Source organism: Trachinotus anak, unplaced genomic scaffold (assembly GCF_046630095.1).
Source record: "Trachinotus anak isolate AG129_WGS33_773 ecotype Australia unplaced genomic scaffold, CSIRO_AGI_Tana_v1 ptg000014l, whole genome shotgun sequence".
In the NCBI taxonomy this organism is placed as follows: domain Eukaryota; kingdom Metazoa; phylum Chordata; class Actinopteri; order Carangiformes; family Carangidae; genus Trachinotus; species Trachinotus anak.
Genome location: NW_027273865.1, coordinates 14,556,483 through 14,621,742, shown reverse-complemented (window position 1 = coordinate 14,621,742; position 65,260 = coordinate 14,556,483). Strand labels below are relative to the sequence as shown.

At 42.8% G+C, this 65,260-nt stretch overlaps 3 protein-coding genes across 5 annotated transcripts in view; 1 reads left to right on the top strand and 2 right to left on the bottom strand.

The window, feature by feature from the left end:
• egln2 (egl-9 family hypoxia-inducible factor 2) overlaps positions 1-3,651 on the bottom strand; it is a 15,444-nt gene extending 11,793 nt beyond the window's left edge. Inside the window, exons 1-2 of one of the 2 annotated variants that reach the window (XM_071496131.1) lie at positions 3,268-3,651; positions 1,092-2,448 (exon numbers count right to left, since the gene is read on the bottom strand). In XM_071496131.1, coding sequence (XP_071352232.1) covers positions 1,092-2,357 — 1,266 coding nt within the window. In that variant the 5' untranslated portion in view covers positions 2,358-2,448; positions 3,268-3,651. Of the gene's footprint in view, positions 1-1,091; positions 2,580-3,267 lie in introns of both variants that reach the window. The other variant, XM_071496130.1, reaches the window with a different exon arrangement.
• An 8,635-nt stretch (positions 3,652-12,286) lies between these two features.
• Positions 12,287-16,021, top strand: tmem160 (transmembrane protein 160). Its single transcript, XM_071496932.1, has 4 exons — positions 12,287-12,603; positions 12,868-12,892; positions 13,577-13,669; positions 14,559-16,021. The coding sequence occupies exons 1-4, from the start codon at positions 12,382-12,384 to the stop codon at positions 14,876-14,878; spliced, it is 660 nt and encodes a 219-aa protein (XP_071353033.1). The 5' UTR covers positions 12,287-12,381; the 3' UTR covers positions 14,879-16,021.
• A 2,938-nt stretch (positions 16,022-18,959) lies between these two features.
• On the bottom strand, positions 18,960-58,322 carry npas1 (neuronal PAS domain protein 1). Of its 2 annotated transcripts, none has more exons than XM_071497090.1 (12): positions 57,752-58,322; positions 48,173-48,340; positions 46,496-46,734; positions 34,474-34,541; positions 32,479-32,568; positions 25,753-25,927; positions 25,479-25,591; positions 24,818-25,014; positions 24,524-24,630; positions 24,156-24,303; positions 22,460-22,572; positions 18,960-22,356 (listed from the first exon to the last, which is right to left on the bottom strand). In XM_071497090.1, the coding sequence occupies exons 2-12, from the start codon at positions 48,265-48,267 to the stop codon at positions 21,263-21,265; spliced, it is 2,439 nt and encodes an 812-aa protein (XP_071353191.1). In that variant the 5' UTR covers positions 48,268-48,340; positions 57,752-58,322; the 3' UTR covers positions 18,960-21,262. The 2 variants fall into 2 exon arrangements, with proteins under 2 accessions (XP_071353191.1, XP_071353190.1); XM_071497089.1 differs by having other exon boundaries at positions 25,479-25,594; positions 57,752-58,321.
• Between the last annotated feature and the right edge of the window lie 6,938 nt (positions 58,323-65,260).

The following is a 65,260-nucleotide window of genomic DNA, read 5'->3' as shown; positions in this document are numbered from 1 at the left end:
GCTGATAGGGAGACAGGCCATGACACTAAAGTAGATCCTAAAAGACACAATACAGAGAACACTAACACAGAGACAGACAGACAGACAGATAAAAAGACTGAGAGATAAAAAGACTGAGAGTTTTACACTCTTTTCACCGTTTTTCTATTTTTCATGGAAAAACACAAGTGCAGATGAGAGGGGGGTACAAATAGATTCAGGAAGGAGAATAAAACAAACTTCAATCAGCTTTGATCACTAACATTACCTGGCTGAGATAACACTGGAATACATCATTACAGGGAGTAAAGGGCAGGGGGAGGTTCTCTGTCCAAAACTGTTTCCAGGACAGTGAAAGCAACTGCCTGTGGAACTACGACAAAAAGGGATTACAATAGTTACTCCCTTTAGTGTTTAGGGAACTATCTTCAGTGGTGTGCAGTGGTCACTGTGCATGGCATTTGAAAATTATCAATGTAAAAGAGTAACTATGGCATGTAGTGTAGTCACGGTAAATAAAAAGAAAATATGCCGCTCACGTGGCATGAGATCTGAGATAAAGGAAACAAACAAAAACACACTCTCCTGCCACACCAGTGCCATGTTTGTAAGGGTGAAAGGGGTGATAGAAAAAGTCTTCAAAGGCAGAGTTATAGTGATGGCAGAGGAGATACAGGCCCAGTGTTTTTTTTCTCCTGGGTACAAGCGGTATGAAGGCAGGGACAGGGGCATACTTAGGCAGGCCTAAACTCAGACACAGGGCCAGGTTAGCAGGAACGCTCAGCCCTCCGCCCCCCCCTTATCAAGCTCACATGTGCCAGATACACAGCAGGGCTCATCCTGACATCCTACCCGACTTTGTGTTTACTCTCCCACTGAGGTGTGAGTGTGAGTGTGTGCGTGAGTGTGTGTTTGCCAGCATTAGGGAAGCAAAGATGGAGCAGAGCAGACATGACACAACCAGCCACATGCTCCAAATGTAACGGTGTCGTCAGGCTGACACACCTACACCACCTTTTCTTGTAGCCTCTGTTTTCTCTGGCATGTAGCTTGAAAACATACCCCTGCCTCACCCCTGACCCCACCTGTCCCCACCCAGCGCCTCCTCTCACCTTAGTGCGTCCATTGATGACACAGCCCCCCAGCTGTCCGTTGGCAGCACTGTACATGACAGCCTCATCGATGTGAGCCATCAGTGCCCCTATGCTCTGGCACCCGGGCTCGCGTCCCTCCACCCAGGCGATCTGGTCTCCCCGGATGCTCCGAGAGGGAATGCTCTTTTGGCTCACCAGCTGCCCGCCCCGAAACTTCCCGCTGTGGTTTAGGACCTCCACCTCCTCCAGGACCCTGTCGCCCAGCTGAGGGCCCAGGAAGTTGTCCTTCACACAGATGCCATAGTATTTCATGCAGGGGACAATGTACTGCTGGGCAATGCGCTCTGCTGACCAGCCAGCGCCTGCGGTAGGCGGTGGGGTCGGGATGCCGTTAGCCTCCACTGGAGAGGTCTGGCTGGGTGCAGCTGGAGGGCCTGAGGAGGCCACCTTATGTCCATTGTGCTGGTTAGTGTGAGTGGCGGGAGGGGTGAAGGGAGACTGGGGAGTGACACAGTGCACATTATTGAAAGTCATTTGGTTGCTATGGGAACTGTTGCTGCAGTTGACAGTGACCATGAGCGGGGCGACTGCACGGGCCGCTCTGGAAGCCTCTGAAGATTTGTGGCCGACACTCCCCTCTGTCAACCTTCTCCGCTTTAAGTCCGAGTCTCCTGAAGGAAAGGCAGGACCCGCAGAACCTCCTAACCCCGGTGACCCCACCATGAGACCATTAAGAGTTTCTGACCCCGTGTCCCGGTTCTCCCCACCCCTGCGTTTCTGCTGTTGCACCTGCCTGCCTTTCAGGTCACCATTGATCCTCCTCACCAATAAAGGGCACTTCTCATGAGGGCCATTCTCTGCTCTGCTGGTGAAGGGGTACGTGGGGCCGCCGGTTCCCCCTGCAGCCCCCTTCATATGTGCCGGGTAACCGTTTGGCGTGTGAGCCAAAACGCCTGCGTGGCTCCCCTCCACGGTGGCAAACGGGGACACCACCCCGCCGGTGTAGAGCGGCACGCCGGTTTTGGACTGCTTCGTCGGGGTTGTGATTCCAGGGGAGTCGGTCTGAGAGGCCAGACCGGCGAGTAACTCCGCGGCCGTGGGACTCCCGACCGGCGCCGCGCAGAAGCCGTTCAGCCCCATGTCCGCTCTGTACGTGTGGCTGATCTCTGCCGGTCCACAGGCGAGCTGCTGGCCGCTCGTCCTTCCCTCCTGCGAGGCTGAAACTGCGACGGATCCGCGGGAAGAGCTTGGGTTTAAATGGTCCGTGTGTCCCAAGCTCTCCATTTCATCTCGTCATCTGCTGGATGCGCACGTAGCTCACGTCCTCGCTTCATTTTCTAGCTCAGCCGCTGCTTTTCTCCGATGGAGAGGAGCTCTGCCACAGAGAGAGAATAAGTTTCATGTCCAAGTCCTCTTCTAGTTGCTCTTATTTCACCCATTACTCCCATTTAAGCTGTGCATTTATTTGTATCCGTCTTATACACATTTTGAGGCTGTGCGGGGTATCTGTGGAGAGTAAAATGATACACTTAAGGCCTATTAATAGCACAGAGGAGACCACTTGTCACACAGAGCTCAAGTAAATAAATCCACACTATCCTATAGTGTAACAAATACTTATGCAGTATTTATACAGGCCCACTGAAAACTGGGGCAGGAAAACAGTGCAATGTAACGGGACTGCAGCCTATATAATCATCATCAAAATCATAAGCTGTTGCACTGTCATTAAATTAAAAATTAAGTGCATCTCTTCTTCAGTCTACGACGTATATCGCAGCTTTATAGCTACATTTTAATAATTAAAAAGAAAGGGGACTGCTAAGAATCCCAAGTCCCAGAAAAACTCTGTCTGACTGACGGGCTATACACATCAAATTAGACTAAAATTAGAAATGACACTGGAAATACAACATCTATACTTTAAACAGATTCTTATAGCGTTAGATTTATATTAGACTGCGGTGAAACAGCCATTAAAGTACTTCTCTTTCGCCTTTGTCAGCTACTGATTGCCAACTTAGCAGCCTAATGCTCAGGTCCCTCCATAACAACTGAGAATAAGATCACACGAATCTATTACTTTGGCTAAAACGCAGATTTCAGAGCGTATAGTAAATTGAATATGCAGCTAATAATGAGAAAACGACGAGGTAAATCCCCCCCCTCGATGAGACCACAGTCCGCTGCTTACCTACGGCAGCCTACAGCAATGCAAATCCTCAGTGAGCGTACGTGACAGGCTGAGAGTACGCATGTTATTTCCGGGATTGTCTTGCCCGTGTGCGCGTCCCATCCAATTTTCTTGTCGGTTATAAATAATATCCAGGGGCCGACGGCGACCCAACGCCGGTCCGACACATTAAACCCAACGGAGGGACGGAGGCAGATGCTCGGAGCCACACGGGGTCCCCTTTAGCAGCAACACACAAAAAAAAAAAAAAAAAAAAAAAAAAAAGTGCTCTCCGTTGTGTTTGCGGGTGCCCCCAGTTTGTGTCTGTCTCCCACCCCCCCACCACCACCACCACCTCGCTCCTCCTCCTCCTCCCACAGCCCGCTCTCTCTCTCTCTCTCTCTCTCTCTCTCTCCTGTCATTTACACGCACACAGGCCATGTGACCACTACTACGACTGATCTGAAACTGCACTGACAGACACCGCCCATTAACATTTTCTATAATGTTATCTATCTATCTATCTATATATATATATATATATATATATATATATATATAGATATATATCAATATGCTGCAGTAAAATAGCTACTATTATACTCGTGTTTCTGCAGTCGGGGAGGTCTTACTTATTCGTTAACGTACTCATTTGTCATTTTAACATTTCTATTAAGAACATTAGCAACATGAACATGAGCCCTTTACGTTACATATACTGAGCACGTCTCTGCAAACTGACGCAATAGCCTGCAGCAACTGTCAGCATTAAAAAAATTTAAAAAAAAAAAAGCACCTAAGGAACCACAGCAATCCATTAGAGTCTCTTAAAATAAATAGCAATCACGTTCTTCATTGTGGTAAATGAAGCAGTCCCACACTGAAACTACACCATTGCAAGTAAAAAACTTCAACTGAAAATGACACTGCAAATCCTCTTAAAGTTTTTAAAGTAAAAGTAATGCAGAAAAATGTCCCTTGTACTTGAGTACAGCCAATATATTTATGTAGCTTACTATATATGCTTGGATAGTTTAATCAACAGCAATACATATGTTTTTATAAGTTTACCACATTTTGTATTCAGATTTTGTAATCTGTAAAATAACAATGTAAACCATCAGATTAATGTAGTGGAGTAAATAGCACAATATTTCCCACTCATATGTAGTGGAGGAGAGGCATACAGCTGCATAAAATGGAAATACTGGTATATTTGTACTTAAGTAAAGTGCTTGAGCAAATGTACTCAGTTTTAATTTTTGAAATTTACAACGTTCATTTTTAGACAATGAATGTTGTATTATATTTTCTTTTGGCATTACGATTAAAAATAGGAATCAAAGGCTCAGTTCCAACTCCACAGTAGCTCAATGTGTGAGTACTGTATATGTTATATATATATATATGTTACTGCAGAAGCAGTCATGGATAATACAGATATACATACATATACACATACATATGCGCAAAGTCTGCTTTATCTGTTCTGTTGTCTTCATGTCTTATCCATGGGTTTGTTTAGTTATTTTTTTTTTACCTGTATTAAAAAGTGAGATTTAATCTGTTGCATTTGAGGAGCCAGCCCTATAATCTGGAATGTCACTGCCTCGCCACTGGGCTGGATTTTCTGATACAGACATGTTCTGTTAGGGGGGTTTTACAGCCTGCAGTGTTGCTAACTTAGCACATTGTAGCTAGATTTAGAGACTTTGTTTCAAACAATCTGGGTATAAACCTAGTACATGATTGGTCTAGTAGATGCCAACCAGGGGCTTTTGGTTACACTACTTGTTACAGGCAGTCTACCGTGGCGCCCTGGTTTCCTGGCTGCACAGGAACTGCAGGGACTAAGAGAAGCGTTTCCAGTACACTGAGCCTCGCCTCCATTGAGGCAAATAAACTACTTTCATAACATGTATCATTACTACTAAAGGAGGCAGATGAATAACTAAAGATAAGACACACTGAGCAGAGAGAGCGGGAGAGAGGGAGGGAGCGAGAGGTCATCAGTAACTGCTAAAGAAACTAGCAGATCTGCAAAGCAAGTAAATAGCATTTTAAAAAATCACTGCACAGTCTATATGTGTTTGGTGAATTGGCAGATGAAATTTGCAGTTATAAAATTAGGATTTGACCATAGGTGGTTCAGCCATATATTATAGGTTTTGACCTAGTCTTATTGAGATCTACTGCATATGTATTGTTCTTATGGTTTGCAGACATTTATATCAGTTCTGGGAGTGAGTACTTTTTGACGTGTCTGTGTTGTGTGTTACTGAACCCATGATGTCAGACACTGAACCCCAGGCTTGCTTAACTTTCCTTACATTCAATACATTATTGTCTACCTATATGTTTGTGTAGCAGGAGGAAGTGAGGTAATGTGCTGTGATAAAGCCAGCCCAGGGGTTAGGGTGCTGGATTAGCACCTCACCCTGAGGGATTAGGGCCAGAGTGTACTGACACAACACAAGTACGCTACATCCATCAGTTGCTTCCGCTCTAGCCCTATCTCAGCCTATATACTATATGTGGACCTGGACAGCAGTCATTGCTGGGGGCTCTCACACGTCAGCAGGTATGCATGTAAGTATGCTGTTAATGTAAGTGCACATACAAACATACAACCATTTATCATGGAATGTTAATAAAACTACACATTGATCTTTAGCATAAGCAGTAACCCACACTAATGAGGTCTTGTCATCCCTGTGAGAGACTCCTTCGGACATAGTGTCCAAAGTTTTCTTTTTTTACACTTCAGCTTTTTACAAATCAATCATGTGAGATATAATTTGTTTACCTATGAGCTGTAGATATGCTTGAAGGTTGGTTTCTGTCACCTTTGGACAGAACCAGGCTAGCTCTTTCACCCTGCTTCCAGTTTTTGTGCTAAGCTAAACTAACCAACTGCTGGCTGTATCTTAATATTTTCCAAACAAACATGAGTGGTATTGATCTTTTCATCTACATTTCTCCAAGTAAATAAATGAAAGGAAATTCCTTTAAGCACACTTTCATGGAGAGGAGGGTAAACAACATGGAGTAGTGAAGCTGAAGCGGACCGGGGTTAACAGACTCATCAGGCTTTAGATCGATTGTGTCTGACCACATGCTTGTCGAGTCATTGTACTCAGTCAAGCACAGATCAATTCACAGAACGATCAAAGTATGATTTGAGATTTTATAGTAACAATGAGGGTTGCATCTGTCTGGGTGAAAAGATCATCTTTTGGTCAAGAGTCTGGTCACAACTCAGCTGTAAACAGCACAGCAGAACTCAATATCAAACCAGGGAAGATTTGTTGACATGTAACAGTTTGAGTGATGGATTCAATTCTTCATGATAAGTTAAGTAAAGAAAAACTCAGATTGGTAAAGAAATCACACAGGAATCTAACAGTGATTCATCAGTCTTGAAAAACCTGTCACACTGTATAAATACTTACTAAATTCATTCTCTGGTTTGCAAGAAATAAGAACAAATAATTTTGGACTAGCAGGAAGAACAATATATTGATTGGCTTCAGCTAATAGGGAACTTGTTTGGGAAATGTTTCATCTGTGGGTAGCAGATCACATTTCTGTTAATCATCTCAGTACGTCTGCCACATGACGACAACAAGGAACCAAAATGAAAGCTGCAATCACCATGCAGTTCTATCTGTGTTTGAGTCAAAGATCATTTTATTACCATTTTATTGTTAATGGAACACATCTGAGAGCAGCACATCGAGGATGTACAGCGCACACTGTATTTTTTTATTGTTGCTGATATGGAGGTGTGACACATTTTTATTGTTGGTTTGGAAAAGCAAGATATGACGAGGAAGTTCAGTCTGACTCTGAGGCAGCTTTTCCAGCAGAATGCAGTTGGCCAAAGGTTGACCCTACGTAGAGGTAGGGTGCTTAAAGGGACAGAGGAAATTCTTACCCCTCAATGTTTGCTTAATGAGTTCAGTTTCAAGTCGTACAGGCTAGATGGTTAGTAAAGCTGAGCTGACGAGAAACAGTGTAATCCCTCCAAGTTTTGCCAGTTCCAAGCAACCAGACCAGTCAGATATTACTGTAAGAATGACACCATTGTTTTCATAGCAGTGAGAGATGAAGAATGATTCATTATTTGGCTTTGATTGTAGGGCAGAATATGAACTAAGTTCCCGCATTGCCCAAGGCAGTGTTTCAACAGCCCCTAGAATCTGAACTGTCTGCCACAGGACTTAACTTTGACTTGATTACAGCAGACATAGGTGGTGATATAACCCATGCATAGGAGTACACACATGTGCAAGCTATTATCCCGTGATGCAGGCTCCAACAATGTCATCGACCAAAGAGTTATGGTCAGAGAAAACAAGCGGCCTCAAAATAAATCAGGGCTCCCATGTACCAGGAGATCAAAAGGAAAGCTGTGGCATAATTAAAGGAAAAAACAAGCTCGGAAAAACACACATTCACACACCTGCAACATTAAATAACCCCGACAGCTTCCCATCCTGTATCCTGTAGTGTTGGTACATCATAGTATTTTCTCTCAAAATAGCTTACAATACATATTTTATGCAATGAAATGTGACAGAAATGCACAAATGAGTTGAAAACAGCACACCTGTATATCCATAAAAAAATGTTTTATTTGTTTCATATTTGTATTCTTGTGTATTTGTTCAATGTGGCACATCGACTTTTTAAGCAGTAACTTCTCTCTGTTTATTAATGTCAGTAAATCATTTGTCTACTGACCAGTTGACACTCGTATCTAACACTTGTTTGTCCCAGGGACTGAAAAACAGTGTACTCTTTGCCAAGGTCAGTGCTCCCAATGCAGCTGGCTGGAATCCCCCAGACTGTGTAACACAGACTAGTGCAGCTCTGCACGTATACACATCTCCTCCTCCTTCTTTCTGTCCCTCTATCTGTCTCTCTCTCTCTCTCCTTTTCCTCTTTTCTGTTGACACCACAGGAATCAAGCAGAGAGAACAACAAAGAGTCAACAGATAGCTGAGGCCTATAAGTAGACCTGCTTATTTTGTCTTTTGCTGGCCAATGCAGCTTAAAAACATCCAGCAGTTCTGGTTTGTTCGTGAAACTATTGTGGGGAAACAACTTTTTTTTTTTTTTTTTTTGGCTGAAATTAGATTTGTGTTATTACTATTTTATAGTATTAGCAACAAACATACACAATCAGGTTATTTCCTTACAAATGTTTGGCGTTTGTTCATTTCACTTATGCATGCTGGCAGAATTGAGACTGAAATGCCCAGTGCGTCTGGATGCATGACAGCACAAATGATGAAGGTCATGCCAGTCAGATGACCACTTCAAAAATAGACAGCAGAGTTTGGATGTCATGGACAATTTTTTTTTTTTTTTTTAATTTAAGGAGAAATGGGGAGAAGTTGATAGAAGAGAGAAATAGTGTTCTGGGTAAAGAAAATGCAGAGACAATGTGGAGTGTGTGAAAGAAAGGATGGGATGGAGGTAAACGAGCAACAGGGTCAGATGGGAAGCCGTTTCTGTCAAAAATTGCTTCATCATGTAAAAGCATCATAAGACCCATTATTCAGACTTGCACAATGCACAACTACAGAGTTAGAAAAGAAAGGGCGAAGAGGTTTTGTGGAGTAAAACAGAGGAAATGAGAGCAAAGGAAAAAGAAAGTGAGTGAGGACAGAGTGATAGGGGTTAGAGAAGTGGAAAGGCAAGGGAATTTGAGGATCAACTGTGCCGCTAGCCTTCCTTAAAATAGCTCAGAGATATAGAGGAATTTTCTGTCTGCAGTTAAAATGCCTAAAGTGTTCTGTCCACGCTGCACTTTGTTAGAGCATCAAAAGTGACCCTGAAATACAGTGAGTCCATGGAACAGTATAAAAAAAATGTCATTAGTATCTGCACAAATGTTAAGAAATAATCTAAATAACAGGTAACAGGTTTTTACCACATGTTCATCATTTGTTCGTGGACATTACATTGTGCATTAATGTTGCTGATGTAGGTATTTCAGGTCCTATTTATAGAATTACCATATGCTTCCATTTTTTCCATCAAATACAATGAAGTACCAAGTTACCACCACATGCAGCCACTGTATCAAAGCAAAGTCCAGCCAAAGCAGACAGAGACAGAATTTCTCAGCTGAGTCTGCTGCTGCTAATCTTATTCTGTACTTGTGCTCACATCTGTCTCTACATTAAGGGTTCAAATGGGACAAGAAATGTCTCAGTCTGGCCAACATCTTCTGTCAGTGTCCATTCACATGACGAAGCCCCTATAAAGGAGAAGGCCTCATATTTTAATGGTGACTTTCGGAGCATTATGTTGAAACACACTGAACGAAGTCAGTGGTAATAGCTAGGAGGAATCTTTTTATCTTTTGACTTTCAACATTGTTGGTTGCATAGATACACTCCCATGGGTGGATGAGTATGCAGAATAACTTGCTTGTATTTAAGATAAAGTGCTCAGTGTTCACAGTTTGCATTCTCCCCCTCCCTCCACGGACACGCATGCCCACAGCACTCTTTACATGATCAGGAAATATAGTTTGCGTCTATGTGTGTGTGTGTTTGTGGTGTGTGTGTGTGTGTGTGTGTGTGTGTGTGTGTGTTACAGTTTATCTTATTACCACAATATGATAGAAAACAAATACTTTGGACATATTTAAAAGAATTGCACAAATCAGAGATCTTTGGTTACGTTACTAACGCACATTCAAGAAAGGTGGAAGGCAATAAAGTTACAGGGATAAAGAAGACTTTCAGCTTGAAAGATCAGATGAATCCAAAATTTAATATCACATGTCAGGATGTCGAGAAAAACTAAATCAGCTCTTATGATACATCAATATCTGTTGTTATACAGTATTTTACAATTTACAATTCATAACAATATGTTTGCATATACAGTCTGTAAAGGCTCTGGATATATTTTGCATTACATGCTAATACTTTATTTTTATTATTCCTCAAAACAATAATATGTTAATATGTGCACGAATTAAGGTGAAGTATCCTTTTCACAAATATACTATTGTTGCATTAAGGAAAATATCAGTGAGAAATAATCAGACTGTTATAAGCTGGATAAATGTTATGTATAAGCGCGTGCATGTGTTTGTATGTGCGTATACAAACATCAGCCTCCCATTGTGTTGGGGACAGTAGCGTGAGAGCGACCAGAAGGTCAGCTGTGCATCACATCAAAGATTTGGCTGTCTGTAAAAGACCCCACTGTCAACACTTACACACAAACACACACAGTAACACGCACACACACACGCACACGTTTTTACAAACTCCCATCTGAGCAGCTCTCTATGGTCCTAATACTAAACAATCAGGTATGACAGGCGTGGTCTCTCCGGGTCCCAGTGGGCTGAAGAAGACAAAGGACCCTCAGGAAGAGGCCGTCCACTCATCCTCACAGAGGACACGTGGGAGCACAGATCTCTGCCTCATAAACACACACACATCCACACTGGTTCATAGGGTATGCACTCAGGGTTTTACTGTATCAGTGTGTGTGTGTGTGTGTGTGTGTGTGTGTGTATGACAAGATTTGGAAAGGAAGGAGGCAAGTAATAACCGTGAGTGTGTTCAAAACATCAGATTACTTCACAACATAGCTTTCCCAAACTCCTGATTGTCCCTTTCAAGTTCCTCTAAAAATATTTTCCACTTTGACACGTTGACCTATGCACAGTGGATTCAGTATCTGTGTGCTCCTGCACTACAGAATGCCATTCTTATTCTCCCTTCAAATTAAAATATGCTACACGTCTTACGCATGATATTTTTCTCACAATTCAGACTGGCACATTTGTTATCTGTAAAAACGAAACTAGTAAACTAGAATACTGCAAAGCTAAGTGAAGCTGACCACCATGACTTTATAGTTACATTTTTCAACAATGAAGAACATAGGGCTGAATGATAAATTAAAACAAAAATAGTTATCTGTGCATATATATCTTAGCATTTATGATGTTTCTTTCACTCTCGCTAATATTTATACAGATTTTTTTTCTTTTGTCTTACTTTTCTACCTAACTAAGCTAAAAGTCATGACAGGTACGAAGCACATATTTTTTTTCAGGTAGTGTTTTATTACAGCATGCTTTATCAGGCCTTTATCTGATTTGGTTATTGTTTCATTTATTTATTTGAAATGATGTATAAGTTATTCATTGTTATTCTCATGTTTTCTGTCTTCACCACTTTTTTTTCACAATGTCATGGCATATATAGGAGTGCTGTACCACTATAAATGTCTTAAGACACAAAATGAATAAAAAGTGTTTATAAAATATAAAAAAGTGTTGAGACTACCTTTCATTTTTGCATTATCTGGTAGAACCAAACAAAACCAATTTCTCCTAAAAATATAATTTCATTACTGGGTAAATACCCTATGATTTGTTGCAGCTGGAAGGATCCATGTCCCTCAATCCTTTTTATCTTAAGAGATTTTCAAATGTGTGTAAATAGTCTAAATACAAATATAAGTTATATATATATATATATATATATATATATATATATATATATATATATATATACACACACACACACACACATATATCCAATTATGTCCAATCTTTGACCATTTAAAGATGAAAATGAAATTAACATGTGCTTCATGTGTTTGTAATGTCACTTTATTTGTTTTACTTTATTTAAGTCTTTAAGCCTTGAGCCCCCTTTTGCCTCTGTGTATATTAAAATCAAAATAGATGTTTGCTGTTGTTCTTCCCCGTCTGTATTGTACTGTTTGAAATAAAGAGTTTCTCATGTAAACATCGCCTTGTGCTCTGGTTCCCTCGTGTGGCATACATTTGCAATTACAGCTTATTTTAACTGATTTTCAGGGAAAATGTCAACATATGCAAATGTATAACAGAAAAAACGGAAAGAAAAATAAACCACGGTGTAAAAAATAATCTCTTTTAGAGCTATTTTATCACAGGTTGTGTTTATTTGATGTCGGTGGTGGCGCTGCAGTCATTCTGCCAACCTGCCGGCGGGAGGCTGCTCCCGGATGTGGTTGACCGTGTGAGGGTTCACAGGTCATCCAGAGGTCGTGTTGTGCTTCTGCACAGAGCTCCAGCTGCAGCTAACCGGGACTAGTGATGTGATGGCTTTCCTTAGTTTGTTCATGAGGAGGCAGTTGCCGCAGGCCGTGTCCCACTTCGCCCGGGTAGTGAAGCTGGTCCGGCCTCCCTGCGCCGGAGCCCCGCTGCGGAGGCTGCATGGCTCAGCCCGGCTGCGGCATGGGGAGAAGGGACCGTGGGGGAAGAGCCGGGGGCCGGAGCCGCAGCAGTACCAGTTCACAGACCTCGACAAGGCGGACGCCTTGGTAGGTTCAGTCCGAGAGGAAAATGCCTGGTATTCATCGTCTGGGACTGATAGTATTCTCAAACAAGCTGATGTTGAATGTCACAGCTGCTTTTGCTTTCGTTTCTCCTCGGAGGGAAGTGATATACAGAAGTTGTGTCACTCTTTGCAGATTCTGACCGAATTCATCGTATATCAGTTTTATATCAATAAACAGGAGGGGATATGGTTCATTTAAGAAGAGGTTGACGTTGCTAACTGCGGTTCTTCTGTTTGTTTTTTTCAGATGCTGAGAAAGTCCCATGAAACAGGTAACTTAAACACTTCACTGCACTTTACACATGCAAGTCCTTATTAGATTCTTCCACAACACTTCCTCCATAGGTATTGTACATTATACATTATGTTATGGCTACGTTATATATCCAGGGGTGGAAGACGTACTCAGATCCTCTGACTAAGTAAAGGTACCAATACCACAGTGTAAAAATACTCCATGACAAGGAAAAGCCCATCATTTTAAATCCTGCTTGAACCTCCCCCTTGCCTTGGACCTTTTCTGCTAAGTAAACTTTACAAAGACAAAACAAGACTTTTCATAATATTTTACACTTTCTTTCCCTAGAGATCCTTCGATTCCCTCCTTGAGTTGTCTCATATCAACATCTGCAATTTGTTAGTTTTGCGGCTGTGAGGGGCTCCTTCGCTTCCTCTGTGCATTGCATAGTGGAACAATAGTGCTCTCAAAAATCAAGTGTTTTTCAGTACGCGTGCACTGACATCTCTGAGTATACTTAATTTAGTCACTTCTCCAGTGTGAACACACACACATAGTTTGTAGTGTGGGATTAAGAGTGGAAGTCTCCACTCTTGTCTAACACTGTTTAAACATATTCTTATTTACGTACAGCGTGATTGACTCTGGCTCTCTGCACAGGTGTCTGCTCAAGCTGTCACTCCTCAGCTGTTTATTTCTGGTTGTGACTGTTTTTCAGGATTCCTCTCTTGGTTCAGGAACGGTCTGCTGGCGACTGGGATCGGAGTCATCGCGTTTGTCCAGAGTGAAGTGGGACGAGAAGCAGGATACGGTACAGGCATCAACACTCTGTTTCATGTACAGCAGAGCTGGAAATCAGCCCACCGCCATCCCAGGCTCTGTGGTAGCGCAGTAACAAACAGTAGATTTTGATGCACGTTCAGTAACAAAGGGTTGCTGCAGGCCTTAAATCTTTTAAAACAAGTGGATTAAAGAAAGAGAAAATTAAAATGTAATTGCATTTGAAAATCACTGAATGTCCAAATGTCCATGAAATAACTAGAATTTCTTTCATTAACTGGAGCGTCTAAATGTGTCAATACCTCAGCTCTTTTTGTCCGAAAAATCTGTCAATTTCTAAGAGAACCTTGCAATAGATTTTATTTGTGGATTCACCGGCAGGTTTAATATGAATAATTTCACAAGGATTTCTGCCGTCCACTAAAATAATTATGAGTAAAAAAAAAAAAAAGAAAAAATAGGAGAAAGGAGGTGTTGATGTTTTGTTGTAACCAATGTCATGGTTACCTGAAATGCTAGTTTTGAGTGTTAAAAGTTTATCAAAGACCTTCATTAAATCATTTATAATTAATAGTCATTGAGTTTGATAGACATTCATTTGTAAAGAAAAAAAAAAGGAAAAAAAAGCTGAAATCAAACAGCCATGGTAATGAATAAAGTCATGATTTCAGTATTATTTATGTCAGATCTATTTATAACAGTCAGTGTTAAATCATGGGCACAGCTTGTCTGATATGTTATATATGTCATATGTTCCGAAATGATTTTTCATACCAGAAAATATCCCTCTTAAACTCTTATTTTCATCTAAATAATTAAGAGAATGAATACATCCAACCCGCCTCCCTCCCAGATTCCATTACAATGAGAAAAGTAATTGGATCTCTACAATAATACCATGTCAATCTGTTTTTCCTCAGCCTTCTTTATCCTGGGAGGTGTGTGTGTGTCGTTTGGCGGTGCCTCATACATTGGCAGCCTCTTTGCCTTGCGGAGGATGATGCTGCTGTCCGTGCCAGCGCTGCTGCTCCAAGGGGCCGCGGTGGGCAGCGTCGCCCTCTTCTGGCTCTGTGCGGTATCTCTCTACATCGGCCGCCTGGAGGTGGAGATCATTCACGAGGGGGACGAGGAGGGAGAGGACGAGGAGGAGTGCAGGGAATGCCGGGAGAGGCGCGAACTCCGGGGTTACCGTGGCTCCCACGACAGTGAGGACAGTGACAGCAAGGGGCCGAAGAAGTAGAGATCTTCCAGGGATGGAGAATGGAGAGGGTGTGTGTGTTGCTTTGATTCAGGGTTTTCCCTTATTTGTATGTGTGTGTGTGTGTGTGTGTGTGTGTGTGTGTGTGTGTGTGTGCGCAAGCAAGCAGCCCACAGCGTTCATGTGCAGGCTGTGTGTGAGTTTATAGATACAAATCTATCATCCATTATTATATTGATGTAAAGACTATTGTAAAGGTGAAGAAAGACTTTTGGATCTTTTGGTGAACAGGTGAGAGAAATCCTGAGAACTCACCTTTGGTGAATAAATCAGCTGTTTTGTAAAGTTTCTTATAATCACACATATTCAAAGCTGCTCCACTTGCGTTATCAATCTGTCTGAAAATTATATTGATATATTTTTTTTTTTTTTTTTACATTTTTTACATCTTCACATTCACAGGCACATTGGAAATTCTCACTGATAACATCATAGATTTCTTCCTCAAGTTTACTTTTCAGGGCACTGTATGCAATCATTTTTAGACCACTGGCTTCTCTCAGCCAACTGTTGCTAGATGCTGTTTGTCTTATGATCTTGTTCAACATAATTAACTGTGATTGACTACTTGAAGTTTTCATAAAAGTCTTGAAATAAAAGAAGCTGGTTGTGATATGCTGTGAGATCTGGAGAGGATGGACATACTAAATGCATGTTTGAAGTCTCTTTTGATTGCAAATTAATGAGGGCTTAGAATTTATTTTTTACAGAGGTTTAAATTACCCTGTGAAGTAATTTTTTAAATTTTGTTTTATAAGGACAATAGCACTTTTGTTATTTTTGTTTGTTATTATAGTAACTCAAGACTTTTGGAAACAAAGAGTATTTTTTTACAGCTTTTTCTGTGGTTATATATTTTGCTGGGTATTGTTAATATACATGTACAGTACCTAAATGTAACCATAAACCATTTTATCTTTTGAGTGAATTTCATACCATCTGGTGATCAATATAATTGCCGTTTTACTGGATGTTAAGAATAGTAGATAGTTTGGAAAGTTGATAATATTGAGTTTGTGTGTGGGAATGGGGTTCACTGTTGTTTACTTTTGTTTGTGTGTGCACCACTTTCACTGCACCCTACTGTATATACAGTAATAAAGCCAGAAGAAATCTGTGCTGAAACAGTTTTTTTTTTTAACATTTGAATAGATTAGTGATCCCTAACCTTCATGAGATGATAAGCAGCATAAGAAAGACAAAATAAGAGTTATATACAGTGCACAACCCAAAGAGTTACATGATACCTTGAAGAAGTAATTTAATCTCCTTTGGTGGGGACCATAAATACTGAGATTGTGTGTCCAAATCACCTAAAACTGGATTACCCACGAGGCAGCTGCTAGTCAGTACTGGCCTCTAAATCTCCATATTTTCATACTTTTATTCAGTTTACTGTTATCTTAGATTTTTTTCATAAGGTTTAAATGTCGTTTCAAAGCCTTCCTAGATTGATAGCAGTAAAATTGTGAACTTTTAGGGTAGTCAGTCCATAGTGAGACTGCAAATAATGGAATTAACCTATAAGATATATTAAGGAATGTGACCTGCTCCAAGTTTGGTGAAACTGATAAATTCATAGAAAATGTACAGAGGACATGACCTCTGTGTCTTCACTATTATCTGGGGCCCTGGTGAGGACCCAGAGACATACAGGATATTTGAAAACACTTGTGCAGAGAACAGCCTCTTTCCTAGATCCTATATCAAATATAAAAAAAACAAAAACTTGCAGCAAATTATCAACACAAGTAAAGGCCTTTACCTGTGACCCGGTACCTGATAAGAAGTTTTCATATTTTCAGGCACGCAAACAAGGCCCAATATAATGTGAAAGCACAATCAGAGTCAGTAGTTACTCTCCCTGCAGCAGCAGTCAAAAGATGTACAAACTGTCCACACACACACACACGCTGTACATGCATAATTTTTATAATGAGCCGCTCATGTTCAAGCATGTATGAATATATGAACTGAACAGGGCAGCGTGCGCATGTGTGTGTGTGTGGGAGTGTTGGCGATGGGGGGCTTTGTCTGTGATAGCTATCGCTGACTGGGTTAGGGCGAAGGTCTGTGATATCTCCCAGCCATCGACACACAGTGTTGCTGTTGAGACTCACCTCAGAGTCACCCTCTGTTCCTCTCCTCCTCTCTCCTTCGCCCTCACTCTCCTCCTCTCCTCCCACCTCTCCTTCGCTGATTCCCAGGGCGTTTCAGTGCAGTTGTGTTTCACATGCAGGGTGTGTCTGGATGGCTGCTGCAGTGTGACCAGCACCCCACCTCCTCCCCTCCAGCCCCTCTCCTCCCTCCTCGGCTCTCTCCCTCAGATCCTCTTCTACCCTTTCGCCCTCCAGTCCTTTCTTTCTGGACTCCTCCTCACGTTCGCTTCTCCTCCCCTCCCTTCTCTCCTCTGTGGCTGCATTTGACTGCACAGGTCTGTTTGGCATGCAGGAGGCTCCTGAGGCCTGGCGCGTCTAAAGGGCAGGGCGCCCAGAGGCAGGAGACGCACCCTCACTGACAAACACCATCTACCCCAGACCCCGAGCAGCTACAGAAACCACAACACCAGCCACAGCGCCAGGTCCAGGTCTAGCATCATACATCTCCAAACCTCAGCTTCACTCTCAGCCCTGAAAGTAGGAGCCGTAACCTCTGCTTATTTGGAGCGCAGATTGCACATCTGCTCTCAGGTGTTAAATGCCATACGTATGGATCAAAGCATCTGCCTTGAGACTTGCATTAACAATGGATTGGCCTTCTCCTGGCTGAGAGGAGAAAGAGGAGGTTGTTGGGAAACAATGACAAAGATGAAAATAGTGGAAGTAGTAGAGGAGGGATGGAGGAAAGAGAGGGTTGTTGAGGTGTAGTAAGCCCATGCCAGGTGGAGGCTGTCTAGGTGTCTTCCTCTATCCCTCACTCTATTATTCCTACCCATATTTTTACTCTTTCAAATGCATTTACATGTGCTAAGGTATTTCCCCCGGGAGCGCGACTCCAATTCAGGAGGTAAGATAAGCCATCAAAGTCAGTGACAGCGAGGGCGTATGGGTGACTCACTGACAGGTTGAGTGGAAGACAGTCAGGAGAGCTGCCATGACTTGTGCACATAGACACGTACACATACACACATGCATATTGATACAAATAGTGCACAGTAACCTTTGCGTTGCTGGATAAAGACAGTACTCCACAAAAAAGAAAGAGATAAAGAAGAAACCAGAGGTTACTTTGCAGCTCCGTTCACACCACATCAGTGCACGCACACACACACACACACACACATACACTTATACAGTACATACGGTTTTGCACGTACAATGGCATTTTCTCCCCAACAACTGCTCTTGTTTAGTATGCGCTTCCTTTGGTCTTGAGGAGGAATGATCCTCACTCTAATGAACTAGGGCCTGCCACTTGAATGTAAAACAGGATTTAACCCGTCTTCAATGTCAGAGCCCCTCCCTGGGGCTGCTTCAGACAACACACACACACACACACACACACACGCTCGCAAATTCATGGAGATGCACACATGCAGACATGAGCAAACCACCAATGTGCACACACACATACACCCATACGGTGACGCACGCCCGCATATAGTTTTTCATAAGTGAGACACTCTCCGTGTTCTCTCTGTGCTTTGGTGTTCATTTCAGACCAATTTATGGCAACGGCTTTGTTGAATCCGACACACTCAAATGATGACCTGCTTCACACCAGGAGTCGATCTCACCTGCTCCACACTTTACTTTTTTATTAAGGATCAATAGTGTATGTGCTATTGTGTGTAACATAACTATTTGCAGTGACACAGACATCTTTGATATTTATTCTACCCCTGATTTGTCCCTTGTGTTTGTTACCCTTGGCTGTGTGTGAATTTATGTTGGTCTCACATATAGTGAACGGCTGTATGCGAGCGTTAAACCCCTGATGTTTTGTGAAGAATATGCACGTTAGTAACTGATATAAAGACAAAAAAAACTTGGGCAAACTTGTTGATCTATTTGAATCACATATTAAACCCTAATTAACTATATAATAAATAAACAGAACCATGTCATTTCATATGTCTTTATTGTTGAATTTATGCGTTGCACAGGAACAAGAAAGAAACAACAACGCCTTGAGTTGTGCTCCTCTACTGGAATATTTTATTGTTATCATCATCTGTATCACTGTTTTTCTTTTTACATTTGTTCATTTTATTTGATGAGTGGGTGGAGTATTCACAAAGATGGCAGGATAACATTAGATTCACAGTGATGGGCAAGGGGTTAGCTATTTAATAAAAATAAAAAAAACAAACAAACAAAAAAACAAACAAAAAAACATACACACTTGTACAAGCAAACCCACACACATTCATACGCACACATTACCATTAAACACCCGAGAACATGTGCGCTCACACATATTTGTATGTGACAGCTACAGTATGGGTGTGTAGTGCACATCGGATCTGAACAATTACAAATGTCTTTTCCTTTTTTCCCTTCAGAACATCTGAAGTGAACCATAAATCTCAATATGGGAGAATTCTTATTCACATTCTGAAGACTTTCAACACTTTATATACATTTCAGTGGGTTTTGATCAGTTTGAAGGAATTTATTCCAAAGTGCTAGAATTGTGTTGTTTAATTCATTGATTACTATTGTTAAAAAACTATCCTCACAATTTTTAATAATACTCTTGTGTTGTCATTTGGCAAAAAGGGTCACATTTTCTAATGTTAAATATTACATTTTGGAATGAAAATTGTTTGAGCATATCACCAAATTGTTTGTGACGCACTTCTGTTCAAATAGGAGATTAAATATTTTAAGTACTAATTTAATTTTAAGTTTATTTTTCATACAAAAGTGTTTTGTTTTGTTTTTACAGTCCTGAGAGGAATTCCAATCAGTCAGTGTGAAACAGAAATTTAAAGTGTTTTATATTTCCACTTTCTAATTTAAAACTTCATCTCCAGTGGACTGAATTGAACTGAAACCAATATCGGAGTAATTCAGGTTATTTTTTATTGACCTCTAATGGTCGTCTTTTAATGACCACATGTGGTCTCTTTATTTTACCTGCCTTTTTAAGTGAGCCTTTATCCCCTCTACTACATTGTGATCAGGCTATGGTATTAGCGACCACTCTTGCATTGTTTTCTGTTTTAACAGGATCACACAGCGAGTGTTAAGTGATGAAGTGCTTTGAGTTCACACCAGAACAAATTCCAGTAAGTGCTCAGAAAAACACAGAGGTTTAAATGATAATAAAACACACTTCCGGCACCATTTCCCCTCCTAAAAACATTTTCAGAAATATTTTTAGAGAATAATAAAAAAAAAAAAAGTATTTGGATGATATTGTGCATCCAATAAAACAATTTTGTCTGTCTAGACACATTTTTCACACCATTTTTCCGTCTGTTATATCTGGTTCAAAAATCAATAAAAACCTTAAAAAAAAAACAAAAAACAAGAATATGGCTTTCATACACAAACGCAACCGCAGCATCATACAGAATATACTCTAATTAATACTCAGTTAAACAAATGAACTTCCTATAATCAAACAACAGAAATAGCATCCAGTCTGCATTGCATTTTCTTCCCTTATATATAATGGAATGTCTGGGACTACATTATTCATATTTTTGTCCCAACAGTGTGCTTTAAGTATGGCTGACTGATGAATACTTGGATTTTTTAATTATTATTATTATCATTACTTTGAATCTCAATACAAAAACACCAGAGGGCTGTCTCCATCTATTTCACAGGAAACCCTATTATCAAATCCTCACCTGGATCTCAGCACAAGAGATGATTTGTATAATGCTGCAATAATAAAAATTCTCATTCTCAAAAATCTCATTCCTACAGACACATGTCCATCTCTTTCTAATGTCTTTAGGGGTTAATTGGGTTAATTGTGGTGACAGCGAGGAGGTTGTGAGCTGAGGGTCTTTATGGTTTTGTCTCTATATACAATATGGCTTCTCTGAGTGGAAGAGACACAGAAATCAACACAGTCATCTAGAGAAAGACACAGAGCAGAGTTCATTATTGTTGTAGAGAAGGAAAGTCTTGAGGGACAACCAATCAAAAGTTTCCATGTCCCATTTTCTATGAGAATCACTGTCACTTGTCCACAATAGGCAGACACAATAATTCCCTATGGCAGCGCCTTGTCACATACTTTAAGATCTCAGTTATTCAACTCATTGTCCAATTAGTAACGTCCTTAGAGGCTTAATGTCCTGCCACTTCTGTCTGTCCTGCCCTTTTCAATGTCTTTCTTTCTGTTCTGTCACCCTGCTCCATCCTTCATTTTTATCTTCTCCTCTCACTCCCTCCCTTTTGACTCTCAGTCCTCCTCGGAGCCTGCAGCCCCCCTCAGTCCATTCATACAGAAGGGCAAGCCGGAGGAGAAGGGGCTGTCAGAAGGGGAGAAACCGCTGAAGGGTGGCAGGCCGGCCAGCCGCTGTAGGTGGGGGAAGAAGGCAGGCGGGGGTCCCTTGTGGTGGTCCGAGCGTAGCTGCAGGCCATCGCTGTGTCCTACGCTGTGGTGGTGGGAGGGAGGCAGCTCAGGTGGAGCGTAGCGGATAGTGCTGGGGGCGTAGAGGCTCTGTGGGCCCTGTGGACCGAGGGCGAGGGGGTGGAAGAGGACCCGCCCCGCAGCACCGCCTGCAGCCAGTCTCTGGAGCAGCTCAAAGTCAGGACCACCACCTCCACCACCACTGCCACCACTGCCCCGACTGACCACCCCTGACACAACCCTCTCCTCACGGGGCAGCGGGGAGGACACGGACATGGCGGGAGACAAAGCAGGGGATGGGGGAGTGAACAAACCTTTTGGAGGGGCTTCACTGCTGGACGAAGAGTCAGGGATCGGGGTGGTGGGGCTGTCGCCATTGAGACTACTGGAGGGTGTGTGTGCATGTGAGGGTTGGGACTGGGTGGTGTGTGAGGTGGAGGTTTGAGTGTGTGACCCCCAGCGCCCCCCGGTGGTCAGGGAGTCGTGTTCAGTCTTGATGCTGGGGCTGCCAGACAGTGGAGAGGGGGTCACTACACTCTTCAGCTGCTGGATCACAGCCCGGCCATTGTGCGCCCTCCCTCCTCTCTCCCCTCTAGTCGGCGTGTCTCCTCCCCTACTCTGTTTCCCTCCTCCCCCACCGTCTTCCTGTTTCAGTCTGTCACTTTCTCCCCCCTGGTCCCACTCTGTTTCTTCCTCCTCCTCCCCCTCACTTTCGCTCGCCAGGTCTGAGGAGGCTGATACACTCTCCTCGGCGTGACGGAGTTCCTCCAGTCTGCGGCGGGTTTCGGGAGGAGCACCCTCGGGGTCGGACCTCAGCAGGCGCTTCCTGCGGTCCTCTGATTGGAGGGCAGCGGCTGTGAATTTCTCTCTGCCTTTAGTGTCATGGTCACTCTTCCCCAATGAGCCCTTCACTGGCTGTGAGCCTGAGGAGGAAGGGAGATTTTTATGCTAAGGAGACACATGGCAGGTATTTCAGTGTGTCAGTGGGCATCATGGGAAGGCGGTAATGTGTGTGTAGCATCCTACCTCGGGACTGTGGGGAGCTGTCGCTGGGAGAAGAGCTAACTCGAAGTCTCTCTGCTCTTATGCTCTCTGGTAGCTGCAGTATATCCAGGGGAGTGTCGGGCAACTCTGTCCGACTGGATGGATAAATGGATGGAAAGATGGATAAATGTGAAAATGGAAAAGGAGAAAGGGAGGGAGAAAAGGTGGACGTATACACAAATGATCATCTACCACTTAAAGCCACTTAATGCCTTAAAAAAAAAACACTAGAGCCGTGCTGATTTCAGTGAATACTTAGAGATGGAAACAACATATAATCAGCCTAATAACAACCTCCAATAGCCAAACTGCCTCGCACCCTTCTAACCTCCACCTAACACACACCCAGTTCTCCAAACAACAGCCTTACAACACATACACAAGCAGTGACACATGCAAACAGACACATAGGCAGACCCCGCCCTTTAAGGCACACACACAGGAAAAAAAAAAACCCACACACACTAAGCCCCACTCAGCAGCCCACCTATACACAGTTAAGCCCAGACAAGGAGGAGGCTGTTGGAGAAGTTAATGAGCTCTTGTAATTACAGCACTAATTAACTAAAACACCATTCAGCCCCAAAATTCTGACATCCATTTGTTGTAATTATATAGCTTCAGTCCAATTAGCATTGAAATTCAGCCTACTCCTCTTGTTTTTGTCTGACTGCTCTGTCGCTGTGCACACATTTTTGTTATGCGTTGTGTTTGTGTGCACGCATGTGTGTGTGTGTGTGTGTGTGTGTGTGTGTGTGTGTGTACAATGTGTGCATGTATCTTTTGAGTGTATTTGCATCAGTGTCTGAGTGAGTGCGTGTGTGTGTGTTTACAAGAGGGAAAGCTGATTTTTGGAGGTTACCTGCAGTTGTTGTGTCTGTGGTGAAAATAAATAAAGCCTTAAACAGAAGTAATACTACATTAAGACAATGAGGGTCATTTAAGCACACACCAAGAGCACATATTAGATAGTGATTAAGTTGTGGTGTATTGCTGTTTACAGACAGCTGAACAACATTAGAGCAGCTGAAGAAAGACTCACATCTCGGAAAGAGTGAGGACTTTTACTCAAGTTTGATAAATTACTTTATACTGTGTATAATAAACAAAATAAATTTATATAAATAAAACATTTGCGCGGCCAATAAAGAGAGTCAAGTTTCAAAAAAGCTCCCATCATAAAATCATACACAGTGAAAGCTAAAAAGCTCTGGGTTATGACTTATTATGGAATTACTTTGGAAAAAAATATGATGACATTTACACCAATTGGAAAAATTATCTGTAATAACAAAAGTGGGATTCACTTACTCTTTCTGTATTTAGTGCAAAAAAAGGTTAAATTTATTTAAAATCTATAAAACAGACTATTTAAGGATGACCAAGACTTTTAAGTTCTGTCAAAATTTAAAATAACATTTTTGCTATTTTCAATATTTATATAAAAATGTTTAAATGACTATTAACTGGTATTGTGCTTTCGATGCCACTATTTTGAAAGTATCTTCTTCACTTTTCTCAAATGTTGGAGGGAGTCAAACTCTCTATAATCCCTCTGCATTTCATCATCTATCCCTTCAAAGGATCTCTGCACACAGTATGGTGCCTGCACATTTAAAGTGGGTTCATATCAGCAGTCCTGGAAAATAGATTGTGGTTCTGCTGCGGTTATACTGACCTCAGGACATAGTTGACCCAGATGACGTTGCGTTCGTGGGGGGCTTTGTGGTTGATGGAGACGGTCGCAGTGGACTGGATCCACAGGTAGCCTCCTCTCCTCTGGAGCCAGCGATAGTAACCTGTCACTACCTGGCCTTTCCTCAGCACTGGGAGGAAAGCGATATAAGGAGGAGGAGAGGAGAGGAGAGGAGAGGAACTCGTTATTGGTTTGGCAGTTCATGATGGTGGCAGCAGAGGGCGCCTATCACAACAGCACTGTATGAGATTTCAACAGGCTCCCCTAGCCCTCAAGTTCAGACTATGAGTAGAAGGAGGGGAGTGGGGATCAATAATCATACATAACATGTGCCTATAGCTGTGACTCACAGTCTTCATGGCTTTGCCGAAGGTTTTCCAGGTCTTCTACATGGATGAAGTGGTAGCAGGTGTGACCCACCACCTCTGCTGGGGTCAGATCCATATACTCTGAGATTCTGTACAGAAAAGCCACAGACAAGCAACAAACACATTTGTTTACTAAACAGAAACAGATGAGTCTTCCAAAACCGCCAACTGGCAGGCTGCTCTGCCAACTGCTCATGAAAAAAAAAAAAAAAAAATGCACATTTTAAAAATATGCAGTGACATCCCTTTGACCCCACCCATACTCTAAACCCTTACCTGTTCTCACAGTATGTGACCTGTAGGTCCATGTTCACTCGGAAGACAAACATTTGGCTCTCCATGCGGACTTCGTTAAGCGTGGAGGGTGGGAGTGTGTGCGCCAGTGCCACCAAACCCATCGGCCGACGCACTGAGCGTGTGGAGCCCGGCACCAGTGCAGGGCGGCAGCGGATTCGTCCCGTCACATGGATTACCTGACAACAGAACACAACACTATGAATTCCTTACACACAAGGCCATTTGTGCAGCATGAAATAATAATATGGATGGATCTGAATTAGTTGATGCCTTGTAAGACACTTACAACCCAGGATGAAGAAAATAACGTAAGAGGAATTCACCAATATACTTTTCACACAAACACAATACAAAGGCAAATCCTAAAGCTAAAAAATGCAGAAGCACCGGTGTTACAACAGTGAGCGCAGTAAATTGTCTGTTATATGCGGCGGTCCAGTGTGAAATAAGGTCACAGCCATAAAACACACTGAAAACGAGCACCTTGACAGTGCTATGAAACACTGGCAGCGCAAAACAAAACGACAAGGGTCTGCTGGTTATTTTACTGGCCCAAGAACAGGCAGGTGAACGCTAGAGCATGCATAATACAAGGCATGTTTTCAAATTATGATAAATTCTTTCCGCACACATTCAGTACCTTGTATCCAGAAGACTTGACATGCAGGCCTCTTTTGGTGAGTGTTGACTTCATGCGGATGAAGAAACCGCGGTCAGGAGGATCGTCAGCAGGAGAGTGAGGACTGGACGGAGCTGCTGAGGATGAGAGAGGAAGAGGTTAAAACAAAACTCACTTGTTTTTTATTTTGGTTTTGTTGTTTTGATGATGCAAATTGAATTCAGTGAGTGCAATGAAAACAATCTTTTTCTTTTATTTCTTTCAGTTTTCTCTATATCAACAGGACAATCAATACCAGGCTCAGGGGTACCAGCCAGGGAGGAGGTGGATGCCGAGCTGGAAGCGCTCTCGGGGGCCGTGTGGCAGCCGGCCTCGGCCCTCAGATGCGGCCTGATACCCAGCCGCTCAGCCATCTCGACGTGGTCCGCGGGGTGGATATAGTCAAACACACTGCTGCCGGTCAGCTCCACCTGGAGAGAAACACATACACTGATCAAAAACTAGAAGCTTAGAGCACAAATACATACACATGAGCAATCGCGCACACACAAACACACACACACACAAACACACACACAGGAAAAATCAATAGATGTTATGACAGGAAAATGAAAGCGCTGCTCTGGGTTACAACTCAACAAGGAGTGTGAAGGGTGGAGGTTGTAAGACATTCCCACACACAGACACACACACACACACACACACATACACACATTTAAGTCCAGTCTCAGAGGACTGAGTGACTACAGTATTACACAAATAAAACCAGGGGAGATAAAAATCAATTGTATTTGCTGATTAAAAACAGGTGAACTCCAAGTATCTCCAAAGGTCACATTACTATTCTTCTTCTTATTCTCCGCGTCCCTCCCTGCTCCTTCATTCAGTTACAGTCTATCCCAGCAGACATAAAGAGCAGTGCAACAGCTCTATATGATCCTATCATCATAATGCATCATAGTCGCATCTCTAATCATTTAAAGGTAATAATGGCTCTGCTCTTGCATGGCATCTATAAAAGCAGCACAATCGGAGCAGGTGTGATTCCATCTGAAGCTGTATAAATGAGTGCGCGCGCGCGTGTGTGTGTGTGTGTGTGTGTGAGAGAGGGAGAAACGGAAGGGGGGGGGGGGGGGGGGGGGGCAGCATGCATGCTTACACGCATGTATGCAGCTTCTATTACATCTGTGAATGAGTGTGTGTGTCTGTGCAAGCGTGTGCCAATACCATTCCATCTGATAAAGCCGTGGCTGCAGCAGCCTCACACCCTTGTCTGTAGGACACAGCCATTTATTACCGGATTAGAGCCATTTACTGCAGGCTTTATGGGAGCTTCAGCAGGCCCTCAAGGACATCACAGCCGAGGAGATGAAGAAGGGGAACAGGGAAGGTGGGAGCGGAGGAATGAGAGCGATGCACGATGAGTGAACAGAGAGGGGTAAAGATGGAGGAAACCCCACCGGGTGAGGGAGGATAAGAGAAGGGATAGAGGTTCTTAGTCCGAGACATGCAGGGCTTAATCTCTTGGGTATGCCCTGCCTTTTTTTTTGGCATTTCACCACCTGTAATAAAGATATTATTAAATACTAGATCTGATAGGCACCATATGGAGTAATTTTCCAAAATACTGAAAAGATATGCTACTACCAGACTTTGAGTCAAGTGTAAACAGCTATCTTCTGACCTATGTACCTATTCTGATATATATTTAGGAATTTTAAAGACCAATATACATGTTTCAAAGATATTTTTTGCCATTTTTGCCTTTATTTAGTCATGACAGTGTAGATAAAAACAATAAATAGAGGGAAAGAGAGGGGAACAGCCTCCAAAAACGGTTCTTAAACAGAAATTAATGGAAGACATATCACATACGTCTTAACTGCTGGGCCATGGCACAAACCAATGCATGTTCACAAAACAAGTTTAAAAGGCCACATCAGTTCAAATACTGAAATGAAATGTCTGGTCAAAATGCATATAAAAGTTTGATGAATTAAACTTTAACGAATAAAACCAAATCTTTCTCTTTTCTCTTCCTGTAAATCCATTTAAAATATTTTTACTGACTTTTCTTGAGCTTGGGATCATTACCAAAATGTATCAAGACCAACACAACAACAGTCACTCTCTTACAGCTCTGTTTTTGGTCTCTACCAGCCCCTGAGGTAAATATCTGACTCTTTAGCTGCTAAATGTTCCACTATGTTCATCAGCTAGTTGCAAACCGAGTGTGTCTGTTGTTTGGTGCTGAGCAACTAGAACTTTTTCAGTGAAAACAGCTGCCTGCTGTGGTGGAAGGCGGCGCTATCAGAGCGGTGAGAGTGAACTGAAACAGGAATGTTGTGGGCCAGACAGCTACACAATGCACTGAAACCTGCTGGAGAACTTCTTAAAGCCGAGGGCAGCTGCAGATTCAGGCAATAATTCTCTGTAGGTTTATCCCTATTATCATATAAAACATATCCACATTAATTTGTATAAAGTAGTTTTTTGCAATTATTATCAATTATTATTATCATCAATGAAGTTGATGGTTGCAGGAAAATATTAGCTCTGTAACTCTCAAATAAGAAAAACTACATTTCTTTTTTTTTATTCAATAAAATATTGTTTAAATGTACTGACCTTAAAATAAATAACTTGTGTATTAAAGGGGCAACATGGAAAGCTTAAAAACATCTGAATCTACAGGATAAGTGATCTTTTTTTTTTTTTTCGATCGCTCTTCTCTTGACTATGCAGATATAACATCAGCAGTAATTATTAGTTGCTGGGTTTTTCTGCTGCATTCCTTTTGATTCTGACATCAAAACTGACTCATTCATTAATGTTTAAAAATCAAGAGTTTGCATCTAGGCATTCAGAGGCTGGATATTTGACAAGCAAATGAACTGAGGTTGCTTTCTAAAACTCTGGATGAACATTGCAGTGGGCATCTTTTATTACTGTTTACACCAAGATATCTGTATCTGTCTGTCTGTTTGTCTGACTGGGGTTAAGGTGCCCGTATTTCATAAATAGCAATTCTTCTGCAAAGGGAATTCTTGTCATTTTTAAACAAGGACTACATTTACCTCTGCTCAGAACACTGGACCAGCCATTTGAAAGAGACACAATCCCCTGGCCCTGTGGTATTGGAAAACAAGGTAGAGAGACAAACAGGTCCTTACGGGCTTTACCGGGCTTAAGACCTATCCGAATAATATCACTCCATCACAGGCAGGAGGGAGGGAGTGAAAAAAGATCAGACAGAAATGAGAAGATGAGAAAGAGAAGGAGCGATTGAGAGGATGAGTCAGGCTCAGACATAAAAACAGGTATAGAATGTGGCTCGAAGGGAGACGTGAGGAGAGACCAAGATCATTCAAATCTCTGAGTGTGTGTGTGTGTGTGTGTGTGTGTGTGTGTGTGCGTATGCAAGTGCACAGCGTGCCTGTGTTTCTCTGCATATGCGACTAGACTGTCTGTTTTTGTCTCCGTGCGTCACTGTGTGTCAGTGTTTGTGTGAGTTGTTGTCTGTCAGTGCATCTGCGTGAACCTGTGTGTGTGTGTGTGTTTGTGTGTGTCTGCAGACATGCACGTACATGTATGTATAGTGGTGTGGTGGGGATGGGGGAGTAGGAGGAGGGCAGCAAGCAGGGGAAGGAGAGACATGATATAAATAATAGCAGGGGGCTTTAATATGTATGAGGCATCCGGGCAGTGGTCCACAACACACTCTCAGCCCTCAGCCCTCACTGACTGATGGGAGAGGAGAGAGGGAGGGGGGAGGGGGAGGGGGAGAGGGAGGAGGGGGAGCGGGGGCTGCATACTAACCATTCCCAGATCAATTCTCTCCTCCTTCAATCTACCATCCTTCCTCCCTTCTCTTTACCCCATTTATCCCTTTCCTTTCTCCTCCCAGCCCCTACTCTTACTTCTCCATCCTTTCCATCCATCCTCCCTCCAATTCTTCATTTTTTTCCAGCCTTTGTCTCCACTTCCACTGCTCCATCCATCCTTCTCTAGCTTCCTCTGCTTCCTCTCCCCCTCATTTGCTATGTGGCGCTCCCAGGTTTATCCCCATGCTTCCAGCCTGGAGACCCGGTGAGAAGTAAAATGATACCTGCAGGTACCAGGGGAGTAGGCGGCAGGCTGTGCCCTTGGTCAAGGTGTCTGACCTGGGCTAAGCCGGCTAAGCAACCCCCCTGTCTGGGGAGCAGCCCAGGGTGTAAGCCAGGGCAGAGGGGTCAGACAGGGGGGACAGGAGACGGCAGGGCAGGGGCGGTCCACAGGGGCGACATGCCCTCCAAAACAAACCACAAGTTACACTTTTTCACTCAGAACATCATTTGTTTGTCTGTCCTTCCACTCTCCCCTGTGTCTGCCTTCACTTGTCAACAAAGTATATCCAAGTGTTTTTGTCCTCTCCATCCCACCTTTCCCCTCTCTCTTTTTGTGTGTTTTTCGTTCTCACAGTTTGTGTCCATAAACACACTATATACTCTCTCATATATCCTCTAAGTCACTCTATCTGTCCTTTCTGGCTGGCATAAAACCCCTCCATCCCCGCCCACCCTCATCTTTTCGGGAAGGTAAATGTGGCATTGTATGTTCAAGGTTTTGAGCGTAATCTTCGATCATAAATAATTTCATTAGAATGCTGATGGCTTAGGCCCTGTTTGAGTAGATGTGATGGGTTAGGCCATCTGCTCAGCTGATAAGAACAGCTCTGTTTTATTAGCATCTCCACCAAAGCCTCGGCTGCCTTGTTTACCTAAGCAATCCCAAGGCGAATTTCATTCCTACTGCACATTTAAACTCTATTTACTCTCTCTCTCCTCTTTACCACTGTCGCTCTTTCTCTCCTCCGTTGCTCTCCTTTATTTTCTTTCCCTCTCGTAATTGTCTGTCTGGTTCTCTTTATGTGTCTCCCTTTTTGTTCTGCCTTCCACAACCCTATCCTACTGTTTGACTGACTGTCTTTTTGCTTTTGCTTTTCTCTTTTTTGCCCTTTTATTATTTATCTTCATGTGTGAGCGTGCACGTGTGTATTACTTGTGTATGTGTCTTTGCAAAGACTCCTTATCCGACATGCATATTGAATTCACGCCAGCTTAAAGGATAGGTTCGGATTTTTTTCAAGTCTGTCATACATAATACAGTACTCACATGCACATATGTATGCCCATATGGCCGCTGTATTCATTCCTCCTCTCCACATTAGCTGTGAAGTGATCTCTTTCTAACGTGACTCTACTGTTAAGCTGGAATTTACAGTTCTGCACCTCCGTCGGGGCAAATGGTAGCGATGGAGATGCCACATGGAGATTACGAGAACTGTGATGAACCCACACGGTCCGGGTGTGTTTTTTGCTCTCCTATGCTGGTGGAGATTGGTGAAAATCTTGTTTTTGCTTTTGATTTTGCATCTTGCTGCAGGGGTGCACAGGTGTACTCCAGGACCATGTGACATCACTCTTGGGTGTAGCAGTGATGCAAGGTGTGGTCAGAGGACAAACTGGCTTAAAACCTTTGACCACACAGGATAAAATAACACTGCTTTCAGCTTGGTGTCTAGTTACTCTTTAAGAAAGCTGAGGAAAGATTTGGTCAACTTCTCCTTTTTTGGAATTGCAAACCTGCTTGCCATAATTTCTACTCCAGATCATAGTGAATGAAAGAGAGTAAAAATTATCTTATTACTACCCAGTAATAAGACAAGACTGCAAACAAAGTGACTGTGGGTATATAATTAAGGAACCACATGGCCTGTATAATACATCCATGTGCATTACATCCATCTGATGTCGCAGTGGTACCATCAATGGTCGAAATGCATGGTACAACTAGAAATGTTGGAGATACTGCACCTATGGTGGGACCCCTGATAATCCCCTGTGTCAAGTATAACTTATGCATAAGAGATGGGGGACAGAATCTACAGTCCTTATTCTGTGCACAAACACATTTTTCAGCTGAAAATATTTTGAGGCTTCAAAAGTCTGAGTTAGACAAGTTAACTTGGTCCTTGTAGTCGCATAATGTCTGCGTCAAGTCCTGGAAACAAGCTTAACTGTGGCTGCCAGGAAGTATCCCTCTGCCATGGCACGGCAGGACAGCTCTGCCAATATTATTATATTTATTCATACTAAAGTCACTAACTTTGGAAGACACCAACCTGATTTGCCTGCTTGACATTACAATGCATTTTTACACAAAATGAGGACTGTGTGTTTTGCTCCCTGTGTCTTACAGTGCAGTCATGTCAGGAAGTGCATTGACAGGTTAGTATTTGCACAAAGACCGAGTAGAAATATCCTGTAATGTTGCTAAGAGTTGACCCTTAATCCCAGCAAACTTCCACATTTAAAAAGATTGTGAATTAGTTCCGTTATTGTAGCACTAACTTCCCTCTTTCTCTCTCTGTCTCTCTTTCATGCTGTACTGATTCTTCTCACTTCGAAACATCTCTCTCTTATCACACCTCTCTTCCTTTCCTCCCCCTCTCTTTCTCTCTCCGGCTGTCTCTATCTATCTTCCCATCCCCCTTGGTGTTTTTCCCCCTCCCTACAATCAATGTGGCTTTTAAGATGCCTATCGATTTGTTCCCCTAGACAGGCCCAGCGCGCTGGGGCGACACTTTGATTGCTGGGCCAGTAATTACTGTTATTATTTATGCATCTGGGCAAAATGGCAGGACTTAACATTCACAGTACAAGAGGCCAGAGGCAATCAACAGAGGTGAGCACCTGGAGAGAGAGAGAGGGCGGTAGAGAGACGTAGAGAGAGAGAGAGAGTAACATTGCCCCCGTGAGAGTTGCACTCCAGAGATGAGCGCGAAGAGTGCAGTCAAAGATATTCACACACACACACACACACACACACACACACTCATGGGAGGGGATATGAAAGCGTAAGCAGAAGATAGGCACATGTGTGCAAATGCACTTGTATACAAAGGCTTATTCTAGTGTGTGTGTGTGTGTGTGCATGTGCGTGTGTGTGTGTGTGTGTGTGTGTGATGAGCCTGTCTCACCTGTGAGAGTCCCAGGTAGATAGAAACTGTCTCTGAGATGTAGAGGAACCGTCCCTCCTGGCTGACCACAAACACAAAGCCATCCAGAGACTGTGCACATTAAAAAAAACAAAAAAACACACACATACACACACACACACACAAACAAACACACACACCCACACACATACACATAAAGGCAAACAGAAACAAGACAGACAAATTAGAGCAATTAGTGTGTATCGAACAAATTAAAATGAGCTAGAGAACAAACAACCTGTCACCCCTCGGCCTCCTCTCTTCTCTTCTCTCAATTCACAAGCGCCCTCACTCGCACACACACTCACTCACACACACACTCACACACACATACACGCACACGCATGCATAAATGTGAACAGACATGAAGCAACTCCCATAGATGCAAGCTGCAGCTACATACAACAGCTGTCAACAAGAGCTGCATTACTGAACACAGAGCAGCACGGAGACAAAAATGCCACATGTGCACGCACGCAAATACGCACACACACACACACACACACACACACACTCAGACATCCACAAACATACATGAGCAAATGGAGCAAGGATGCATGAGAATCTGAGCTTATAGGCCAGAGCTGTTTCAATCAACTGCAATAAACTGGAGCCAAGGCTTCGCCCTGTAACTCCAGCCACACATGTGGAAACACACACTCAGACGCTCGTACAGATGCAAACACAGACATGACCAGAGTCATTACATTCTGCAGTGATTCTAATGAGAAGAGAAAGGTATACAGCCAGCCCATTAGGGAGGACTGCTTCAGAGAATAATATTAATCGTCATAACAAGCATTCAGAAGTGAGCCGACACAGCCTCAGCCTCACACACAAACACATGCACACACACTGAGACCACGGCCACTTTGCTCTAGAAGAATGATTGCTATTTTGGCGGCCCAGTGCCTAAAGTGGCAGTGGTAATTTATGCAACTGACACATCCAGTATGCAAATGTGCGGCCTGGGTGTGGGGTGTCGTGTGTCGTGGCGAGGAGAAACCAGCCGCCTGAATGTCGGAGAACTAAAGTGCAATTATCAGGCTATTACGGCGGGAGGACGACTGGGAGGGAAGAATCATACAGTTTTTCTGGAGCGTTAATTTGATTTCTGTCAGCACCGTTCCCTCAGCCTCATTTCCACTTTAAAATGCCGAGGGAGAGCAGACATATGTAACGATTCTTTGTTTTACGACAGTCCTCTCACCTCTAAATTTAAAGCCTCTGTTCCCTTTTTCTCTCTCTCTCTCTAACAGTTCCCACTCCTACCTGTTTCCTGCTTAATCCCTCAAAGTTTTTCTTTATCCCTCTCTCCTGTGGTTGCTCTCCCAACTATTTTTTCTCCCTCAGCCTGCTCCTAGTCTAAAGTACAATCTGCTGTGTTACCTTCTTCGCACTTCCTCTGAGTCTTTGTCTCTACATCCTGCATTTCGTCATCCCTGCAGCCCTCCTGCCCCAGAATCCCCCTCAGGCTCCATTCATCTGTCAGCGCAATAGGGAGGCATTCTTTGGCAGCCAACAATATCGTCCGAGCATCTGAGGTTTATGAGCTCTCTGTGTGTGTGTCTGTGTGTGTCTGTGTGTGTGCATGTGTTAGGAGTTTGCTTGGAAAAGTCTCATATCGAGGGAGGGAGGGAAGGCTTGAGCTGATACAAACTGTCATCACACAGCACCAACAAACTGTAGCACAATGCAATCACTTAGGAGACAAATGTGCTTGTGTGTCTAGGAAAATACTTGATCAAACTGACTTCTGACAAACAAAAGCGGCCTATGAAAACCATATATAGATTTTAAACTGAAGGATTAAATGTTTCTCCTACTTCTCAAGCTAAAGAAACCCTTTAAAAACCCACTGGATAACCTGAGAAATGCAATACATGTCAAATACATAATGTAAACACATGAAGTTACGCAACATCATTATAATCACTATAAAAGGAAGAATCAGGGTGCGGATGCTGTGGTCATTACCTGCAGGAGGTGCGCCCCTAGGTGCTGTTCAAACATGTCAGTAGCCAGAGAATGAGATGATCGTCTAACTGCAGAGAGAAAGACAACAAACACACATCAGACACCGAATGACATCAGCGTTAACTGTTGATATTTTTGACCACAAGGCCTTGTTCACACCTGGCATTAACATGCGTCTCAGGTGATCCACTCACAAGTGGTCAGTACGTCAGTTCACACCTAGAATTAAAACAGGTCTCGAGTGACCACTTGTGATTGGATCTCACTTCCCCGCTCTATATGCAAATTAACACTTAGGATACGCGTTGTTGTTTACAGCCAGTCAGATATGACAGACCGGTCTGTTGTCAATGTGTTTGTGAGAGAGAAAGAGAGAGACAGAGAGTGGGCTAAGGAGGGGCTGAGTGAATCAATGCACTGCACATAGCTCTACAATGACAGAAGGTTTAAGGCATTTGAAGTAGTAAAATATTTTCGGTTCGTGATGAAACAGTGGCGGGACTAATTAGACTGTGGCAGGGGAAGTCAGTTGAGTAGGCGGTCCTTCAGCTCGGGATTTGAGTTCACACTGCTAAAAGAACGTGGCCAAATGTGGCCTAGACGTGATTGGATCACCCAATCACCCAGACGGATGTTAATACCAGGTCTGAACAGGGCCTTTGACTTGTCATAGTAGGAAGAGTGCAGATGTTACTAATAATATTAACAGTGCCTCTGTTCTATTCAGGTGTCCCAGTAAGACATGACAGTGAGTCAGCCTGTACAATACCAGGACCCAGGAAGTGAAGCAGACAAATAGAATTCAGCCATCATTAATTTTATTACTTACACCTGTACTTTACCTATTTAGACATGGATTTCTTCATGGAAGACATTTAGTCTTGGCTACTTCCATGTTGGAACGCTTTGAAAGTATTGGTGCGATAAGCCACAGTAAAAGGACGGTGTCAAACTCCCTGGTCACTCTTGCCAGTGAGACACAAATTTTGTCTTGGCATTTTAAGAAAAGATTTCAGACAGTGTCTGTCAAAGTAGCACAATCTGTGGAGGCCCCTTATTTCTCTCACAGTTAGATAAAACACCATTGTCTGTCATCCATCAACTGTCAGCTGACTCACAGAAGCATAAAATGCCACAAGAATGATGTGTTTGACTTGTTTTTATCCTTTCATTCAGAGCAGCAGAAAATGAAAGAAAAATTGCAGCATTATAAGTAATGCATCCTGTAAAATGCAGGGCTCCTTTTATCATACACTTCAGCTTCAGCTTTTCTGGATAAGGAAACAACTGTAAGAGGTCAAAAAAAAACTCCAAAAACGCTGCATATTGTAACTCTGTAGACATTTACAGTGAGTGGTAGGGATCAGGAAAGTAATATTAATAACCTTGGAAGTTAGTCCACTTTCAGAATGGGTCGATATAGCTACGTCATATCGGTAATTGTACACAATGATCTGTAAATGTGACTCATTCACTGGTGAGGTTTTGTAATAATGCTGCATCTCTGTGACGTCTCTAAATCTGGATTGTAAATGAAAAGTGCAACTTGAACCAATCATGTCTGACAAACAGAAGAATCGACCGAAACAGCTGTGTCTAAAACAACTGAGCACAAGGAGGGCTGCTATGTGACGCGCACCGCTCAATCACCACCAGACATGCAAACAAACACACACACACACACACTTATAGTGTCTGCATCGCCACTCTTAATGCATCCCAAACACAAGCTATCAGAGCTGCTTCAGTGCCAAAGTGGAGCTGTTTACCAAGGCAATTACAATCCAAATAGAGTTGGAGGTGGTTGCGGGGGTGTGGGGGGGTGGAGATAGGTACGAGAAGAGCAGAGAGGGTACGGCAGGGAAAATGAGAAAACACTAAGGAAGGTGAGAGTGATCACTTTCCCCAAAGCAAATGTGCAGGGCTGCAGTGATGTGGAAGATTAATTTACCGATCAGCCATATTTACTGTTTTATGTCAAAAAGAGTATTTGACGGTGTGTGTGCACCTGCAGGTGTGTGACTGCAAAAGTACGGACCATATGTGAGCACTAATCTTACTCCAACAGGGCTGCTTTTGAACACAGTGTTCCCTATCCTGCAGAGACAAACTCTGTGTGTTTACGAAATGTGTGTGTTTGTGTGTGTGGTTGTACAAGAGCATATGAATGTGTGAGTCTGCATGCGTGACTTTAAGGATTATCAGATATCTGTGTGTGTGAGTGTGTGTGTGTGTGTGTGTGTGTGTGTGTGTGTGTGTTGCTGCAAGGCTGAGGGAAATCAATACACGTTATGACAGGAAAATGAAAGCGCTGCTCTGGGTTACAACTGAACACAGAGGGAGGGTCGGAACACACACACACACTCACACACACACATCGCCCAGCTGCCTGCTTGTGATGTGGGTTCGGTGAATAGAAGAGGGAGGCATTCCATTAGAGCGCACGCACACACACATACACACACACACACACACACACACACACACACACACACACACACACACACACACTTTAGGAATACACACAGCAATGAATTCTCATGTACAGACTACACAGCGGCAACATGCCCTCCGATTAAACAACACAAATACCCACGCACACACACAAACTCTCTCTCACACACACACACACACACACATAAATACAGAGTTGCCGGACAAAGCCACAGTGGCATTGTGAGATTGGGGTCCCCCTGTGTGACAGAGAGTGAATATAAATAAGGCAAGTCCATTCAGGGCTATGAAAGGGGGTCTGGTGCTGGGACCCTTCAGCCTAGCCAGTCCCCGCTGGAGGGGGATGGGGAGCCCATCTCGCTCTCAGCCTACCTGTCAGGCTCCCTTTTGGGGCTGCAATGGAGCTGCATCACTGGGGAGTCTGGAGGAAGCAACCCCCATCATGACCATATGAGAATGAATGAAAGTATGCACACATACGCACATATAGTGATGTTAGTTTGTGATTGCTGCAAGAATGAAAAGCAATACAAGGAGTGAGAGCGCACGCATGTGTATGTGTGAGTGTGTGTGTGTGTCCTGAGTTTCATGGCATAGATCCCCAGAGGAGTGAAGGTGATGGTGGGTGATCAGTAGTGCTGAGTAGTGTCAGTGGGGCAAAGGAAACGCTGGATGTGACATGAGGCCAGGAGGGCTGATGGATGAGTCTATGCACAAACACACACACACACACACCACACACACACAAATACACAGAGGACCATTTATTAAAGACTGCCAGGGTACAATAGGGCGGCCAGGAAACCAAAACACTGGACTTGGTGTGTGTGTGGTTGTGTGTTTGGATGCATGCACGGACGTGTGCACATCTGAAGCGAGGGAGTCTCACAGCGGTGTTAGTATCTCACCCTGAGAACAAAGATCCTTCTGTAGTAGTGCTGTGAACCCCTACTTCTCTGTGTGTGTGCGCACAACTGTGTGTGTGTGTATGTTTAGTGAGAGAATGAGGGCCTGATGATTCAGTTTTTATCCTTATTTTCTATCATTCCTGTAAAATCTTATAAATTACCTTAGAGGGTGAAAAGTACATATACTTATTTTACAAATGTGTTCTTTGGTTTTGATCCTCATTCCTATCAAAAATAAGAACATCATCCGGACTAAGTTTAATGTAGAGACCTGGGCTTTTTGGAGTTAAATCCCAAAATGTTGGTAACCATCCCTCATTTGACAAAAAAACTGTGCATTCTTAATTTTGTATAGTTTTGGCCATCGTTCCTAAAACTGTCACTGTAGTCACTAAGCCCATTGGTGTGTTATCACTACAAGTCCAACACAAGCAGTTAGACAATCATACAGGTTTTAAACCAATACACAGAGTAGCCAGGGATGAGGAAAGAAGACAAATTATAAAACTATTATCCAAGCAGCAATATCCATCAAGCTTCATATCTGACATACTGCACTTACCTTAAACAGTTTTCTTGTGCAGTTTGCAGTGGAAATATTAAAATAAAAATGAGGCCATGAATCATAACAAAACACACTGTATATCTCAGAGTGTTGAAAGCATGTCCTTCCTCATAAAAAAAAAAAAAAACTTGAAAAGCCAATTTTATGAATAAAGTTGTGCATTTACATTCATGTTTGCTAACTTGCTGTTTTCTACTTCACTGCCTGAACAGACATATTGCTAAACTCACAGCGTGAAAACAACACCAACTGTTGATCAGTGTAACAGTATGAAAACGATGGCACGAATGTGTATGGCATCACCGGTGTGCTAACCTGTGTAAATGTTTTGCACACATACATACTGCGAAACAATGAAAAACATGTCAGAAACTCCACAGCGTGCCTTTGAGGGTAAAAATTGTAATATGGGTTTTCACTTAATTCAATCACAACATACTGACTGAGCAAATTGTCAAAAAATGACCCCTGATGTCCAATTTCACATAAATAATGGATACTACATACATTTATTTTGAGTAAGCTAACATCAATATAGAACGGTGTGTGTGTGTGAGAAATGGCCCTTTCAACACAATGTGCAAAAGGTTCAGAGGTTCAAAAGTAACTGGACACACGGCTACTATATGGTTCTTGTGCAGCTGTGTGTTATTTCAAAGTTAGTTCGTACACACTGTCACACTGTCCAAATACAGTCTGGACTGTGAGCACTGGTGCTCAGTTAGACAAAAATCTAAACTTTTGTGTGCTCATTTTTGGTTTTACCTCCACAGAAAATGGATTAGATAGTCTGTTGGCTTGTTTACAACCTGTCTGATTGCCTGCTGACTCACTTCTTACCTCATCTGACTTTGCTTTCGCTTTGTTACCATGTTCCCACACCTCAGCGGTTACTTTAGTGAGTACAGTGTTATCATAGCACCGGTGGAGAAACCCAAGAAAATAAGACTCAAGTTGTAATAAGCTGTAATTATACTTTAAATTGGTTTATGTGAATATACATTTACCTTTTGCACTTTTGCTTCTGTGCACATGCATGTAATAGTACATACGTCTGTGTACAGACCTGTGTGTATGTGCACCTTAGATCTTTGATTGCTCCTTTCTGTCACACTCCCATTTCATTAGCTCTCCAGGACTCTGCTGCTGCGTGGTTTAATTTCATTGTGGGAATAGGAGACAGAATGGGACAGGCTGCGATCGGACATGTTAATTATAGTCTGACTCGCAGGTCAATTCTGAGGGTCTCCCCAGCGCTCCACGAGAAGAAAAGATAGAAATTTCATTTGAATGATTTTCATTATACCTCTGTCTAATACATAATTTAGTCCCAGTTAAGTCCATGAGTAATGGCCGCACATACATGACCACACACCCAAACGTCCCCCTACATAGACACACAGACACACCATCTTCCTTTTCCTCCCCCACAGTGTCAACCTTTTTAACCAGGTTAAGATGTTGCCATGGGAACCAAACAGATAACAGATGCAGTGAATCCCTCTCTCTCTCTCTCTCTCTCTCTCTCTCTCTGTCTTCTTATCTGTCTTTGTCTCTCAAGTTTGGCTCTGCCACTGTAGTTTCACCCTTTCAAAACAAGAGCCCGATCACCTGCCAACTTGTTTACTACCATCCAAATGTGACGTTTAGGCTGTTCGACAGACAGAGAGATAAAGAGTGACCCTAATCGCAGCGTCCTTCTGTGGCGCAATTATCTTCTCACTCTGACATCCATCCCTCCCTCCTTCCCTCCATCTCTCCTCTATCTCTCTCTGTCTCTCCTCCGTCGCTCCCTCGCTCCTTTTGCGGTCGAACATAATTTGAGTGCAATTAACTTCCCTTAAAAGCCCCGGCTGCTTTAAACGCTGTGAATTAAAGGGGAGGCAGACGCAGGGAGAACACGAAAAGAGGTAGGGGAGACAGAAGAGGTGAGGGAGACGGAGGCAATGAAAGAAAGGAGAAGAGGGGGAGAGAGAGGGAGGGAGCGAGTCGAGGCGGAATGAAAGTCAATGTCACCAACGCAGGGGAGGAGAGAGGTGTGTTTGACCTCACTAACACAGACAGTAAAACACTTCAGCTGGCCCTGTTGCTGGCAGTGAGTTGTCATTGTACTGTACCTTATAAAAGACTGAGGGGCTCTCCAGCTGCTCTCCTGCACCTGGTAAAGGTTGAGCTGCTACAGATTTGTGGAGAGAGAATTTATGAAACCAAAAATTTTATTTAAATGTAAATTTTTACAAAATATGGATCCTTGATAAACTAGACTGGTTCATTTGAAATGCACAAACTGTGGAAACTTGAACTTTAAGATGATTACAACTTTTATTGCTATATTCAGAGGTTCTGTCCACTATGATAAGATTATACTCACTAAGTCATATATCAGTGTGGCGGATTATTGATTATGGATAATAGCTTATCACAGATAAGTTGGCATTAACTGATATGTAGGCTGATTACTAACAAAAAATTCTAGCACAGAAATGCCAAATAAGTTTGTTTATGTTATTTGTTTTCATTAAAAAAAAGAATACTTGCCAATATGACAATGTTGTTTTTTTTAAATTGTCAAATATCGATATTGATATTTACCTGAAAAAGCCAACACTTGTCAGGCTCCACAAGACAAGCAGAAGATTTACAGGTTTTAAAGAACAACTTAACAGGGGCCACAAATCTTGTTTTCTCTGACCTCCACTTGTTTAACTTACTGCAGTGATGCAGACATGTACTCCAGGGTGTCAGTACGCTGTGACATCACTGTTGGGTGTCAACACCCCAACCACACCCAAGAGTAATGTCAGAGGTAAAACACACTTCAACCTTTAAAGACGAGAGGGCAGTGAAACATTGCTTTTCAACCTGGTGTTACGTTACTCTTTAATAAACCCTTTACTATCAATATAATGAGGTTTGTTTAAAGAAAACAAAGGTGACAGTTATATTATTATTCAAACATACATCGTTAACATCCAATCCAGTAGAAGTGAAAGTTAAGGATCTGGTCAAAATAAAATTGAATTATCCTTTACCAAGGCACAGATTTATCACAAAATCTCTCTTTAATTTCAGGATAAAGGCATCTCATCTTTTATATGGAACAAATCCATCCCAAGGATTAGGAAATCATATCTGGAGAGACAGAAGGCATTGCTACACAAACCTGGGTGTCACAATTTTACCACAATAATGGGCCAGTATGAGCTGAGATGGAGCAGGCTTTGCGTAATCCAGTGTCGTACCACTACCTCTTAGCTAGAAAAACCTGAGAAACCCCATTGTGATAAACACATTGAAAATATGGTTTCAGTTTAGGTCTCACTTCAAGTATAATCAGGTGCTGTCTATTATAGCCAGTGCTCTATTATCACCATCTCTCGTACAGACTCTGGCTTCCCATTGTGGTTCAGAAAGGGATTATGGTGTGTAAGGGATCTCTATTGAGACAATAATTTCATCCCTTTTGAAAAACTGACACAACAGTATTCCACACTCCCATTTCTACTACCACGTGTGTAATTTTGTTAAGAAACTCTGTGTCTCATTCCCATCTCCACCAATACAGGGCTGGGTAGAGGAATTTCTGAACTGGGAGCCCCTGAAGCAAGGTCTGATATCCAAACTATACAGTTCAATTCAAGAAAGGGTCTCCTCACCTTTGAATAACCGTAGGGAGCAGTGGGCTTTGAGACTGAAATTTCTGATGGCAGTCTGCATTTCAAGAATTCATTCAACGTCCATATGCATTAGACATGGCTTACTGCAGTTTAAAGTAATATATAGTCTACACCTCAGCAGAAACAGACTAGAAAAGATGTTCCCAGGAGTAGATAAGATCAGTCGTCAGGATGAAGCCACTCTGTGTCATTTGTTTTGGACCTGGTCGGCCATCTTTGAAACACTTTCTAATATCTGTAGTAAGAAGATATGCTCAAGACTCAGGAATCACATTATTAGCTCCTTGACCACTTGCACTTACAGGTGCACAATGTGATGCCGTAGCCTTTCTGTTATTATAGGCAAAACTGGTAGTGTTAAGTCACTGGAAATCTGTCAAAACTACCATTACACTGTAAACGGGTGGAAATGTTATGGCACATCTCAAGCTAGCAAAACTCCAAATGGGTTTCAGTTCAGAAATATTTTTACAAAACAAGAAGTGTAGGCTCCCTGAACCTCTACTCCCCTGTGTGGGTACGTGCATCTATTTGTGCGTTTGGCTTAGTGTATTGTGTTGGGCTGTGATGTTGATTGTGGTGATTTGTGTTGTGATGAGTGCATGTGTTGGAAAAGTTCAATAAAAAAATTCCAAAATAAATAAAAGGCAGGAAAAATAGAAAAAACTAAACTGTCCCCCAAAGCAAAATTTACTCAATATAGAGAGGTTTTGAAATATAAATGATTTCAAATAAAAGGGTTCAGTCCTTGAGTGCGCTGTGCAAATAGGTACACCCACACACACACACACACACACACACCAAATGGGAATGAACATCATGGGTCATTTTACTTTTCCTCCCTTCAGCCTTTCCTTTTCGTTTGTTCCTTCCTTCCATAATCTGTCTCTCTCCTCCTTCTTTCCCCCCCCTCTCCTGCTCTCTCAATCTCTTTCTCTCTCTCTTTCTCTCTGTGAAGGTCATGCAATTGATTTTCCTCTGTCTATTCATTTTTCAAGACTGGCTTTGAAACGTGGGAAGCAGACAAAAGCCACACCGGCCCCTCCCCTTCGCTCCATCCCTCTCCTCTCCTCCACCCTCCACCTTCATTCCCACTCCGCTGCCCCTCGCCCGTCCAAAAACCCTCGGAAAAGAGGGAGAGTGGACGAATGCAACCTTCCCCCCACCCTCCTCTCTCCACACTCCTCTCCTTCCTCCTTGCACCCCTCTTTTCTCCCTTTATTCCTTCTACATTTGTTCCTTCCCCTCCTCTCCGTCCTGCTCTCCCTTTCAGCTGGATCTCTGACCACATTCCACTAACGGAATTAAAGTCATGCATCATACTTAAAACCCTGCCAATGCATTGTGGGTAGACTTGTTCAAACTGATGTCCAAATTAGCATCGCATTTTCAGCCTTGGCTCTGCTGAGACTGTGTGACTTGCTTATAAAAATACATTTAATAAAAGACACATCTCAGATCTGGACCTAATGGAAGAAATGTTGAAGATAATTCAGACTTCTACACCGTCCATAGCTGGCATGTGTTGCGATTCACTGTTTGTCAAACGCCTTCCAATTTTCCATGACCTTCGCACAGCTGCTGCAGGGTTCTATATATTTACAGTTATGGTCCACATTTGTACAAGAAGCAGCATATCTTGCATCTGTCTTCCTACCACACCTCCAGTTCATGCACAGGACAGCACAGCTACCTGCACACCTGCTTTTCTAAAGAGAAGGTTTGTGCTTTCAAGGCCAAGGAAAAGCTGGAACACTGAGGCAAAACAATTTGCTATGTGGAAAGCACAGTCAAGGCCACGGCTGTGCGTAAGAGTGCTATTGTATGGATATCGCTCAGACATTCAGATTGTGCACTGCTATACGGTAGAAACCTTTGCAGTTTCTAAGAACCAACAGGAACATGTGACAGTGAATATTGAAAACTATAAGTCTGAATGTGGAACAACCGTTCTCAACAACAGGACATTCAAAATCAGCATTTTTTGAGGATGGATAACAACCTTTTCAGTGAACTGCCACTTCTCCAGTATGGACACACAAAAAACAAAAACCTGCTTACACTACCATTTAGTAAAGTACTGGGAGACTACTTTAGTCATCATAACTTTGCTAATTTTAGACTATTTAACTTAAGCAAAAAACTTCCTGTGTTTCCTGTGTGAAGACCCCCTTATCCACTAATGCATTGAGAAAATTGGCATATTTTGCAAAAAAGAAAAACATGTTTATATTCCTTAAATAAAAGGTTTGGTCCACCTTGAATAGTTAGAGGACTCACAAAAGAAAACAACGATTAACATAGCAACAGTTGAGGCCTAGTAGTCTTTATAGTCTCTATGTGTTAAGCTTCAAAAACTCTGTATCCTACATTTCCCATAATGCAACCAATGACATCTTTTCATTAGAGAATATGTCTGGTAAATGCCATGTCTTTCAAACTCCACAGCCCCAGTATGTAATTCAGGCTTTCTGTTATGAATGTGTAGTTTCCAATCCCAGCAGCAGATGTTATACAACTGTTTTCAATAGGTGAATAAACTGACCTTTACGTGTAAAATCAGCGGAGTGCCCCTTTAAGGATTTTGAGAAAAGTATTGTTTTGGTGTCAGTGCTTAAACTTAGGAACAGCATTGGCAGGAGTATTGATACTCAGCCCAACTTATTATACTCTCAAGACCATTATATCTCAGGAATGTGCGCTGTACTGTATATTGTTGTACAGCAAGCCACACAAGTCACACACAAACATGCCATTAACATGACTGTTTTGTTTTTTTTTGCTCACATTTCTTCAAATTAGACAAGATCAGGCACGAGCACGCACACACACACACACACACACACACACACACACACACACACACACACACATCTCTAATTGTACTGTTGCTGCATCATTTCCCCTCAGTAATAGTAGCAATTAGACAGGCTGTATAATTACACTGTCCTCGTTATATAGTTAATTTCTGTAATTACAAATCGCACCAATAGTTTCCTCCCTCTTTGTGTATCATCTATCGCCCTCTCTTTCTCACACACAAACTCAAACACACACACACACACACACACACATTCTATTCATACTCTACTAGCCTGTGAAAATTCTTTGTATGATTAAATGCACATGTATGTTTAAAGGTTTGTGACGTGTGCATACATACACAGCAGCAGTAATTACGGCCACTAATAGAGGACTGGATAATTGTCCTGGTCCCAAATGAATTTTCGTGGCGTGTGGTGTCTCTGTGGGTGGGAGTAAATGGCAGATCAGACTGCTGAGGATTTGTTTTTGATTGAAAGAGAGATATGAGTTGAAATGTGGATTTCAGTGGTTTGTGTCCACAAGCAACACACATCAGCACATTTGTCTCTGCTGTATAATTTTCTTATAGGCTGAACTGCAGGAATCATCAGCAGAGAAATTATCCATTGTGTGTTTCATTTCAGTCTGTAGAGTTGCTAAAAATAAGTCTAGCACATTTATGATACATTTATGAACGGTTTAAACAAAAATATTTCCCACCAGCACTGTAGCCAGGATTTAAAAACTACTGAGGCCATGAGTCCAAGTCTCGTCCGCTCCAAGAAAAGTTTGACCAGATAGTAACAAAAGCTCCTAAAGTTTTCATTATTGGGATTGTCATGTTTTATGCAATTATTCGCTGATATGTAAATCTAATAACCCAACATAAATGCCTAAATACTGTTTTCACCCCCTCTAAGGTGCCAGGAAGGAAAATTGCAGTGTAATTCCTTTCTTTATTTAATCAATCAAATGTAAATATACTGAATCCAAAGTACTTAAAGTTTTTAATGCAAAACCTCTAATTCTTAGAGGAAGTACCTAAGGACATGACTTCAGTGTCCTTAGTAGTGGTGATTGCCCCGTTTCCTACCAATTGTGTGTTTGACAGAATGCAGAACAAACTGTAGTGATGGCCTTGATTGCATCGATGTAAAGATGCGATTAGACGCAAGTCACCTGGGGCAAAGATGCATCCACACAAGCTGACAAAGTTTCAACCTGAGTGAAGAATTTGCACGTATCCCGAGGCTTTATGTATCTGCTTCATAAACGTACAGAGATAACAGACAGAACCAGACTTCCTGGTGTGTACTGAAAGCAATCAGCAGCTGAGCTGAACACAAACACACTGGCATGCACATCCACAATCATGGCTGGTGCATCTACAGCTAACATACAGTTGGTACATCGACTGTTTGTGGTGAAAATGGTCCAGCAGTCAAATTACCTTTGGATGTGGTACGTACTCTCTCCAGTTCTACAACAGCATTTTATAAATGCAATGAAAATCTATCTTCATGCACACTGAACTCTAGTGAACCAATGCCGCTTGCTTGACAGTTTTCCTCGACAGTAATCTTTCTTTTGAGGTATTTTTCCGTTTAGCTCACCTTTGCTGCAGTTGCTGTCACCCTCCAGAAGAGGGCTCCAGGGCGGGTCCCCCTGGCTGGCAAAGGTGCGCATGTGCAGGTAGCTGATGGTCAGCCGGATGACCGAGGCTTTGTCCAGCTGGCTGGTGATGGCCCCGGGCAGAGGCAGCATCTTAGCCAGCTCGAAGAACTCAAAATTCTCCTTACCCCGCCGCGAACGAGCCGCATTGCGAGACTTCTCTTTACGCAGGTTCTGGAGACTATGAGGGGAGGGTGTGTTAAGTGTGGAAAAGAGAAGGGGGGAAGGTGGTGTAGAGGGAGACAGAGAGAAGTAAAAAAAAAATGTAGGAAATGCAGGGAGGAGAGAAAAGAACAGAAGGGCAGAGAAAATAGTCTGAATCAGCACTGCGTAAGATGAAAGAAACTGGTAAGGGGTATCACATAATGGCCACTTACTGACCACCTGTTGATTGATTCATGCTCTGTATAAATGACCTGAACATCAATCTAGAAAACTCATTTCATAAATACATATGGTGGTAATGGCTCCTGCAATTCAAGTGAAACAATCTCCATTCTGACCCATCTCTTGCAGATTGGCCTGGTAATTACAGACAAACTCCCGTCTTCTATCTGGCAGAGCAGAGTCCTAATAATGCCATTTGCTCCAAAATCCATATGTGAACACACACACATACACATACACACATACACACGATCTCTTGTGGTCTATCACTCCCTTTCCCTCCTACCCTCCCTTGCTCTCTCCCTCTCTCGCTCTCTCATCTGGTCCCGGGCTGCTGAGCCGAAGCCGTGATTGAGGGATCAATAGGAGAGGGAGGGGCAGAGTGACAGAGGGGGGCCGGGGCTCAGGTAGCCTGTCTCTCTGATTGGGTATTGACTCTCTTCAATGAGGCCTGAGTGGTGGAATTATGTTGTCACAGCCACTTCACAATTTGTGTCGGTGCTGCGCTGGAATAAAGTGTGTGTGTCTCTGTGTGTGTGCGTGTGTGTGTGTGTGTGTAAAACAGAGAGAGAGAGCTAGAGGAGAAAGAAGAACCAGCTTTTCTCCCTCGTGTCTGTGTTGTTGATTCTCATCAAGACCACAAGTAGCGTGAGTGTGTGTGTCTGTGTGTTTGTGTGTATGTGAGTGAAAGAAAGACAACAACAAAGAAAAGGACTCCACATAGTGTGTGTACATATGTTTATGTTTTAGCTTAGCTCAGCTGACACAGTCGCTATTCTCTAACAAGTGAAAATTGTGTGTGTGTGTGTGTGTGTGTGTGTGTTGTGGACTCACAACCCTGCCAGCCTGTGTAACATCTCATTATTATACCGCCTCGACCCCAGCCACCGAGAACAATCAATACACACACATTGATTCTGCTTAGTTTTTATATCCGCCTGTAAATGACTGCCCATTAATAATTCTAGCCAAATTTACTTAATCTCCCAGTAAGGGGAGAGGATTCACTGCTCTGACAGGATTGGCAGGTGAGCAACAAAACAGGTTATATGTAGCACCTTCTGGATTGTGCCTCATTGATAGGAAAGTCTTCTTCGGGCTGTCAGTGTGTGCAAGGGTGTTAATGCACAGATTTCACCTTGCAGCGATTAATTCATGGGCATGCGTGCAGGCTTATACAGTATGAGCCTGTGTGTGTGTGTCTGTCTGTGTGTGTGTGTGTGTGGTCTCACCAGGGCAGGGTGGGAGGCTTGGCCAGTAGTCCTTGTAGGAAATCCCACTCCACACTCACGCACTTCCCCTCGCTGACAAATGGCATGGTTGCCATCCTTCTCGCAATCACGTGCCGACGCTGCTGTTAACGAAGGCTCTGATTGGCTGAGGATGTGACAGACTCGGACCTAGAGATCAACGTGAGAAATCAGAGGAGCAGGAAAAAGGTAATTAGGAAAAAGAGTCATGCATGGTTGCTTTATTGAGCAGTCATAGCCATTACAGGGGGCAGCACATTTTGAATTTTTTGGGATGTCAAATTTAAAAACATTTTAATATGCAAACATCACAATTTTTTTTAAATAACACCTTTCATAACATAAAATGCAGCTGCTTTACAAGAAAAGGTATCACAACAAAAAAAACAGCTGCTTAAAGACAGGACACATTCAGGCAATAAAAAAATCATTACATCGTTTATTTCTCAACAAAATAGTTTTTAAGCCTGGAATGAGCATGAGCAGTTTCTTTTAATGAAGACCACTGATGACACTTAATCTGCATTTAGCCTTTACCATTTGATGGAATATAGTTTGCATTAATGAAAGAAAGAAAGAAAGAAAGAAAGAAAGAAAGAAAGAAAGAAAGAAAGAAAGAAAGAAAGAAAGAAAGAAAGAAAGAAAGAAAGAAAGAAAGAAAGAAAGAAAGAAAGAAAGAAGTAGTGAGGTTGAGAGAAAGCAATTAGGTACTCTATGTACTTCAACACATAAAGGTCAGGGGCTGTTCCCAAGGTAATAGACATAAGACAAAACACTGAGCCTCCTCTGAAGTCACAATTAAGCTGAAAATCACAGATCTTCGAATGTCTCCCCTCATCCCTGAGAGAATAGTCAGACTTGTCTGCGGATGGCGTTTAAAGCAAATATCTTTAAAGATGAAACACATTCTGTCCACTGTCGCTTTCTTCCATGTTTTGTGCCACCTTCTGCTAGTCTCCAGCGCTACCCTCCTGTAGCAGAGGATGCCAATATTCCTCCCAGTCCTCAGACCGAGCCCTGCTCCTCGCCCGTTTTCCTCCCCACGCTGCTCCTCCTCCCCTCTGTGCTGTGTTGACATTTAAAGGGCTAGTGTGGCCCCGAGCACCGCGGTGTCATGCCCTTGGGCCTGAGATGCCCTCTCTCTCTCTCTTACTGCCTCTCACTCTCTAACTGTCTCTTTCTTTGGCCCGGCTGGGTCAGCACAATCAAGTCAGTAGAGCTTTGCCAGGGCAGTAGAAAATGGATAATGTCTCGAGTTTGAGCATGGCTATGCTGACCTTGGCTAAGAGGGGTCGGCAGAAGCTGGGCAGGTTTGGCAGATATCATTTCACAAATCTAGGCTAAAACAGCCAACATTAAATGTATGCATGAAAACTTCTTGGAGCAGTTTCAAAGGCAGCAGAGTCAATGAGGGCTTCAACAAAGACAGAATAGTTGTTGAAAGGAGAAATGGGGTCATCCACTTACCTTTGGTAGTTTTACTCTGTATTTAGAGATAGTAAAGCAAAGAATTATGTTTTCTATCGCTTACAGGCTCCAAGGTCAGTGATAGAAAGATTGGCCTCAATTGAAACTGAGGAAGTAGATGTACAATGAATATCTACTTCCTAATATCTCCTTCAAGCATGCAGTGTTTATCAGAACATATGCATTAATGAAGATTAAAAAAGGTACTCTACGGTTATTGCTCACTAAACAAGACTATGAGTCCACGCCCAGCCCTCTAGCAGCTCTGTGAGGCTGCACTTAGGCACATGCACAGTGACAATGCTAACATGCTGATGTTTAGTCTGTTTAAAGTTTACCTTGTTCACCATTTTAGTCATTCACTAGTGTTATTTTTAGCAGTAACACAAAGTACAGCTGGGGATGTCACTACTTTTATAGGTCTTTAGTCATAAAGCAAAGTCATGGAAAACTGAAGTTTTGACCTGATGTCAACAAAAAGTAAGAAATGAAACATGGCTTTATGAACTTGGTTATCTGCCCTGCACGACTGCACAGTCCTCAACTCAACATCACATTTACTGTGAGGATGAATAAAGGCTAATGCTAGCTTTTTGGAAAAAATACATTATTACATGAGTAATTCCAGCACGGTTAACTAAAGTTTCTAGACTGATTATGGGAATATATGATTCAGAGAATTTACTTTGAACAGTGTGCCATATGGCCAAGTACATTTGAGTCAGGTAGAATATGATGAACTTGCTAATTTGACATATCTGGTTAATTTTCCAGCCCGAGCTTTAACTTTTACTCAGGGCACTTACATTGACAGAACATGTAGTTCTAGGCTTACGTTTACCTCATTCAGCTATAGGAAACCTTTATACTCTCCCCTCAAGCTTTCAGCCTGCAGCATTGACAGTCCTCTTTTCACAGAGTCTGGTGAAGAGGAGACAGGGTCGAGCAGAGGGCAGCGCACCTCTGTCTAACAACTTCACCTTTGTCACCTTCTCCAGCTCACCTGGATAAATGCACTACATGCCAAATTAGGCTGCGTACAGTAGGACAGAACAATCAAAAGGAGACACAGGCGGGAAACAATTTAGCCTCAAATTTTCACTGCCTCACAAACACAAACACACACACACATACACACACACACCATTCTCTATCCCATATCTGTATGTTTATCTCTTAATTGACCCTATCTGTGCTTATCTAATCTCCCCCTCCATCTTTCTGTCTCGACCTATCTCTCCATCTCTCCCCGCATCTCCCTCTATCTGGGCCGACACAGGGGCGTAATGGACAGGGGCCTCCACAGTAATTATTCAATCAGCCTCATAACCTTGTCGCAGGTTGGGCGGCCCATTAATGCACTCACCCAAATGGACCCCGCCACTTTGACTGCTAATGCTCCGGCTAGCTAGCAGCACAACAAGCTGAATGTCACAAGTGTCATCTAGACAGAGAGTGTGAAACAATCCTATACCAACAGACCTGAGTCGCCTTATTCTGTAATGGCACACTGGGAAATATATGGAAAAGGAAAGTGTGACTTCTAAGAGCACTGAGAGTAAAAATATACTGCGCCCACAGCTGTAGAGATCAACCTGTATCAAGTGTGACCGCAGGTGTTCACAATGTGTTGCTGCAGTGCTACATATTCATAAGTGTGGTGTGTACACGCGAGTGTGTGTTTGAGACCCCTACCCTATAGAGCTGTGCTCTCTTGGCATGGTCTCAAGAAGCAGCAGAGAAGAGGGCACTGCGGCGAGCGCTCACAGCCGCTGTTTGCTGTGCGTTTCTCTCTGGCTGCTCGCTTGGCTCCCGCTCTGTTTATTTTCAGCAGGGACATTTAATTAGGGCCTCCAGCTGTCAGAGGTTCGTTAGCGTGCCCCTCCTCTCCCCGAGCCACCCCTCCCCGTAGGGAGTCAGGGGCATCAGGCAAATGAACACATTTAAGTCAAACAGCACGCAGACAGACAATAGCCCCGCTGCCATGCCACCAGCTCCCCTAGGTAGAGACATGGTTGTTTTATGCCTCATCTCCCCAACCCCTGGGGCCCAATACAGAGCCTGGCCAAGACTGTGAATGTGGAGGCAGCGGCAGAGGAGCTCTCATAGCCCACTGGAGACGACATGCACACTGCGATCATGCAAAGGTAAAGAGCAGGATCGAGCCTTGCAATGTACAGTTTACAAGAAAAAGAAGAAGAGAGTAGTTCCAGTTCTAAGGATTTTTAGGATTTTAGATGTCCTCTAAAGGACGACAAATCTGACAAAAGAAGAAAGATCTATGAGACAGTAAAACAGTAAAAAAAAACTTTCATATTTTTCTTTCTTGTTCATTTGACTAACTGACAAAACACAGTGGATGAGCTGCTTTCCCACTTAAAACATTTTAGGGAGTATCCTAGCAGCCAGGGGAGAAAGACGCCTACCATATACTATGCATATACTGTGTCTGCAACATTCCTGGGGCCTGTTTCGCCAAGTCTGCAACATGCAAGCTGCTATTTGCAACATTACATAATTTTCCTGTAATTGCAACACATATATGGACATGAATGAGCCCTGCAGGACTCACAAATTAATCCACAATTTGCAGGTGACAGCTGTCAACATTTGCAATATGCTTTTAAGCAGCGCTCATTCTTTTGGAAAACAGGATCCTGGTTCAAGGGCAAAACATGCCTGAAAAAGTGATGTGTATAGCATCAAACTGGTCATTTGAAGGGTTTACTCAAATAAAAACTTAATAAAAGTTAATAATAAAAGTAATAAAAGTTTTCAGACACCCCTCCCTCTTTCTCCATCCCCACCCATCTTTAATTATCTCTAACCAAAAGGTAAATGTGGAGTACACATTAAACAGCGATGTAAGATATTCCTGTGAATAATATTTTATCAAATAGAGAACGTTCGATATCACGGTGTAGGTGTGGAAAACATGGTTGGAAATAACATGAACAGAATATTTGATGTAGCTAGTTTTCTATCTTGCCTTTCATGATGTTGAGTAGTTGTAAATGAGTGTCTGGAGCGTGCGGGGAGATGAAGTTTGGTATTCTGGTTGGAGGGCTGAAAACTACTTATCATGCATTACGGCCCTGGTTGGACCCCAGGATTTGGAAGTCAAAAGACTTTTTAATGTACAATTTTTCAACTGCTGATCAATCGACAGCTGCTGGACATGAAGATCTCTCTGCCTCCTCTCTCTCAGTATTCCATATTCGGACTCGCTCGGCATATCGGAGCGCCGGCTGCGGTTGACCTTGACGACTCTGGATCATTCCCAATCCAAGGTTCTCTCCAACTCTCAAGGGCCTTGGCGTCAACCCCCCCTCCCCCTCTCCATCCTCTACCCCCTTCCCCTCTCCCATCACCCCCCCCCCCCCCCCCCCCCCATCTTTCCTAACCCCGTCTTTGCTCCTCCCTGGCCCCTGCCAGGGTCATTAATTATCTAATGGAATCAATACGGCGTTAGATTGGACCAGAGTGACCCCACCCGCCCCCAGGTATCTCTGTGGTGATGAGGAGGAAGAGGAGGGTTCGGGAAGGGTGTAAAGGAATGGTGATAACAGCTTGTATGATCGAACCGGCACTGTGCAGTCACAGTGTGGACCGCCCCTAAACTGGAAGAATACAGAATAAAGAGATCAGCGATAAATAAATGATTAGAGGGGGGGAGAGGGGGTGGGCTGAGAGCGAATGGGGGATGGAGAGAGCATAAGCAGAGGCGTAGGGAGGCAAATCAGACAGCGAGAAAGAGAGAGAAATGATGGACAGATAAAGACATAGAGAGAGAGAGAAAGAGATTTGCTAATGTTCACCCTTGGTAATCAATATCTTTCTCCTCCTCCTCTTTTATTACAGAGAGCTTTGGTGAGCGCGCTTTGATGTCCACTCCTCACGGGCGTGGAGCTATGCAGAATCCAATCCATGCCTGTCATAATTACCGTCTACCTCGGCCTGAGTGTACACAAAAGAAACGCTCCATTTCACCTGCACTGTATTAAATATGAAGTTGAAAGTATAAGCGCACAGAATCACATATATTTATACTATTTACTAGAAAAATTACCAATTCTCTGGAGATTGCTCCCCAGTGTTTTTTCTCTTTTTTTCTCTAAATACTGTAAGTGAGTGTCAAATGATTTAAGCAGCACAACAAGTACAATAACTTGAAGAATGATGCTGACTTCATCACATACGCCGACATTTTCAGCGAGGAGGAAGAGGAGGACAAACATGGTAACAACTCATTTATCATGTTTTCCACTTTTGATAATTCTTTTTTTATTTAAGCAACCGATAAATAAAATGATCTAAACAGAAAAAAAGTCTGTTAAAATTATTTTACTGTTTACTTTTTCTATCTTAAATCATTTAACCCTGTTTCATAAGTAGTACAATACATTCCGGGTGTTAGTAAATGCAGTATGGGCATAAAGAGTCAACGGGGTGATTGCAACTTCAACATGAAGAAATAAACATTTAAATGATTCACTGGTTTGGTTAAAAGGTATAAATAAAAGTAGAAAACATGTAAAAGAGAATAAAATAAAAAGAAATGCATTAAATAAATATGTTCATTGTGAAGTTAACCATCCCTGACCCTGGTGACATCTATGCTTCAAAGACAAAACCCTGGGTCAATAAAATAACCCAGGTCAAAATAATGGCTGCAATCTATTCTGAGGTTAACTACCCCAACCACAGTGTAAAGCAATGCTTAAAGTGAAAAATGTAACTTACAGAAGGACTGAGGACTGATTCCTAATTTTCAAACAATTCCAGATTTTGTAAAAGTTCTTGGTGAACAAACAGAAAAAGGTAGAAGGGAGACAGAAACCTCTCCCTCCGACTGTGGGAGAGTCGGCTAAGTGGATGCAACTCTCTGGAAGGCTGAGGATGGTAAATCCACTCCTGCAGGCAGAGACCACATCAGCTCTGACCTCCAAATAACCACAGGCCAAAGAACAGCACACAGGGTCACTCACTCTCTGCAACACACACACATCAATTTGTATACTGAACGCCAGGACTTGAAAGCACACTCTCGTTCTGCACACCAGCACAGAGACGTCCACTTGCTAGTACAGACACATCAATTAGCATGGTGCAGATGTCAGAGTTCAGAGCAGTGTCAAACTCTTGATAAAAGTTGGACAAGTTGTGTAGGTGTCTCGCAGCACACTGGGGAAACAAGGATACCCACTGGCCTCATACTATATTCCCACACAGTGCTCAGAGTTTGATGCTTTGTTTGAATATTTGCAGATACATGTTAATCTATGGAACATCTGCTTTATGTTATGGAATAAATTAGAGAACAGGAAAAAAGAAAAAGACATGAAAGAGCGATTGTGAGGAAGATCTGAATCTTGCAGCCTGCACCTGCTCAGATATTCCATTTAGAGGGAAAGTGGCTGTGAGCGTGGATGCCTATACATCGTGTGCACGTCACTGAGTAACTGCATGTGTGTGTATGTGTGTGAGAGAGTGTGCACACGCAGTGCTGGTGGATCCCTTCAGGCCGGCGTGTGAATGACAGCGGGGGTTATGTAAGGAGCCACAGCGGGGCCGGAGTGGACAGTCCGACCGGAGATCAGGTCAGCAGAGTGTGACACTAAACACATCTCCCTGACACCACGCTGACATCCTCTGTCACAGACCCACACACTGTCTGTCAACGCTCTCCACACACACACACACACGCACATGCACGAACAGCGAGAGCAAGAAGTGTGTGAGGGGCTGTCTGTCAACACAGCAGACACTGACCACCTTACTGTGTGTGTAAGAGAGCAACAGAGAGAGACAAAAATATCAAGAGAGTAATAGAAAGAGGAAGGGAGGGAGAGGTGAGGTAAGCGTCTACCTGAGAAAAGTGAAAGCTGCAGTCTTCCCACCAAGATTAATTCATAAATTAAGCAATATAAAAAAGTCATCGAACTTTTCCTCTTTGTCACGGTTGCTCACTTTTGTGTACCTGAATTTATGACTTCTATCTAATCATGTGATCCGCCTTTACGCGCTGAAGAACTTAGCAGTAACACCAGCGCAGAAAAATAAAAGTGCCGCTACAACCACCTTTTTATCACGTCTTTGAACCGTACACTTTGTTGCCAGCATTTTCACGCTCACAAAGTCAGGGTCTGTCACACAGTTGCTATTCATATTGGCATGAACCGCAGCTCCTTAAATCCTAAGAAGGAACCTGCGTCTGGGTCTAATAAAAAAGGCCTGAAGGTAGGTCACGACCAAAGCGTCCAGCACATGCGAGAGCTGAAACGGATGGAGAGGCTTAGTGGCTCAGTGGGCCGGGGTATAAACTGTACCATGCACATTCAATGACACGGTATGACCCCGTTTCGTGTCAGCGTTGCTATACAGCCTCGCAGACAGCGAAGTGCAGATATTCATTACATTAAGAAAAAAAAAGATTGGGGGAAAAAAAAGATAAAAATACTGCTCTAGCAGTGAGTTACTAAAAACTGCCTGAATACACATGAGAATGGACAGTAACTTTTTAATAGCAACATTTTGAAACCTCATCCTGACACCTGAAAGAGTAATTCTGTGCTGCAGGTAGTTATCTGGTTTGAATTTATCTGAAGCGGCTGCTATCTCAGCAGGTGTGTGCGCAAATGATGCACAATTTATAGCAAATACACAACATAGATTATAGAGTGACATTCAGGGAGAGTATGCAAAATAAACACACAACACAAATCGTTCAGGAAATCATACAAAATACACTTAGTACATTCACACATGCACATCCACACACTTGCTCGCCCATGCACACACATTTTGCCTTTGTGAAATAAATTGTTCCACTATTCTGACTTTTACTTCAAGTAACAAGACCTCCAAACACAATACCTGAAAAATTATGAAAGAAGAAAAAAAAACAAAACTGAAAACCTGAAATCACTATGTGATGGTTTGATGTTGTTATTTACTGTACAGCAGCAGCGAACACTGTGCGTTTGTCACAGTCATTCTGCCAATTTGGACCACCTGCTGCAAGCACCCTGAAGGCAGCGAATGTTACTAAGCCAGTAAACTGTGACCAATTCTGCCTCTGCAGGTGGAGACGGACACGCAGCCGCTCACTCTCTGCTTCTGTATCTCAAACTCTAACACTCACACACACACACACACACACACACACACACACACACACACACCAAACAGTTCACAATTTATCAGAAAGTGTTGGGCCGTTATTAGCGAGGTCACACAGCACAGAACATAAATGTAGATAATTATTTAGCTTATCTGAAAAGAAAAGATTGGAATATTTGCAGTCGAGATGTTTGTCAGTTAAATTAAATTGATGATATACACAATGAAGTTTGTGTGAAAAGCAATAATGGTGCCTTCAAGGGAAAGTCTAGTCTAATTATCTAATTATCTAATCAAACAGAACACGTCAATATTAATTTATAATACATTTTAAATCTACACTTTTATGCAATAATATGCACATTATTCTGTATTTGCTGGAATCAAATGTATATTCAAACATGCTGTCACATAGTAAAAGAGGCCCCGGGAAGTAGAGGTCAATTTTAAAATTAAACTTCTTCACGCTGTCATTCCATTTTTATCAATTATTACCTGAGGAGAAAATGACTTTGACTTAAATCTAACTGCTAATGTAGTAATTTAGTAACATTTCTGTTCTGTCCTGGTTGAGACACAGTAAAAAAGTTCACCGCTGGTACATGCTGGTATTTTATCTCAGGGAAAGAGAAAAGTACTTTAGGATAAGATTTAACAAAAATTAAAACAAAAAAACAAAAAAAAAACAATAACTCTTTCACAAGACTGAATCTTCATCATGATTTGTAAAAAGATAAATGTAGCAACAGATTAACAAGATCAAAAACCATCAGTTTTAATCTGACAGCAAAAATCTGACAAAAGGTGACAACTTGAAGTGTGTGTGAGAAAATCAAGCGAGCGAGTGTGAAAGTGTGTTTACATTCATACATGCGTGCGCGCGTGTGTGTGTGTGTGTGTGTGTGTGTGTGTGTGTGTGTGTGTGTGTGTGTGTGTGCTGACCATAAGTTGTTAGATCCATTCTCTACTCACCTGACGGGCATTTCCAGCGTTCAGTCTGCTGCTGTCGAACTGATCCACTTTGTCTCTCTCTTCCTCCTCCTCCTCCTCCTCTTCCTCTTCTTCTTCTCCTCCTCTCCGGTGCCCCTGCTCTGCCCTGGCGGTGCCCCCCACCACCACCACCAACACCACCACCACCTCCTACTCCACCACCACCTCCAGCTTAAACACAGCAAACAAACACCGTGTGTGTGAGCCAAGGGGGCTGGGACAGGGGCAGCGTCAATCCCCTCACTTTCACAAAAGCCGTGGCTGCGCTGCCGGACACATCGTGGACTCCCGGTACAAGAGTGTGTGTGAAAGAGCGAGCTGGAAAGAGAGGGAGAGTGTGTGTGTGTGTGTGTGTGTGTGTGTGTGTGTGTGTGTGTGTGTGTGTGTGTGTGTATGTGTGAGTGGAGCTAGCTGATGTAGCTCTCCTTGGCTCTCAGACTCACTTCACTAACACTCTGCTCCGCTGCTTCTTGGAGATGGACTCGGATTAGGACACAGCCAGTGTGAGAATCTCTTTCCCACTCTCTCTCCCTCTCTCTCCCTCTCTCTCTCCCTCTCCCTCTCCCTCTCTCTCTCTCTCTCTCTCTCTCTGTCTCTCCAGCCGGCATGCTCCCTCCCACCCTTCCTCTCTCCTGCTCACTCATTCACTCTCCTCGCTGAGCTTCTTTCTTTTCATTTCCTCTTGGGAAAGCCGTGCACACCAGTTGTCTCTGCCTTCAGCTGCTCCCTCTCTCTCTCAGTCACTAGTAAATATAAAAGGCATGCTTGTACAGCCCCTCGCCTCAGTCTCTCTCTGGCTCTCCCTCCCTAGCTCGCTGTGTCTCATGCTTTCGTTTGCCCCCACCTCTCTGTGCCGCCCCCCCCTCCACCCCCCCCACCCCCCACCTCACTTTCTTTCTCACTGTCAAAGCTGCCTTTCAAATGCTGATTAGCAGCCAGAGTAAAAGAGAGAGAGAGGGAAGGAGAGAGAGGGAGAGAGGATGACTGAAACAAGTGGGAGATTCCATCACATCCAAACATATTGTAAACTGTGACTCCCGTCCCGTACAAACACACACACAAACTTGTTTCTGTCACTTTGCAGGACATTGCATAGACTTACATGAACTCCTGGAGACATACCCTCAACCACAAAAACATGTTTTACCTTGTGGATAACATATTTCTCCAAAATAAATGACAAAACTTCACATTTGTTATTATCTTCCAAAGCATCCAATACAGAATCCACAGTTTCTGTCTTTGTTAATAGATACAAAACAACATGTACATGACTGATCTCTTCAGGGTTTAGAGATCAATTTATTCATCATTAAAAACATGAAATTTACCGTGCTCCCATCCTTATAAACCAACACCAACCTGCCACCACTATTGACGAGGTTTAGGCACAACAGCCCCTACTTCAGAGAAAGATTCTGGTCATGGTTTAAAAGAAACCAGTGTTGACTGCCAGCAGGAAACAGGATGTGACCAGCAGTCATACAAATTTTTTGATCCGTCCATCCATAACATATACCAATGTCACGCTACGTCTGCCTCTGCATCTCAGGCAAAAAAAGATACAACTCGAAATGCCACAAGAGGTCCTGGTCATGTACACATGAACATAAGGCTGTTGTAGGTATTTTAACAAACGGGCGAAGGCTGTAATTTTTCTCATGAGGACGGTCTATTTTTGTCCTCAAATGGAAGATGAGTCTCCTTAACGTGGCCGTGTGAAAGTGAGTAATACAAATACTTGTTTTATTCACAACAGCTGCAAGAAAGTGTCTCACACGCACTCGACCTGTAAAACACACGACAACACTGTATGCAGCCCCTTTGCTTGAGAAACAATGTAAAAATACTCCACTGAACAAAATCTTACTTGAGTAACAGGACAGAAGTCTTAAAAGCAAAGTTTAAAGCAAACTTACTCATTATACAGGAAATGTCATCACTATTACTGTTTCTCTAATACTTAGGCAGAAATGTAATGTTTTAGGTGGTGGAGGTGGAGCTAACTGTAACCACTTTGTATATCGTTATGGAATTAAGTCCACATCATGTTTATAAGCTGATATGTTTATCAATGTGCAAAATAGCACTACATGTCAAATAATGTAGCAGAATAGAAACTGCAGCTTTTTCTCTCTGAAATGTAGAGTAATAATCTAAAATGGCATCAAGCCATTCGATTGGGAGTGTGAACAGCCTCAACTCTCTGTACCTCAAAGTTTCTGCACACACCACTGCTTGTGATCTGCTCTGCCATCAGATGAATATGAAGGACCTTCAACCATCTAATAAACTTGCCGTTTAAACCAAATAGCTCCAAGGTAAAAACAAAAACATGGTCCCCTTTCCCGAAAGCGCCTTAAGGCTAAGATGATCTAAGTCCCATTGCGAGTCTATTGGCTAAGATCTTAAGACGCTTTTGGGAAATGAAGCTCAGATATGGTCATTTGACATGGCTGAAGGCTTTCTTCACAAAACCATCCACGTTTGCCTTTTGCTAATAGTTCCTAAACATTTAGTGATCTTCTGATATGAATGCACAAGCTGAGCCTTTAATAAAGCCTGACTGGTCTTCTTTAAGCTTCCAAGGCAAAAGTCTGGATAAAGTTTTGGGGTAAACATTCGATAATGAGCCGAGTCTATCGGAGGCAAATTTTTCTGGGCACCACCTTTACTTGAGAATTAAAAAAATGTTGACCTCTCTTAGTGATGAAGGCCTGTATCATATTAATGGTCTAACACACTTAAGGGTGAGCTGCCTTTGTACTCTGAAGTAGTCTGTAAAGTAGCACAAAATGGAAACACTCAAGTACAAGTACAAGTACAAGTACAAGTACCTCAAAATTGTACAGTACTTGTACTTAGTTATGTTCCACCTATCTCACTGTATGTTCAGCCTGTAGTCAACATGTGCTCAGACTCACATACACATGGACAAACAACATATACCATCACAGTTCCACAAACACACACACATACACACACACACACAAGCGTATACGTGAACAAATAATCACACTCAGAGACTCACTGAAGTACTCTCTCTCCCACAACCCCCCCTCCCCCTCCCCCCTCTCCTCTGTTCGTTCCCCTTGCCCTCAAACACTACTCAGAATATTGATACATCACTCCCTCCTCCTTTTTCTCTCTCTCTCCGCCTCTCTCTCTCCCTCCATCACTCACTTTCTCTACTGAATACTGATAGGCTGTCTACTCCGTGGTCTGAGTTTCAAATCTCTCCCTCCCTCACGCTCCCTCCATCGCTGCACCCGCTACAAAAAAAAATAACAAAAAAAAACAGCAACATAAAGGAGGAAACAGCAGAAGTTAATGCACTGAGGTAGACATAAATTCACTTAAGTACCATTTCAGATTATGTCAAGCTAAAAATGGGCTTAACATTGTGGAAAAGAGGGGAGGGAGGTGACAGAGAAGGGGGGGGCTCTTTGGTTGGCTGTCTTGCCAGCGGAAACTGGCCGAGCGGCTCGCAGCACTGTAGTGAACAGGCAGCCGGCAACAAAAGGGAAAAGACGTGTGAAAAGTTCAGGCAAATGAAGACGCATTCAGTGTTTTTTGTCCGAGTCCCACCCTCCCGTCTCATTGTTGGGCATGTCGGCTATGGCGCGGTCGAAGGGGGGGAGAGAAGGGAGTGAATGAGGTCGTCAAAGAGTCCCAGTGAGCCCCCTCCACTTCACACACACACACACACACACAGACACACACACACCAACACATACACACACACACTCAACAGCTTGAAACAGCTGAGAGCAGGAGAGAGTCACAATAAGAGAAACAGAAAATGTCCTGCTTTGCTGAAATGGATGGGAAGGTGGAAGGGCCTTTCAGGGTATTTGTGTGTTAAAGTGTGTGTAAGTGTAGGTGTGTGTTGGCGTGGGAGAGAGAGTTTGTGTGTGCCTAGTCTCTTTGGAGGAGGCTTTCTGTCTGCATTAGAAGTGCAGCGCGTCTGAGACACTGGGAGAGGGAGTGTGTGATTTTGTCCTCCAAGTCTTCCCCAGGCGTCCTTGAAGGAGACTTACTGGGAATATCTGACTCTGTGTGTGTGTGTGTGTGTGTGTGTGTGCGTGTGTGTGTTTGAGCCCTCACAGGCTTATTTTAGTACCGGAGGCTTGCCTCGCGGAACAGTATTACAGGTGTTCCCTTCACAAATCAGGGTGCTCCTGGAAGTAACAAAAGCCACAACCTGAGGCTGGAGAATTAATCCGGCCTGATGAAAATGAAATGTAACTGAATCCAGTGGGTGAATGAGAGTAAAAAGCCTCGGTCTGTGCATGTGTGTCTGAATGCGCAGCTGCACATGCATGTGGAATAGCATGTGACGACTATTGCAGTCAGGGAGACAGTCACACCCATGTCTGACCTTGTTTCTCCGCTTGTCTACACTTGCTATCGGCTGTGGTCAGTTCAATGTAGTGACAGAAAACTGCCTTTTCAGTCCAGTGACAGAGGAAATATTTAACGCCTTAACATCTTTGAGGTGGCAATAACAAATCAAGCCTCAATCACAGTTAAAGGTTGGGAAAAACTTTAAACCTATGTATTAAAAGAAAAATGTCCCGTTCTGAGTTCTTTTTTTTTTTTTAAACATTAAGACTTATTACTCATTTATTATAAATGAGGCACCATTTTAATGTAACAGGTCAAGAAGGAGCCAGTTTTATATCCATTATACACTACTGAGTACTTCAATCGAGATCAAACATTATATTTTATAAGCTGATCAAGTATTTTATATAGTGATGTATATGTATTTTGCAGATTTGTCAGATAAGTTTAGCTGAGTAAAAAACCACATTACTTCCCTCTCACATGTGGAGGATATGTATAAAACTCTTAACTTCACCTGCTGATGAAGACTGTGAGGTGTGGTTGAAAGTTTTGAAATTTGCTAGTAAGTGGATTTTTTGGGGGGAAGGTGTAAAACTTTTCAAACATTCAGAGATCACAGGTGACTAGGAGGGGCATGTGGCGGTTTTATGTAAAAAGAGATTTATAATGGGTCTCCTGAACCAGCACAGATTTTCTGTTTCTGTAGGAAGTAAACACAGTGAAAACTGGCTGACTCTTTACAGCTAAAACACACTGCGAGTGTGCAGTGAATGAAAATGAAGTTGCTCTGCTGAAATACTTCCAAAAATAAACCTGGCCACATCAGACATATACATCTTGAAATGTGATTTCAACATACAGTGTCTGAAGGTATAGATCACCCAAAGAAAAACTCTCTGGGCAACAGTCATCTATTAAATATAGATTCAATAGAGATTATTTATTCTTGTTGTTACAGAATAATTGGAATATTTTCACACAGGCAATTTAAAGGGAAACTTTTGCCCTCAAGATCGGTTTACTAGTCTGGGAAAGTGCTCATTAGACCAAAAAGATGCTAATGAGTTGCATGATGGCAAGTGTAGGATCCAGTAGTGTTTTAGCTTAACCTGTACTAGGAACTAGAAGCGAGGGTAAACTGCTGACACCCCCTTAAATGAGAAGAAGACAAAGCTTGATACAATTCTGTCTAAAACAATGTTTGTTTTCAAACATGTTGATGGTGTTGAAAATATTTTTTCCTCTGACATCCTTTTCTGTCAAGAAATAAAATACTCATCCCAACTCAGTGGCTACCAGCGTAATATTTAAGACTATTCAAATTTAGCATAGCAGAACACATCGTTTTTCTTCACCTTCCCCTGCAGCAGCTCCCATGGATGATAAGTACAAGGGGCTGTTTAAAGATAACTGCCATAGAGTAGATAATATTCCAAATCTATCAGACAATAATTCTTTGAGGGCATGTGGCCATTAAGGAGCCATTTCGCCTTTTGTTGAGTATGCTCCTCCATATTTCATTGAGATGCATATCTGCCTTTCACACTGTCTGCCTGCTCTGCTATTCTCTATTCAACAGTGACCCATTGCTCCCTGCCATACAATCCCTCACCTTTCTGGGCTTAAAAGTAATTACCACTTTAATTTTCTGTCTGCTTTTGTGCATGCCTGAGTGTATCTGTAACTGACTGGAGTGCTGGCTGTGTGTGTGTGTGTGTGTGTGTCTGTGTGTGTGGGTATATGCATGCATGTAGGAGGCAATGAAGTGCATATATTCATATAAATGTGAGTGGAACTGAAACAGTTAGATAATAATTGATTAGCTGATAGACAGAAAATCAACCCGCAACACTTCTGATGATCAGTTAATTGTTATTCTACAGTCACTGGCTCTTGCATCCCAAATATGAGGATTTGCTGCTTTACTCTCCTTTATATCCTTTATAAACTGTATATGCTTTGGACTGTTGGTCAGAACAAACAGGCAATCTGAAGATGTCACCTTGGGGTCTGTGAAATTGCGGTGAGCATTTTTTATTATTTTCTGGCATTTTAAACAACATATTTTTTTTGATTTCTTAAGAGAGAAACTCACTGATTAACACACTAGAAAAATTAGGTTCAATGTTTCTCGGTGTGTACATTCATTTTTTTTTCCATCAGCGCTTGGTCTGTGCAGTGTGTGTGCATGTTTTATTCACCTACGTAAAATATGTATTCAAGTAAAAGTGTGCATGTGAATGTTTTGTTTATGCACGTTTTATGAACTGAGTGCATATAGTTGTGTGTATCTAAAAGTAGATACAATTGTGTGTGTTTTTGTTCTTTATTGTGGGAGTGTGTGTGTTTATGGTTATCCTCCCATCGGTCCAATTACTCCAGAACCAAACCCCCCTCTGCTTCCCTGCTTCCCCCGAAAATCCCTCACCCCTCTCACCTCACAGTCCCAGTGGTGGAACCCCCTAACACCCCCCGCCCTGCTGCATAGCCAGATTGCCCGTCACAATACACCGGACCCCGCGTAGGACCTCCACCACCTCCACTGTACCCCTCGCTCCTCTCATCTCCAGACGTCCCTGTAAAGCATCACCACGGCTTCCACTTTGTCCCTCTTCCACTATCATCTTGTCTTTCTCCTCCTTCATTTACCCCTTAAACTCCTCCTTTTGCCCCCCTCCTCCCATTTCTCCCCCCTCTTTGCTCCTCTATTCTTCCCCCTCTGCCCTCCCCAGTCCCAGGTGAGCTGACGACACAAGGAGAGCAGAAACACTTGCCGAATATTAATGGTTTGATCTGAATATTAATAAACCATGCATCTTAATGATCTTTAAAAAAACACACACACAAAGAGCCACAGTCAAGCGCTATATGGCCAGGCTACACACACACACACACACACACTCTCACACTCATACACAGAAAGGCCTGTGCAAACCCGCACACACACACACTGAGCTGAACTATCTGTCCTGCACTGTGTAGATTAGTTAAAACAGGGCCTTATCCTCCAACCTGCTGTTTAAATGCTGAGCATCACGTTCAAGACAAATGCGTTGTCTTTTTTTTTTTCCTCTCAGTAAATGAAGACACCTCTCCTTTCCCACGTCCTTCTCCTCTATCTCCTCCTGTTGCTCTCTTCAT

Coding starts and splice junctions, on each gene's coding strand:
- tmem160 (XM_071496932.1), top strand. CDS start 12,382: ATGGCTTTCCTTAGTTTGTTCATGAGGAGGCAGTTGCCGCAGGCCGTG. Junction 12,604..12,867: donor TCGACAAGGCGGACGCCTTG/GTAGGTTCAGTC, acceptor TGTTTTTTTCAG/ATGCTGAGAAAGTCCCATGA. Junction 13,670..14,558: donor GGGACGAGAAGCAGGATACG/GTACAGGCATCA, acceptor GTTTTTCCTCAG/CCTTCTTTATCCTGGGAGGT.
- npas1 (XM_071497089.1), bottom strand. CDS start 48,267: ATGGCAACCATGCCATTTGTCAGCGAGGGGAAGTGCGTGAGTGTGGAG. Junction 24,631..24,817: donor GTCACATACTGTGAGAACAG/GTAAGGGTTTAG, acceptor TTTTCTGTACAG/AATCTCAGAGTATATGGATC. Junction 22,573..24,155: donor TGGGTCAACTATGTCCTGAG/GTCAGTATAACC, acceptor TTATCCATCCAG/TCGGACAGAGTTGCCCGACA.